This window comes from Atractosteus spatula, chromosome 7, assembly GCF_055471065.1.
Source record: "Atractosteus spatula isolate fAtrSpa1 chromosome 7, fAtrSpa1.hap1, whole genome shotgun sequence".
NCBI lineage: Eukaryota > Metazoa > Chordata > Actinopteri > Semionotiformes > Lepisosteidae > Atractosteus > Atractosteus spatula.
The window spans coordinates 11,593,562-11,665,650 of NC_142712.1; the positions used below are offsets into that span (position 1 = coordinate 11,593,562).

A 72,089-nucleotide genomic window follows, 5' to 3' on the forward strand; every position below is an offset into this window, starting at 1 on the left:
ATGTATTAACACAACTGTACAGTGTCAAGTCAGAGGCACCAATGGCATAATGTACTTGAACATGGGGAGAGCATTTAAAACTGCTCCCAGACGGACCCCTGTTCAGATTCAGACCTATATAAACCACCACCATGTTTTCTCAGGCTCTCCAATTTTAAAATGTGAAGCTAACATTCCAAAGGCAAGATACAAAGTATAAATCTCTGTGCGCCATATTTTTTTTTAATCCCTTGAGTTGTTTCTCTCTTTAGCCTCACACAGTACTACGGGTACAAATTTGACACCTGTAATGCCAATCTGGGAATTCTTCGGCAAACCTGGGTGACACACTGGCACTGTAATTTGCAGTCAGTGTGTTTGTGTTTCTCATATTGCTTGTAGGAGAATTTTGATAGTGCCATTAAAAAAAAGAAAAAAAAAAGCCAGATTAAATTTCTACAGCTCAACCTTTTGGTACAATGACACCCCAGGCTGTGTTCCGATTCTGAGCTGTTGCTGGGTATTGCCGATCAGTCGGAGTTTATCCTTCATCCATGCTTATCACATTCATTATCCTTGTTACACAAAATGTGCCAGAATGACTGGAGGCAAGACAGTGAATGGGCAGGAGAGTGTATCCACAACGGATTTTTTCAATTACTCTATTGGCGCCAAGCATCATATACAGTATACATACTGCTGGAAAATGAAAATAATATTTTTGTGCTACACAGCACATTTAAATGATTTAAAAATCATTTGTTATAGAATTTTTCATGCAAAGATCCTTACTGAGCTGTGCAGAGAGTAAACTTACAGAATACATCCACATAGAGAGTATATGAGTGTATGTCATGTACTGTATATGTGTTTGTTTTCGAAGTAGAAATGAGAAGGTAGGTCCAGAGACTCTAAATAATGCCACAGAATTTCCACTAAGTCTCTAGAATGCTTCAAACTTTCCATAGAGCAGGCCTGCCATAGAGTTCAAAGCTATACAGTATATGAAATACATTTTAACTGGTTTTGCTGGCATATTATTTAAAAAATGTACTGAAATGGATACTTTGTGAGTTAAGGGAAAATCTGCATTATTAAAAAATATATTTAATGGGGAATACAACATAATAAACATAATAAAGGGGTCATGATCATGTTATTACAGAAAAATGCACAGAATCAACATTGGGCTTTGCTTCAACACACCACAAGTTAGAGATCAACAATGACCACTAGAGATCCATTAGGCCTAGATGTAAACACTAAAAAATCTGTGCACTAGGACATAACCCAAATTATGAAATAAAACATATTATAATATATTGATATCATTTTCATAACATTTCAAATATTCTCAAATTAAATAAAAATCCCAAGTACTATACCTACTGAATTTCATTATTCTTTTTATTACAGTCAATCTTCAGAAAATGTAGAATCAAAGTTAACCAAATCATCCATAGCTTCTCTCATAAAATAAATGTTCTTAAATGTAACTGATATTTGTCATCTTCTTCAAAGCTTTGCTTTGGAACATTCACTACAATTCCTACTTTGATGGTTCAAAGAATTCACCACATAATTAAACGGCATTTTAGAATGTTGCTGTTCGTAATATTTAATTGAAATTGTGACACAAAACAGAGCTATAAATTATTTCAGTCTTGCTTTCAAAATGTCATTTGCAACAACCATTTCCACAGTTACAAGATTAATTTATTGTTATAATTTTGTATAAAATCCACTGTTGATTAAGTAGGAAAAGTACATGTAAATGATTATTTGACATTAGGAACTTGGTGTTTGAAGATTCAAAGGAATTATTATCTTTCATTGTTCTCTTTTGAACTATAGGTAATTTTTTTTCATTAAATGTTACCTTTATGTGCATTATATCACTTGCAGTCATATTGATCAGACTTGCTGCTCTAGGTTAAAAATGTTAAATACTTGAATAAAACAAAATGTTCATGAAAGGGGGCACTGCGTGTATTATTAAAAAAATACATCTCTTTAATTATTTCAGACTCCAAAGAAAAATAAATTGTGAGAACTGCAAATAATTTTGGCAACATGTCTATATTCCTACTGTAGGGATAGTGTTCTATTGATTTCACACGCATCCTGTACAGTATATAACCAGCTATGCACATGGTCTACGTGAGTATAATATTGACCAAGCAAGAAGCAGGTTTATTTACTTTCTCAGCAGATGAGAGAGTCACTGTGTGTTAGGATTCATACTCAGCAAATGACAAAGCGTTTAAGAAACACTAAATGTTAAGTAAAAAAAAATAGGCTGACACAAAAAGAGTGTTTGAAGAGTGAACTGGAGGCTGGAGGCACTGGAGGCACTAGAGGCTCAGCTCAACTGTGTAGAAACGATGTGTAAGAAAAAAGAAGTCACAAAATGTACACACTTCATACAAAATAAAACATATATTTATCTATCGGATATAGAACCACAGATGTTCCAGCACAATATTGCCTTCATCAGAATGAAAAATTACATTTCGATTCTAAATTACAGTTTATCACAAAAGGTCAGGAGGGATGACAACATCCAAGTTCAACCATACTCAGCTGTTTGTAATTCATAATTAATCACGACATCATTTCCTCACTCAAACACCATAAACACTGTACTTTAGCTCCTCCTCTCCCTCACATTCATCATTTATTTCCCTTCTCCACCCCACCTACAGCTCTGCAGGTGCCCCTTGGTCAAACCTCACTCTGCATGAGGGTTCTTGCCTCCTTGTTCTGTGACCAGGAGGTTAACCCTCAGCCAACTAATAAAAATAATTGCTTACACTTATATAGCGTTTTTCTGGACACTCCACTCAAGGTGCTTTACAGGTAATGGGGACTCCCCTCCACCACCACCACTGTGCAGCATCCACCTGGATGATGCAACGGCAGCCATAGTCCGCCAGAACGCTCACCCCACATCAGCTATTAGTGGGGAGGAGAACCGAGTGATGAAGCCAATTCATAGATGGGGATTACTTATTTTATTTATTACGCTGTACTTATTTTAATTTTTAGTCTATTCTGATGTCTTTTTTTGCTTGTCTTGGGCTGGGCTGCCGTAACACCTCAATTTCCCTTCGGGATCAATAAAGTCTTATCTATCTATTATTAGGAGGCCATGATTGGTAAGGGGCAATGGGAAATGTGGCCAGGATGCCGGGATTACACCCCTACTCTTTTTAAGAAAAAGAGTAACCTACTTGTTAAACCCCCTGGACATAGCAAGTAGGTTGTTAAGTGAAACTATTGTAACTTTAAAAGGTCAATAAACCTTTATATGCCTAATTCCTGGCTGTTCTCTTTCCTAGTGAATCTTGTAGAAGTAAATATGTCATATACTTATAGCTCACAACCTCTGCCACTCAGGAAATTTCACCCATAGAAAGAGTGTTGGACCAAAATAAATGAACATGGGTTTGAACTAGTCTGAAGAGGAAAAGAGAGATTGTGTTAGAGTCACATTATACTCGGAGAAGATATTACAATTAATTTTATTTTTTCACAGGTACTGCAAACAACTTTTTATTAGGACTCAAAGCACCAAAAAATATTTTGCTTGTGTATTTAGAGTGCAACATCATGTGTGACTTTTCTTTTTTGTCTTGCACAAAGAAAACCATTATCAACAGACTAGTAGCACTAAGTAGGGACCCCATTTTAGTTAACGTGCAGCGTGTATCCCATGACAGAAAGGAATGGGAAGAAGGCAGTGGTATTAAATAAAAGCCAGAGTCATCAAACACTTCTTCAATTTGTCAGATAGTGACAGCCATATACCAAAATATTTGAAATATTATTTCATGCTGTTCGGTATCTGCTTTAATATCATCTCAATGTTTCATGTTCTGAAGCTCAATTATATTTAATAAACTGAAGAACATTTTAGTTCCAAGCTTATACTGTATGCAGGGTACAAATACTGGAAAAATTAGAGAGGAATAGCAGGGTGTACAAGTTGGATAGTTTCTTCAAAACATAATTTGCTTGAATAAACTAAAAGAAATTTAAATTGTGGTTTAACTGTTCAGTAAAGCATTAATAAGCAATTAGAGAAATACATACAGAATGCCAAAGACTTTTGTCAGTGTAATACTTTTATAAAGTATCAATTACATTGAGTTCAATGCAAAATTTACTGTGCTTCTCTGATGCTTTTTAATGCCCTCAACATTACAAATGATTATTTTATGATTATTGAAAAACCTTTAGAAAAAATAATTATCATTTTCAATGTACTAAGGAAATCAGCTCCAAAACCAGTGGAAGTAGTTTTTTAAGACCACACTGGTTTAACATCATCTCATGTGGGTAACTGAAAACCACAGTGCACATCCTACTGCCACCTTCTGGGAGACAGAGACGAGTGCATTAAATAATGATCTGACATAAATAAGTTATTTGAAGAGGTACTTCCATATTAATAATGAAGCTATTACCAAAATCTTAGGTATTTAAAAAAAACAATATTTTAATTGCATTGATGCAAATATATAGAAATATTTGCCACTAAAACACAGCACACTAAATGCAGAAAGTTGCAGTTCTATACTGTACTGTACTTACTCTTCATTTGTACTTTCTTAAGATTTGTAGTCAAAATACTGAGGTACAGTAGGCTATACAGTGTACTACACAGTTTTTGTATTTACCTTCAGGTGTACTGCTTATATAAATGTGCAATTGAAAATAGCTGACTTAGGACACCATATTATCACAAGCTGTTCCAAAAGCCAGACCCATCTGCGAGAGGTACCACAGTAAAAAAAATATCTGATTGGTTCAAAGTATACTTGCATTGTGGGCCACACTGATGATGCTGCCCATCAAGAGCAGATCAATTTACTCTGTCCGTTGAATGCAGACTGTGCATCTCATCTTTTTAAGCATCGCTAACTTATTCTTCCCACGCATATTTTTAAAACAATAAAAACATGTCTTGTCCTCTCTTCCTACACAACTTTAGCAATCTGATATAGAAAAAAAACTGAAATTTGGTAACTGACATGGTATTTCTGATTCTGTCTGGGAGTGTGAATCAAATTATGAGATATATGTCTAAAACTAAGATGTTTCTTTTCAGTGCAGTTAAAGATAATAGGCTACAATCTTTTTTTTTAAAAAAGGAAACCTTTAGATATGAACATATAGAAATGAATCTATAAAGAGCCCATGGCACATTTAATCCTGTGACGCTCATTCCTCTGCTGGTGCTTTTACTGAAGGAGGATTAGCTGTAACTCGTGCCCCAGCGCAGGGCCATGTGATAGGCTTATGATCCAGAGTTAGCACACTGCCTGTAACACTAAAAGCTCATGGCCTTTTGGAAACACGTGATATATGGTGCCATCACATATTAACTTCAAAGAACTCATTCATTTTTGTCTCCGCTTCACTATCAGTTGTAGTCAGCAGTTAAAGTCACACACACAGAGCAGAGAAAGAAATAAAGTCACATACATAGAGAACAGAAAATGCTTTCCCAGAATTTTAAACACAGTTTGAAGGCGAATGCAGATAAAACATTTTATCGGAAAACTGTTATGAGCCCTACTATGGATTGTCAAGAAGACCTTAAGGAAGGTCTGAGATTAGCAGTTGCAGGATAGGTCTAGCTGATGTTTATTTAATTAAAGATCACTTCATTTAAAAAAAGAGGTTTATGGTAAAACATTAATATAATCAGTGATTAAACCATATGAATAGTAATATTTAGTAATAATAATAATTTAACAATGTTCAAATTTACAGTTTAGAAAATCTGTAAATGCAAAAGTACAGCTTACGTCACACACACATGCTTTATATAAAATACTTGAGATTTTTTTCATTTCTTCGTATTTTGATTATTACATATTAAGTTACACACACATGGGAAATTATATTAAGGCAGCACACCTGTTGTTGTTAGCGATGCAGATACGTCACGTTTAGGGGTTTTACACTATTTAGAAGTACCTAAAAAGTCAATCTATGATAATGATAACCTATTCCTATATGTAGTTCAGGTGGGTAGCTGCGTCAGCATGCGTAGGCTGCAAAGGAACAAGTAATAGGTTTATTCCATGCTGAAAAGAGAAGTGTGAAAACGTTTCGGCTGTGAAGCCTTCTTCAGGTGTGTGGGCGAAGTCCACAAACCTAATAGGTTTCTATACACCAGCCGAAATGTTGTGTTTTCTCTCTTCTCTTTTCACCATGGAATAAACCTATTACTTGTTCCTGTATTTAAATATGTAAAACCTTGCACTTAATGTGTACATAATTGTTGTAATTATGTAAGAATTTCTGTTCACATTCTCTTAGCTCTCCTTTATTCACTTTTATTGGTTTATTGATTTTTCTTATTAGGCGTTCTTATTAAATTATGTTCACAAGACAAGACTCTTTTGTTTACAGTAGCAATTAGCTAATTCGAGTTTATTAGCAACAATAACAGTTTTAAAACTAACTGCATGCATATTTTCTCTCTTTGGCAGATCACATAAATTCACAAATTAAAAGCATTTTCAGATAATGCTTTTCACATTAACGTCGCTTATGCCGGGAGTAAAGGGGAGTTATGGATCCGAGACAAATTAGAGAAGAACTGAAAATGTTATCCAAAGCACGTGATGGAAAAAAAAAGTGCGAGGGGGGTATAAATTGGGAATAAGTTTTTTCTTCTTCTTCTTCTTCAACTCGTCGTGATTGTTCAAGGTGCATGAGTACTGTATATGCGAGCACTCTTTTAATGTACTAAACAGCAATGTTGCTTTTAGTCTTTTTAAGTCTTTTTCAGCTGTTGCACCCTACATACCAACAGTTTCCCCGAGCCTGTGCCACTGCAGAAGCCCTCTTGAGCAAATCATGTTGCCCGACTTGGGAAGGAGACGGGTCAATTTGCGGCGCTCTCTCCGGTAGAGGTTCCTGTCAAGATGTGTCCGTCACTGACCTCCCCAACGGGCCACAGTTTCCCCATTCCGGGATCGATGACAGAGAGAGATGGCCTTTGGTGTTCTACAACCGGACATGTCAGTGTGCCGCCAACTACATGGGCTTCAACTGTGGTGACTGTAAGTTTGGCTACTCTGGGGCTAATTGTGGCCAGAGGAGAGAGCTAATCAGGAGGAACATCTTCCAGCTCACGTCCGCGGAAAAAAACAAAGTCATTGCTTACCTGAATTTAGCTAAGAATACCATCAGCAAAGATTATGTGATTTCTACAGGCACTTATGCCGAGATGAACAACGGGTCGAATCCTTTGTTTGCGGAGATCAGTGTTTATGACCTGTTTGTATGGATGCACTACTATGCGTCCCGGGATGCCTTCTTGGGCGGACCGAACAATGTCTGGACAGACATCGACTTCGCCCACGAATCGGCGGCGTTCTTGCCATGGCATCGAGTCTACCTGCTGCACTGGGAAAACGAGATCAGAAAGTTAACTGGAGACCAGGATTTCACAATTCCATACTGGGACTGGAGAGATTCTCAGGAGTGCGATGTGTGCACAGATGATTTAATGGGAGGTCGCAATCCCACCATCCCCAATATGTTAAGCCCAGCTTCAGTTTTCTCATCTTGGAAGGTAGTGCTTTCTTTTATAATGCGTTTCAGCTTTAAATTGATGTTTAATTGCAGTGTTACACCCACCCTCCACAAAAGGTATATTGTTCGGACACTGTATTATTCAAGAAAATTCAAAATCCATGGAAATTTAGTTGAATAGTTTGTACAGGAGAAACAAAATCGTTAAATTAATTTAGATATTGTAAAATGTAATTAGAGTGTGAGTTACAGAAAACGACAATTGTAACATATTGCACAATATACTGTAGCTTCTGATAATGTCGTAATTATTGCTTTAATTTGATCGTTTTACTTTTCGTAAAGTGATGCATGCAAGAAAACCTAAGAAAACACAAGAAAATACCACAAGACACTAAGTTTTGATCAAGTACTGTACATCTACAGCAAGGAATGCCTGAGACAATCTGACCAGGAGGCTGGGGTGAAACGGTTTGGATTGTGAAAGTTTTATTAATCACATTTAACAAGATTTGAAAGGGATGTTTACCGTTTCCGCACCCTAAATACTCCGTTAATAATCTGTTCTTTTATAGTCTTTGCCAGTCTCTCATGCATTCATGCTGTTTGTTAGCTGAGGAGGCCAGTGATGTTACCTAATTATTACTGTAGGCGTTTGTACACTATATACATATGCGTGGGAGAAAAAAAAGTGATTTGTTAGTAATGATTGAATTATGAGTTATGACGGGAATTTTAGAAAAAATAATTACAATAATGTTGATTTGTTCAGCAATCTTTACCTGCTTTAATGTATATTCTGTATGAATGTCCTTAGTTCATTTATGTACATTTTCAAAGATTTAAATATTTTTGTTCGTACCACTTGATTCTTTTCCAGGGAATTGTGGTTGCTGTTTTCTCTACTGTTTTAATGCTTATTATATTACATAACCTGGTAGTTTTTGACCTAGGGTTTTATGAATGGTCCTTTTATTAAGTCCAGAAAACGATTTTTCAGACACTTGTAAACCCTAACCTTGAATTCGGCCTATTAAACTTTTTTCCGGTTTTTCCAAAGAGAAGTGCTATTTGAAATTAAAAATAAACAAAATGTAATGTTCATGCAGGTAGTTTGTACAAGACCAGAGGTGTACAACAGCCTAGAGATATTATGTAACGGCACTGCTGAAGGGCCCATTCTCCGTAACCCTGGTAACCACGACAGGAACAGGATGCCCAGGCTACCTACATCTGCAGAAGTGGAATTCTGCCTGAGTCTAACAGATTATGAAACTGAACCAATGAACAGGTTTGCAAACCTGAGTTTCAGAAATACTTTGGAAGGTAAGTAACCCCTCTTATAATCCATAATTAGCTACGTCCATTACGTTTCTCTCTGTTACGTTTCTGAAGTTCTAAGCTGGATAGAAGTATTTTATGGTTATTATTATACACACTATATTTTTCCATAAAAAAGGTGTATGGTTTATACTTTCAAGGATTAAACCTACATCTTTATGAGGTTTTAGTCATGAATGTGAACCATGGTTTCTATCCTTTTACCTTTGCGGGTAACAATCCTGAGAAAGGCAAATACTACATTTCGGTCTTATTCAGAGTTCAGATATGGTTTGAACTGACCAACATGTTTAGAAAACATGAAATTATCTTGAAAGTATGAAGTTTCTGTCAGCTAATTTCTACATTTTCGGGAAAATATTTGAAAGCAATAACTTTAAACATGGTTATTCTATGTGATAGGTTTGTCTTTTAAATATAATTAAATTATGAACTATACAAAGGGTAAACCTGCTTAATTAGCTTAATTATAATGCATCTGCAATTCTTTAAACTGGTGATATACACAGTACCAGTTTATTCTTTTTTCCACCTATATAGGTTTTGCAAATCCAAGTGACGGCATAGCTACCAGATTACAGAGCAACATGCATAATTCACTTCATGTGTTTATGAATGGTTCCATGTCTTCAGTTCAAGGCTCAGCTAATGATCCCATATTTCTCATCCATCACGCATTTGTTGACAGGTAAATACCCATTCTTTTTCTTTCAATGGCATGTTTAACATAAGGGAGTATAGGGATTGAGGTGTTTGCAATTCTCTGCTTTGTGCAGCGGTTTTAAATATGCATAAACAATTAGATATATACTAAGTGTTTTTTTAAGAAAGGAAATATTTCTGAATGTGTAAATCTTAAAACATCTGGTGTATCCCCCCCTTAGCTGGGCTTTACACATACAATACACTTAGATACACACAATTAGCTGATATCAGCTTGCACATCAAAGTAATTCAAATTATTCTCTGCCCTAATTTTAACTCAACAGACTTCTAGGGGTTTGCATAACTACCACAGCTAGTTCTTTGGAATGTAGTTAAAGACATCAAAGTCTGTCAGGTTTTAATACTATGAAACTTTAATGTCTTTGACCTTGACGTAGTTCCATTATTATATGCCAAGTGGCTTTGTTTCAATATTCAAATAGTGCTGTTTCCTTAGATGTGGGAAGTCATTTGTCATGTCTGGGGAATACAGTGCTTTTCTAACTGCTGCTTCTTTTATATATTTAAGAGGCCAGCTTCATTTCCACCAAATTAGACTCACTGTTTTCTCTGCTGTTAGGATGTAGTTGTATTTTCAAAGGTTAAACAGGACTTCTCCTCAGTGAAATAAGCAGCTTTGGTTAACAATAGTTTTGGAAATAAAAAATAAGACTTATGACTTTGTAGTTACTGTAATGTTACTAATTATAGAACGTAATTATCCACAATAGTGAAATATTATTTTTATTATGTAATATCTCCTGTACACACTAGCAGTTGTTCACAAGATGATGAGTCACTAGAATGTTTTTATTGACCAACGGATAATTTGGGAACACTTCTGGCTAACAGTTTGTTAACTTTAAGGTTCTGTTTCTCATTGCCTCACGTTTAGCATCTTTGAGCAGTGGCTGAGAAGACACAATCCGCCAAAATCTGCTTACCCTACTGCCAATGCTCCAATTGGACACAATGATGGATACTACATGGTACCCTTCATGCCTCTGTACAGAAATGGAGACTATTTTCTTTCTTCAAAAGAACTGGGCTATGATTATGCCTATATGTTAGAACCAGGTGAGTCTTTTTTTACAGTAAAAATCTGAAACAATAGCAAGGCATTTTTGCATACTTATGAAATAAATGATTTCTCTTGAACAGTGTTCTGGAAAATGTGACCCATTAACCATTTCTCTATTTCACTGTGTATCCTGCACAGTACTCCTCTGAAATTATTTTTTTTCTCATTCCTGAGAAAATAAAATAACTGGTTGTTCTGCTTTGTAAGCACTGTCATTCTTCTGAGATAGTGGTGAAAAGTGCATATTGTGTGTGGTACGTAAAATCAGAAATGCACCTCAATGTGCTAGCATCTACCATTGCACAAGAACACTGAGCATGTCTTCCTGTTAATTAAACCCCTCAGCTACTGGCACAGAATGCATTGCATCTACAATTGAAGCTTCCCATTATGCATTACTGATTCATTCACTTTCAAATTTGCTATTAAAATTACCCTTACTGTTTTATAAGCTGATTTCATGTGAGGCTTTCAAGATTCACAAGAAGGGGATATATTGTACTGTACGGTCCAATAGTGATAATTCTGAAAAGACCATTTGTAAAGGTTAGGTAAGGTGACAGTTGTAGATTTAGGGGTTAATACAGGTAAACAATATTATACAGTTTTGCAAATGTACTTTTTATGGTTTCAATGCATTCCAATTAGCTTTCCTTAGCTTGCTTCAAAATGATTTGCTATAACAGCAGGGGGCAGTATTATTCTCACCAGCTTAAATGAATTTCTAATACCATATAGAACTTGGCACTAGCAACCAACCAAGCTGGGTGGGCTGAATTGCCTCTCTATATTAAACTTTCTGGTGTTCTTAGATACAGTATGCTTAAAAACTTTAACCTTTCTTCATCTTTTAAAAGCAGACTATTTTTAACCAAAGTAAATGAGCCCTGATCGTGAATATCTGAAATGCTTTAAATGGAACGTTGTCTTTAATTTTAATTCTCCTCTCCCAATCTCTGTCCCTCAAGGGCAAAGGTACCTGCAGGAGTTACTGAGCCCTTACCTTGACCAAGCCCGACAAATCTGGAGATGGCTTCTGGGAGCTGGGATAATTGGCGCACTGGTGTCAGCCATTGTGGCTGTGTCAGTGGCTCTAGCTTGCCGCAAAAAGAAAAGGAGGAGAAGAAGTTCCTTTGGGGAGTCACAGCCTTTACTTAGCAGCAGTGAAGCGGACAGCACAACCACATACCAGACAAACCTGTGATGAGGAAAACTGCTGAGTACAGTCAGAGCCAACTGTGATAAACCTAAGAACATCCTTAGGACCAGTCATCCACTGTTTACCAGGCAAGACTAAGAGGCATTTTATACTTTGTTCTGACAAAACTGAATGTATACAATGCATTTATACATTAAATCATTTGGAGATCATTGACAAATAACGGTATTTTCTGTTTTCAATAGATGTACAGTATATGAACCCTTTAACTTACCTGATCCTGCTGTAGTTTTTAATTGCATCAGGAGGTTCTTCTGAGTTCAGTCTTGTTCCCACACAAAGGAGTTACAATACTTTCTGCAAAACCTCCAGACATATTCAACATTGTACAGTATTAGTTCACTGATTCCTGGAAAAGTTTGATTTCCCCCTAGTTTTTCAAGCACACATGTTCTTGGTCTTCCACAAAGCATCTCGAATCGAAGAGTTGTATTTTCTAAACATATTCTTGACGTGAAAAATATTTATGTTTCATATTTCTGCTGTTAACAACCAAGAGAAAAAAAACACAAAAAAACCTGAAAACGTTTAATAAAAAGATCAACTAAAGCTTTGTCTTGTCTGGGGTAAATCACGTGTTCACAGCTGGCTACATAACTTGGCATTTCCATATCATATGAATTATGCTTAAAAATTATTTGAGTAACAAAATACATCAACTAGAAAACAGGGAGGAAAGAAATGATTTATTTTGTTGTGTTTTAAGAAAAATAAGAATGTATAATTTCCCTAGATAATGTATGTTGAAAAGAAATGTAAAACATACATCAGCACATTCATTGTAAGAAAAGTCATTTAATATTTTCCAAATTATGTTGCCTGATATTTTGGGTGAATTACAGGAGCACAACTTGCAAACTTATGAATGGCAACTGCCCTGTTTATGCCAACATTAAAGATTTATAATTAGAAAAAATGGATAACTGTGTTACGGCTGATCACTACACAATTGCCGTTACAAAATTAAAGAAAGGTTCAAACAAAAAACATCCGATAGCAAATATTATCAAAGATTAAATATAAGCAAAAATCTGAAAGGCTACAATCATTATACAGAATTCCTCCAGAAAAATGCAAAACCTTTACAGAAGTATCCAGTACCTTTTCCCTGCTTTTATCATTCAGACCAGAAAGGGTAAAAATCATATGATGGAAACATTTGACTATTTATTTTGCCCATTCCTATGGGAAAAATGGTATAAAATTAATAATATTCATTTTTTTAAATAACAGAACATGAAACATGACCTTTCCGATATGAACCAGGTTTAGTAACAGATGTTTCTTCCTTCTGTAACAATGAAATCTATGGCTTTTGAAGTCAAGTCTTTCACAATATTATAACAGTATAAAAAACAGAAACTCAAGTTAACAATGAAGTCAACAGTAGACACCAACACTACAAATGGGATACTTTTCCTAAGTATTTTACTTGAATGAATTATTTTAAAAGAAATATTTTTATTTTTTTAAAGCCTGGAAATGAGTCACAGATTTTATACTAAATAGACCTTTAAGAAATTCAAAGATTTTCATGTTTTGCAAAAACAGCAATAGTCTACTTATTGCACTTTAAAATAAAAGTGTTTGTGAAGTCCACTTTTACTCATCTTAATATTTCCCATATGGGTGCATGCAGATTGTGGTTGATAATTTACATACAGTTGATGAGATTAAAATGATAATTGTTTTGTTCAGAATTAGCCCATTTAAGGTATAAAATTCCAGTCTTCTTCTTAACAGAATGACGTTGCTGTCCTCTTATCCTCCAATGTTTTTTTTCTTAGCAGAGCTGAAGATAAAGAGCTTCTTATTGCCCATCTCCACATTGCACTTCAGTTTAAGAAAGGCATGTTTACAAAAAGTTTTGTTTCAGCTGAATGACTCTTTGTTGTATTCAAATATGGTCCCAAAAGCATTGCTGGCGTTACTGAGTTTGTGCAAAGTTTTAGAAATTTCTTTAGGTCCACAGCAAAACACACCAATGCATTTCCTGTGAATAGAAAACAAACAATCTGAAACAACACTGACAGAAAACAAAAGAACTAACATTAAAAAATTGCAGTGATACAATCAAGTATCAAAAACATCATGATGCTTAACACAAAAAGCCCACTTACTGACGATTATATTTTCCAATCTCTTCAAACAGAAGCTTCCACCTGGGCCTTCCTAAGAGAAGCCTTGAGTTCAGGGCTCTGTACCTCTCCCCCCTGATATTCTATAGACAAAACAATACATTTCAGCAATGTAAAGATAATAGGCCTGATTCAAAATCTATTCAGCAAAATAACTTGTACTGCTGCTTACCAAAAGAAGAAAACCTTGTTACTTAATTAACTGCCTATCACAACAAAATGCAATCAGTTATTTTCATGTGAAAATATTTCAACAAATTAAAGGAAAGGGACATGAACATCCTTTAGTTAAAAACATATTTATAATTCATTTAACACATTAACCATTTACAATCATGAGCACTTCTTAAAAGAAATAATATATTTAGTGCCATTCAGTATTGAATACTTGATCTACTTTAAAGATGCTTCAGATTGTTTAGTTTGGGTGGTATTTAGATACTCCTGCAGCAAGTGCAGTTCTGCAGACCTTGATAGGTCTCTTATAAGTATGACTATGAAAGTGCTATAGAAGCAGAATAACATTGCACTAAACAATGGAGAAATAAACAATTAAATTGAAAAAGGTAGAAATAGAATATAAAGAAAAAGCACATCAAAGAAGGGAGGGATGCATCATTTATGATATTGCCTAAAATGCTTCTACAACCTCTTTTACACCCTTCTTCTATGTACTGCAGAAGATACTGCAATGTGTTTGTGTTCCAGATGGAGATAACAAACCACAAGACAGAAGAGGATCTTCTTCTCAATAGAAGAAATATGTAAAGTCAGCCATCTGGATACAGGAATGAGCTGGCTCATGACCCAGTTACCAGCCACGACATCTGTGGTTTTATTTTTCAAAACAACAGCAAATACAGTGATGTGAAGGATTTCACTCTTGAGATTTACACTGACCCGGATAATAAGAGAAAGCGCTTCATCAGACAGTGTTTACTAACAGAAATAGTACAGACATGACCTTATGAATAATCAAGCTGTACAAACAGTTTAGAATCCCAGAAAAACACACTCAGAATTTGAGTGTGAGAGTGCTTTAAAATCACAGAATCAGGTAGAGGGACACAAAATATTCCTTCCACTGGGAAATTTTGGAACAGAAGTCAAACACATAACTGAATCAAATGGTGACTTACTAAGACCATACCACTTCCTTCCTTTATTTTTGTTTAAAATAACAATGTCTGAAAAATTCCACTCAAAACACCATGGTTATTTAAGATTACATGAAGATTCAAATCATGTGAATCATACATTAAATTACTACATACTTGCATACTTGTATCAGAAAGAATGAAAGCTCAAATATCCTTACAAAGGATGTTAATTATATTAACAAAAAATGAATTCCTTGCCCTTCAATTCACAAAAAATGCTCACTTTCCAAGCATTACACCCATACAGTACCTGCAACCCCTCTGCTTTGCTGAGAAAAAGCTTAATGTTCAAGTAGTCAGGCCGGTTTTCTTGCCACAGCTATATTCAAAACAAGAGAAAAGAGCAATGACCACCATGTACAATGAAACCAGTGGACGGTAGTGAAAAATAACTATCTAGTCAGCGTATGACCTTTCATCTTCATGGAGGAGTAAGTCCTGTGGGGCCTCAGTTTTAATCAGCTCTAGCTCTCTGTTCTCACCTCCTCCATCTCTCTCTGCTAGATTCAGCAACTCAGCATTACAGTTTAATAAACCATGCTAGCAAAACTACCCTGTCAATGAAAAAACAGAATACTTTTATCACCCGTTACTTACCATAAGTTCTGAAACACTGGAGGATAATTTCACTAGCCCACTCCTTTCTGCAAAAATTCACTTTTCTGCTAATAGAGGCATTTAAAGTGGAATTTAAATGGAAAATAAGAGGTGGCAGGCTGAGCTTAAAATGCAGCAGAAGCTATTAAAGAAAACATTCGCCTACACACATACAGTGCTGTTGCAACTGAAAATATCAGCAAACAGATTGGGGGAATATAGGAAATTCAGATTGTCTCACTTGAAAATATCTCAAAGCAACCTCATGTCATTAGGTTTTCATAAAAGAATCTGTCTGCACATCCAGTATAGGGCAGTCTTTACAGAACCCGCGCGAAACAACCTAGTGGCCTTTGATGTTAATTATCTATATAACTGTCTATCGCAAACCTTGTTGACACAATTATCAGAAAAATACAATTAAACAAATACATTTTCTAGAACAAAAATCAAAATTAACACTTTGAACGTAATAATGGAAGACTCTAGCGAGGCAAGATATGGAGTTTTCCCACTAGGTGGTGCCATGTTACCATTTTACCATGTGAAATGTCAGCAGAACATTTTGTACTGTTTGTAACAATATCAAGCCTTTGTCTGCTCTAGCCGTATTTGGGAGGCGTTTAACAGTTATTATTATGCATGAGAAAATACTTAATTTTCTCATGTTTTCTCAGTGATTTGTAAGCTTAAGAAATTCTTAGTATTCTTGCTAATTGAGAATTCTTTCTATGAGCCGCAGTTAAAAAGTTTAAAAGGAAAGTCAGCAATGGAGACTAGAATTAATTGAAGCAATTGCATGTATTGTTTATCAGAAATAACTCTATCAAATTCTCATAGGCAACAGGCTGGTAACTGGCCAGCAAATGTTGTTTTTATCAAATGCAAATGTTTGAAACAGGACTGCTTGACAACAAAACTTCAAATGAAACTTTCAAACCTTCTGATGTAAGGCACACAGCAGATCAGCAAACCAATAGAATGATTGTATCTCCCTGCAGACCCAGACAAAATACAGCCTTTTCAGTTTGTAATGCTGCCATTCATCCCTGAGAAAAACAGAATTATATTCATGTTTTAGAAAATGCCAACATGAGTATTATAATACTTGTTTATGGTATTCTTTCAATGTGGTATTTAAATTTTAAAGCCGTTTAAATGTGGCCTCTATGCAAGTGGAGTTCTTCAGACATGCAGTTTATGCATAATAAAAGTATCCACATGCTTTTACTTGCTTTAACCTGGAGTGCATGAGTCACTGTTTCCAGTCTAACTCATAGGAAGTAATTCAATACAAATACTTTCATGCAGCTATGCGGAAACAGAGTATAAGCAGGCTGACAATTTTTAGTCTAAACACAGATTTCAGAAATACTGTACATATTAGAGTAGTAGGCTATCCAGCTTACAGCAGGGTGTGGAGCACTGAAGCAAATGGAGTGACTCCTATTCCTCCAGCAACACACAAGCTGACCTCATAGTTAAACACTTCTTCAGATGGACTCCCAAATGGCCCATCTATGTACAACCTGAAGAAGAGAAGAAACAGACTACTTAGGGGAGGGCTATCTAAACTTCCTCTCAGTTAAAGGGGCAGCACAGGAACACAGTGTAAAATGTAAAAGGAACAAGCAATGCAAGAGGTAGGTTTATAAGGCTGTTTCTGGAACACAGGAACTGAAAACTGACAGAAAATATAACACCTTCTGCCTCTAACATGATAGGATTGATGAAACAGTGTTTATTCAAAAAACACCAAGAGCATTCCCACTTTAAACCTGGGATGGATGTCTGGATACAGACTTTGTTGAGAATAAATATTTCTTAATTAATTTCTTAAGTGCTTAAGAGCTGCCTTTTGTTTAGGAAGGTGACTTTCTGTAAATTAAACTCGGAAACATTCTTTAATTTTAAAATGGGATAAAGGCTGGGTTTTATTTCAAACATCTTCACATTTACATATAATCAATTTGTAGTTCTCTACATTTATATTTGATGTATGAACATTGCTAATACTTTAGTAAAGTTATTGGAAATAACACTTTATAAAGGCATAATGAAACTAGGCATTGCGTTGCATACGGGAGAACCGTTTATATACTGTAGGAAAATAATCTGCTCTTAATGGATATGATTATCACTGGAAGTTGACAGTAACACTGCATCTGATATGTTTCAGAGCTGTTCCGTTGTCTGTCAAGTCAGCTTTCAAAATGGTGTTCATGTGAACTTGCAGGGCACACAAACTTAAAATAAAAACTGCTCCACGTCTTTTAAAAAATGAAAGCACCCTCCTTTCAAATTCGAATGCCCAAACAATACCAAGAAAATTATAAAAAGAAGTTTTAAAAGTAAAGTCATTAAAAAAATCTTCTGGACCTACAAAATCTAGCAAAAATTACAAAATAACTCTTATAAAAGATGCAAAACATCAAAACAAAAAAACACTTGAGACTAAATGTGTATCAAGATCTAACTGGACATTTTTCACTTTATCATGCAGGTCTGTATGCATCTTGCTGCTTTGACATTTGGTACATTACAGCATAAAGAATTTTATGAGGCAAAGAGCAGGTGAAGAACATCACTCATTGCTCAAGACATAACACAAGCATTGCTAAAAAGCCTAATGAGATTATGCAGGCTGCATTTAACAAACAACAGGCTTAAAAATCCTCCTTAGCAATTGGTCATTTCCATACAAAATGCATGTGCATGCAGTTTAAAAACAGGATAATTACGAGATTAATATAAACTGCAGTTTAATCTGGGAATCAAATAATCTGATTGACTACATCCATTAATACTTCATAATGTTCTCATCGGCAGTCAAAAACACATTTTCAGACCAGCTGTGAGCAGCTGAACAAACTGTCCTACCTGTGCTTTGCTCTTATTTAAAGCAATGAAGTGCTATGGAAAGTTAACAGCTGTTCCTGTTTTCTGCCCCAATTATTCAATGGAAGTTGTTACCATTGTGCAATTTGCCAGTACAAAGCGAAGGAAAAGAAAGCAACTCTATAGTGTCAGCAAAACGCAACGGTGTGTTGAGGGGGGTGTCCAAACACAGGTCAAAGTCTTAACCTCTGACTCTGCTCTTTTTTATTGAGGATGACCATATTCAGAACTCGATTTACAAAAATAACGGTCTTCAGTTACCTTGCTTACAAATGAAAGAATTTTGCACTTTAGTTGACGTGTAAGAGTAGACAGTACTTTGAAGTCAAAATGGTTTTTCAGTCACTCTCAGGAGCTATTGAAATCCCAGGTTTAATACAGCACAATCTTGCATGTTTGTTCACAGGACACTAGCCACACTGGTAAATGAAAAAGTAAGTGAACACCTCAGAGCTGGTTTCTCAATGTCAACATAGTCATCATTTGAACAATATCAGATGGCTAAGTCTATAAAAACACATTTTTATTTTTATATAGATATTACAATTCTGACTTAAACATCTAGCACCTATACTGAGGTAAAAGTAATGGGTCAAAATTTTAAAATTCCAATATTTTACCGATATGTTTGTAGACTAAATTATTGCTTTATCTCTGTATTACAGCCATGACCTTATTAATTGCCAAGATGTTTCAAGATTATACTACAGTATAAGTACACTCATACATGCATTATTGCATGCACATTATATATCATACTACAGTGATCTGTAGACAAAAACTATTAGGTGTGTAATACAAACCTTTCACTTAATGTACTAAAAATGGTACTTCATGCATATGTTTTAATGCAAATACATAGAACACACACAGAAAAATGGATAACTTGCTGTTCAGTGAATGCCAAGCTGATAAGCAAAAACAACAGTAAGACAACTGCTGACATGTGATCTGGGCTGTATTCCAGTTCTGACTTGATTCATCACTGCTCACTACAAAAGCGTTCCTTTTGTGCTACCCAGTACAAGCTAAGCAATACCCTGCAGGCAGCTGTCACTCTCTGTTATACATCAAAAGTTAAACTGAAGAGGAAAGGGTGGCTAATCAATTATGAAAGGAATTAAAATTTACAAATATTTTTGCTGTCTTCCCTGGACTGTTTTTTTTCATTCAGTTTCTTATGAAGAATTGGTAGACTATTTAATTTGTTAATTTGTTCTGTATAGGTTTAAATTAGTTGTACTTAATTCTTTATATTTACAGAAAACTTTTCTTCCCAAAGAGGGAACAGACCACTTCATCCTCCAGTGAAGTGCAGCTCTCACCTGGGTGTCAAGCAGTAGGCATCACAGCCACAACACACTGTAGATAAAGGTGGAGAAGCAAGAAATTGCTTCACCAAATGAAATAAGGAAGAACTTTAGGAATTCTAGACTGTACAAGCCAAGCACAGAATTTAGCCAAGACACTGGAATTAATACACCTACTCTTTTAAAAAGTGCCTGAGGAACATCGGTAAAAAAAGGAACTTAGTTTAAAAATTCTGGTCTGGAAAGAGAGTTCCAGTTTATTGTCCTTATACTCATACACAGGTATATTGTATAATGAAATGCTATTTAGCTAGCTCTCAGACAGTACGTAGTACAGAAAACAACAATACAGTTGTGTAAGAAAAGACAGAGACAACAGACAATGTGCAAAACAACAACAGGTAATGGGTAAAGTGCAAAACAACAGTTGTGCAAAATCATATGTCAACAGAATGAAATAAAGGATACAAAATTATGCAAAAATTAAAATGAACAGCCTTCCATTTCCGAGTCTAGAACTTTCACCAGTACACCATTGCTGCATATAAGCTTGCTAAACCTTCAAATCTTTATCCTCGCTTACTTTGAAGTTCCTTTCCACACTATGTTGACATAAGACAGAAAAACTCCCACTGCGAGTTCAGTCAGTAGTTGGTGCCTGTGCAACACACTGTTATTAAATGGCAAGAATCTACTGTTTGTTAATGAAGCTGTCAGTCTTCTAGTTTCGGGAAGTCAGTTTTACATCTCATCAGGGCACCTCCTATAGCAGGGTGACACAGTGTCTAGCAATGTTAAAATTGGAAGAACGGGCTCTAAATATTTGTATGACAACAAACTTTCAGAAGTAATGTTGCCCTGTACTGAACCTTAATTATAACCCTTGCCACACTTGGGACTCACTTAAGGGACTAGCAAATCCTGTCAAGTAATACATCACTGTACTTACTTAGGGAACCTTCTTTGCTGCACTATGGGCAAAATCTCCAAATCTAGATTAGATTCTGGAAGCAACAGTTCTTGAAATCTTGCTGTGAAAATTAAAACAAACACATATGATAGAAATAATTAAGATAGAGGTATGGAGAACAGGTCTTTGCACAAAAAAAATGTTTGAACAAATGGAATAAATCAGCATAGGCTTGCAGCAGTTCTGTTCAGAATGTTCTCTCTAACAAACATTTACAACATCACTAACATATTTACAGAACACACCATTCCCCACCAGACATTTACTGGATAACAAAACTGCCTAAGAACAAAAACTGACAAAGTTCAAGGGAATACAAAAGAAACATAAAAGAAATGGAAATTAAAAAGTCAGAGGATAAATTCACCTCTAGTTTTAACCTGTGGTAATGCAAAGGCAAAACAAATGTAGTATTACATTATTTATGATTCTCTTAAGTTTCTGTAGATCTTCAAAGTATTAAAGTAACCTGTTCCAAAGAGCAATAATGAAAACATTCCAGTATCTCAGCCATCATTTTCATTAAATAAAATGTAAATAAATTAATTTACATTACATATAGACTTTCTATAAACCACCCTTTCAAAAAAAGTGTTTTCTTCAAACATCTCAAAAGAATCCAGCTATACTGTTCACTGTATATGAATTGTATAATACACTAATGGTGTGTTTGTTCTAAAAGAATTCATGGTCATTTGAATCATGAAAAGACAGTAAAAGTAAAAAGGAATATTTTTGTAGACTCTGATAATATGCTTGTCCTTAGCCTCATTATGCTATGTAGACCTACAGAATTCATTATTATGGAAGTCTATATTGATTCATTTTAATTAAGATTAAGATTAAGCACAGATTAAGTTACATAAATATGTGAGAAAACTGCAATCTATTTAATCCACTTACAAATAGATTTTTTATTCCTTGATTTACTTCTTCCACAGTGCTAAGGAAACAACTAAAAGGTGTTCTGCAGAAGAGTGATTTAGTTACTTCATCTTAAATAAACAGCCATGCAGAGGAACTCCAATACTGCAGATCATGCAATTAAGGACTATAAATACTGTACTTCCCTTTGTGAATCAATTACCATTTAGTATTTTTTAATTTACGAAGTGAAGCAGATGCTTAATACTTTAACCAGATTTTGAAGCAGCAACATACAATATTCTTATTTCATACAGAACTCTCGAATGACTGCATGACATGTTTTTTTTTTACATTGCATGTTACAAACTTTCAGTGTCATGCGTTACCATTTAAATAAAATGTCAAGACAGCATCCGACTCTAATCATGTTTATACCTACAGTACGTTTATTAGGAAATTATTCCTTCAATAATAAAATACAAGTAAGCAGCCTTTCCCATACTCTTGTGAAGCTTGTAATTGGGCATACTAGTCTTAATGTCTCAGGCAGATGTGGGGGACTGCAATAAGTTTATAGACCCCACAGAGATTTGATATATTCCAGTCCTCCCTAATCCAAATTAATTCAAGGTGCTTTCAGAACAGAATCCATTCCTCTCTCCTGTCTGGGGATCTTTGTGGTTTATGACAGTGCTATACTCACCAGTCCAGTCTCCGACAACCCGAAGGTGGATGCCAAATGTTGCTTTCCTTTCTGTTGGACACTGAAATGCAAAACATGCCAAAGGTGAGTCATACAACCAGACATGACGGAGGCCTAATAAAATGAAGGAACTGTAGAAAAGCACAATCCCTTCCAGAGCAAAATGAAAGAGAAAGTTCGGGCTAATAACAATAGAATGTCTAACACCAATAATAGGATGCCAAACCGTGACAAAAACCACAGAACGAGCCTAACTGCTGATGAACAGCTTGCAAAAACAATAGGTGATTATTTGATTTCCAACCATTCATTTCTACAATTCGTCTCTCAAAGTGTGTATATATAAACTTATTAATTTGGGAAATCTTCCTACTGCTTGTGGTGACAGCATGATACATACCACACTTATACTACAGGGACTCATTAGCTTTGCACCAGGTCTGCAATTGGGAATTCTGCAATGTTCTGATGACACTTTGATCTCCATCTGACACATTTCCAATGACAGATGGGAGTTTGAGCTTCTTTGCTGTTCTTTCCCTAATGCTGGAAGGTTTCTAGACAAATCCGCGGGTTCTGGGAACAAGATGGCTAAAAAAACAGTGCTGGGTTTGTACTGTAATTGGAGGCTACCTGTGGACATTGAGACTGAGTAACTGAGGGAAAGCAGACACCCCCCTAGGGGACAATAACACTGTCTGCCAACAGGAAACCGGGAAATACAGGGTTTCCTGAAATAAGGGCCTGTAAAGATAGGCAACGAGACTGTTTTATCACTTGCCTCTTTTGTATGCAGTTTCAACCACTTTTACAATGCAGAAACTCTTGCACTGTGAAGAGGTGACGAAACTGCTTCATGATTATAATTCTGGCTAATACAAACGTATTTCATTTTTAATATAAAGAAATACAGTCATTCAATGTTAAATACAAGGTGTAGAAAAAAATATTACACCCACAGAGTCAAACAAACCCAAAACCAAAAAGATCGGCTTAGACAAGGTGACTTAAGATGTGCCAAGCACACACTAAGCTCTTTAGAATAAGATCAGTCACAACAGAAGTTGGTCAGGCATGCACTTTTACATATAGCTATGGTCCTGAAAGGGTTTGGTTTCTTTCTTTACAGAACTGACAAGACACAATAAGCTGATGGGCACCTGTAACCTAAAAATAATATTAACGGCCATTGATGCAGCACCATGTTTTTTATAGCTTTAAAGGTCATTATAAGGCAGCACATCGGCAACAAGTGTTTGTCAGGCTTTATAATTAGGCTTTTTGTTGTAGTAACTTATGAGACTAGAGTCTTGATGAGAGTTAAACAAGTTCTGATCATTTTCTCTACTGACAAATACTGACAAATTTTAATGTTTGATGTCCAACTAAGGAAATCTATTACCAAAAATCAGAAATTCATTGTATCGAATGATCTTGGTTTATGTCTGCTTCCTGATTTATATGAAACTAGTTTGAAGCCTTGCTTGCCAGTTTTAGACATTGTAGATTCTCTTTGAAGTTTTCTGTGCTCCTACATAAAGAACAGGGATTAGTTCCAAAAATCCATAGTGAGGTATAACACACAGCACTTCAAATGGCTGTACAACACTCTTGTGTTTTGGAAGAAATGAAGGCAAAAGATGTTTGGCTGCTAAAACACACAGTCATTGCCCACCCAAAAGGCATTTTGTTAAAAGATGGGGGAAAGCAGTTAGGATGAAATCTGCTAACAATTTAAATCACTTCCTTTCATACAATACAGCCCACGCAGTTCAGAACAATGCCAAACAAAAAACCTACATAACAGCAATGTTGGACCTAAAAATTAAACAATGACAGTATGTATACACTAGCATTAATTTATTGGCAATGTCTGTTTTGAATTAAAAAATACTGTTAAAAGTGATCAAGATCTCAGACTTTTACCTATCAGTTACAGATATTAATTGCTAGAATGAGGACCAATAGTTTTCTTTTACAACCCTACTTGCTGAGTGACAAAATAATAAGAAAAAAATAAGCATACTTTGAGGAATGAAAATGAATAATAATATTGCCAGTACATGTTGGCTTTCTCTATTATACAGCATTGCTTAAAATGTGGCTATTTATATATAAAATCTGGTATAAAGATTTACTGAAAATTTGCTTATGTGATAGTTTTCCAGTAAATTTAAGACAACAACTGTACAGTAACACATTCATGCCATTTGATGGAAAACAGGTTTTAGATAGGAAAATGTTAAATGTTAAAAGGGTTGCTTAGAATGTCCTGTATATGATGTGACAACCACATGAAGCTTTCTAAAAGCTACATATACATATCTGAACAGGACCCTTTTCCTAGATTCTACAGTATATATAATGAAAGAATTCAGTTTTCCTGAGTTAAATAGATTGTTTTGGAAAGACAACTTACCACTGTCAGAGTGAATGGGTGGCTTTCAAAGGATGACACGTTTGGACAGTGCACAACAATGTACTAAAAGAAAATATTGAAAATAAATTAGTACCAAGTCAAGTAAATGAAAATGTTTTACTTTTACAAAAAGCATGATGGACAAAAAAGGTACAGTACACCATCACAAAACAGAGTAGTATCTATGCTCTCTTTCTCTAAACTTAAATTCAAATTTAGAGTTGGAAATAGTTTTGTAACTAATTCATTAAACACAAAATAGTCAATTTAATGGTAATGACTTTGCACTTTATACAGAAACAAAATTGTACACACTGTGTACCAGACTTTTATAGCCAGCAGCTACAGTATATCACCCTGCAACTCACAACTGGCACCCACTGAAGCTAAGCAGGTATGATCCTGGCCAGTACCTGGATGGGAGACCTCCTGGGAAAGCTAAGGTTGCTGCTGGAAGAGGTATTATAGGGGCCAGTAGGGGGTGCTCACTCTGTGGTCTGTGTGGGTCCTAATGGCCCAGTATAGTGATGTGGATACTATACTGTAAAAAGGCGATGTCTTTTGTAAAGAAACAAGGTCCTGACTCTCTGTGGTCATTAAAAATCCCAGGGTATTTCTCAAAAAGAGAAGGGGTGTTACCCCAGAGTCCTGGCCAAATTTCCCATTGGCATTTACCAGTCATGGCCTCCTAATAATCCCCATCTATGAATTGGCTTCATCACTCTGTTCTCCTCCCCAGTGATAGCTGATGTGTGGTGAGCGTACTGGCACACTATGGCTGCCATTGCATCATCCAGGTGGTGGAGGAGAGTCCCATTATCGGTTTGCTGTTTTTGTTTTATCGCTTTGAGTGGAGTGTCCAGAAAAGCGCTATGTAAGTGTAAAGAATTATTTATTATTATTTCTTAGTCTCTCGTGGAAGTACTTACTGAAAATGGTTCTTTAGTAATTTGTGAAAAAAACACAGATTTTCTCTTATAATTCCTTTGATGTAATTGACATTTTTTCACTCACCTGTCCAGGTCTGGCTCTGAAATTGTTCTTCACCATTCGCACCTCGATTACGTCACAGGGGTGACTTACAACAGAGACTATGGTAACAGGTGCACTGCTTCGTATGTACCGATATAGTCTTTCGGCACAGTACAAGCACAATGGGCCTGACACCCACAGCCATGTCTGAAACCACATGAAAAATGTCAAATAAAAACTGCATTCTTCTGGTAAAACAGATCAGTAGTCACAGCCTTTAATTAAGCTTTTTAAAAACTTGGATAATATTTAGTCCCCTTATAGAAAGAAGGGGAACTAATTTCAGCAGCCACAATATAAATGTTTCACAGCGTAGCTAAGAATTTGAGCAACACCAACGTCCCTAGACTGAGGCTGGGACACAAAAACATGTTTAACATACATAAATACATAATACACATTTTACAAATTATTTTTGTATATATTATTGTTCTCTTTCTGTAAAGCGCTTTGAGAAGCCACCTTTAAAGGCGCTGTATAAAATAAAGTTTATAATTATTATTAAAAATGGTAAAGAGCACTTTAAATCACATATTTTACGTGAAATCTTAAATATCAACTAGCCCCAAAACAACTATGAAACCTTCATCAAGGCATCATTCATTTCCTTCGCAAAGTTCAGTCTCATCAGCACAGGCACTGCCAGTCAATTTTCCTTCTTTGTGAGACACTTAGTGTTGACACACCTCAGGGAAGTGATGTTGGAAATGGGGTTCTTCTTTACAGATTTTGTTCAAGTTATCCGTGACGGAAGATGCTGGTGAGTGATCAAAAAAGGGGTCGGGAGCAGGTTTCATCTTGGATCTTGGGTCCTGAATGGTTTTGTTAGGCCTGAAGCAACCAGGAGGATGAGCATCAACATTGGTCTGATATTTCAGTACACCCCTGAAAACAAAGGATTGCAAGAAAACATTCTGTTAAAATAGGCTACTCTTTTTTTGTGCCGTTTAACTTTTTGTTTGTTCTGTGGTAGTAGTAATGCAAATGAAATATCTGCTGCAATTGATGTGAGAAAGTAACAGCATTCTTAGATGTTGCTGGAAGGGATTTAATGATTTACACTGCTGTTCACAGCTGCTTTCCAGTGCCACAGCCCCTCCAGTCCATGACCGACTGCAAGCACTCTCATCAAAGGGCAGGTTTTAACACAGTGCCTCTGACAGCTGGTCTTTCCAAAAGCTATCACTGCAGGAACTAAAATACTTCTGACAAGTGTCATGTCTATGGAAAATGTGCTATACCACCAGAGTCATATTCGCAACTTCCTCTTGCACAATCAGTAAGTAGCTCCCATGCAGAGTGCTTCAGAAAGTAATGTCTGTTTTTATTAATTAGTGATACCTTTACCCAATATGACTTAGTTGGATAACAATAAAAAAAAAACATCACAAAAATCATTTGCAAAAGCAAGAGTATGAAATTCCAATACATTTTAACAATCCAATTAATACATGACATTTTATAGTGTAGGAAGCTACAAAAAATGGAAAGTGTCACAAACAGCTGGCTAATGCAAGTTGTTTAAACCTAAATGATAACTCGGGTAAACTAGGTTTCATATTTTTTCTAAGATACAGTAGATAATGTGGCTTTAAAGCTTTTTGTTTTTGGCACATTATATTTCACACACTACACACTCCTTTTGCAGCACAGTTCTGTTTTGAAGGTTTCGTAGAGTTGTAGATAACATAGTATATTTGCAAAGCTAAGAAACCCTAATGTAACTGTGACACCAATTTTCATTACCCTCAAGGTTCTGCAACAAGCATTGTATCAAGAGAGAAACAGGGAGGCAGTAGTAACAATAATAAAGATAATAATGAATCGTACCCAGCCACATGCACAAGTAGCAGAATGTAGAAGACAATGAAAAGGTTGTGGGTGTACCAGAATATTTCATAGCTGGAAACCCTGAAAAGACAACAGCTCTGTATTACGTTACAAACAAAATTATATGTATATATGCATCAGTCTATATATGGAATTTAAGTATTGATCTCACTTTTGAAATCAGGCCTCCTAAATATTGGTTTTCCTTAAACTTATTCTGGTGTAACTACAATTCACTATAATAATCATAAAAGAAGCAACTGATATCACAATTATTCAGCCTGGTGTGTTACTGTCAAAGGTTGGAAGATATTGCATTACACTTCTGATAAATGCATCACAAATATCACCACAAAATAAGAAAAAATGTTCAAAGAAACTACTTCATGTAAACAAAACAAAAAATCTGATTTTCAAATGACATATTTTGTTGTTTAAAGCATCCTATTCATGTTCACTCCAAAATTAAAAAAAAAACGGAAAAAAAACACAGAATTCCAAAAAACATTCACTCAGGTGTTCTGTTGTTGAAAATGTAACAGTTGTGCAGTTTCAGGTGCCCTGCTTTGGATTTGAGTTTAGTGTCTTTAAATGAAATGCCAGGAAATAATATTCAAAACCCTCCTGCACCTGGCCTGTGTTTGTCAGATATGATGTAAATGAGCTTCAGGCCAAACAGCTAGGTAGTAGGATGAGAGACAAATGACACTTATCATCACAAGGGTAAGTCTTTTTCTACTGTTTTTTGTGTATAGCCACTGTGAATTTAGACATGGCTATTTTTTCTGAACTCTTCAAACCACAAAATTTAAGATCTTTAAATATTTTTTATGAAATGTCATTAATGTCAAATGTGAAATGACATTTATGAAATGTCAAATCTCAGTGATTGAAAATAACACTAATCTCATGAACTCATTTTTCGAGGATACGTTTGAAAGTTTAAGAATTCAAAATTAAATCAGGTTTAATATTACCTTATACAGTATGAGGAGGCAGTAAACATCAAAAAAAGGACCACTACCAAAAGGACACCAGTTATTCCTGGAACTACAGAACAAATATAGTTAGCATATAGAAGAGATTTAAATACTGGCTTACTCTGAAATGAAAATTACAATGAGGTGAAATAAGATAAATGTAGTATTTTGTAGGAGAAATAATGTATCAACTCCCTGGTTACAAATAATGAATCACCTTTATCCCTAGCTATATTCAAACATTTATTAATTAATTGAGGATATAAATAAGTGTTGGTGCATAAACTATAGTGCATTTAAAGAATTTCAGTGACACATTGAGCCATCTCAATTTTTTCTGTTTTGTCAAAAACATCCCCACAAGATTTAAACATACTTTATAGTAAAATTATGGAAAGGAGTAAGCTGATTACAGATGTAATTTTCAAATTCAAATTAAACTAGTTGAAATTCAGTGGATTGTAGTGGAATGGAACATACTGTAATGTGAGAAGTATTAAAAGCCTGATAACTGTTTTTTTGTAAAACTTCAGTTTATAGGGCACTGTATAAAATAAAGATTGTTATTATATTATAATGGGATTAAGTAGATAACCAGTATTCATCCCTATTTTATTCCTAGTTTAGTGTATATAATCTCAGGACGTTGTCTTCTCTATCCTCCTAAACATTCCAGGATTTTTATTATTTTATATCCTGTCTGCCCTTGGTGAACTATAAGTAACCTGGAAAAAAAAAAACTTAATGAAAACACTCACCGGTCGTAAATATAATAACTCGAGGATCCTGGGAAAAGAGTGTAGATGAATAATTTTAGTAAATGTTTATTAACTTTTAATATTTTTAAGTAAACAGGAGTCCTGCATTACAGTGAAAAATAGGAGAAATAAGTCAAGTTTAAATTCTTACTTCCCCTCTGTAGCGCGCCATGTTCAGAGCAGGCAATTCCTCACTGTAGCGCACAGAGAAACTGAGTGTGTTACCCACATGAGCAACTACATGTACCACTAAGAAATTCAAAGACAAAAGACAAGCATTAATGAGATATAGCTCGATTAATAAATGTTAGTCTACTTGTTTGATTCTGAATTATTTCTAACCATTTTCCAGATCAGTTACATCTACTAAAGTGTCATTTTAAACTTACAGCATTTTTTCTTTGTGTTGTACAATACTGAAAACTAAAAATACTGAAACACCTGTTGTAAATTGTCGCTGTTATTCCCCATTGTACTACTTTGTGCCAGCTCATTCAAGGTAAAAATGTTATTTGCCAAAAGGGCAGATATGTCTGTGAAATGTTCTATGAATGTTTTTTTGTTTGAACCTTGTTTAATTTAACTAAATGACTCAGTGTTTTCAACCTGTGCAATTAGAACATTCGTACAGTTCTCACAGGCAGGAAATGGACCACTTCCATTGGCCTCTGATTGGGGTTACTTGGTGCTTGTGTGAAACTAGTTGCTCCCATGATCTCAGTGTGTGATGTCAGTAAAAACAGCTGTGCGTATCACATTACCCCTTTCCGCAGAGAAAACACTGAACACTTCAGTCTAAAAGCATTTTCTCTGCCTTGAAATGATCACATCTGATTAGAAACAATGCAAACAAAATATGTAGCATTGGCACAAACTGAAACTTACATTACTATCTTCTCTAAACTAGTGTAGCTGAAATTGTGGTAAAAACATGCTTTCTGGCACCACGTTATACTGGCAGCAACCTCATATCTTGGTTTAAAATGGTACTTTATGCTTTACATACACGTAAATATGATAAGAGAAATGAAACTAAAAACAAACTTAGCATTCCCACATACTGTACCTCTATTTTCTCATTTTAAGCCACAATCCAAACAGACTACAAACCAGGTCCTTCCCAGCAGTGTACAGGATTACTCAGTGTCAGACCACTGATATCACCCTTCTGCCCTCTGAACTTTCTGTTTTTTCTTTAGATTTGTTCCTGGTCCATGAGAAAATAACTTTCCTGCAATACTTTCTCTCCCTTCCCTCTATACCAGAATTGTCAGAGTAATTTTTCCCCAAACATGTTTATCTAAACAGCACTGGATGTAAAGTAACTTAGGTTCTCTTACCTGAGAAAATACATATGACAAAACCACATGCCACATGGAATGTCTTACTTTTATCCATCAGTCGTCTGACTTTCCTACCAGTTACCTGTAAAGGTGGTATGGAATGTTGTAAGAACACAGAAGATTCATTAATGTGTTAGGTAAGCTTAGCAGTTCACAAACATGGTCACATTTCTTACTAGCTCTAATGTACTAAATATAATGTACTTTTGTAGTGAACAGCAACAAAATTTATTAAAAGCTATTATAGAATACTGTGGGTTTTTCCAGTCACTTTATTTGTTAACTTTTAAATTTAAATTTTACACAAGAGGAAGAACTCTGTGATACAGACCTGAAAGCTTTACAGAAATGTCAAAAAAATGTCCTTTAGAAACTATAGCTGATACCTTTTTTTGCTTCTGTCTCATGGAGACTGGATGGATTTGACGGAGGACAAGCCAAACAGAAATTGGTATGTACAGTACGCACTCCTACAGTTGTGTTTGAGCTTTTAGGCACCCCTCGTGTCAATTGTATGTTTCAGTGAATCCCTTAAGTAAAAAGAAGTTGACACAACCTCTGCGTGGTACAATCTTAAACATGGCTGAATTTAACAGATTGACGAAAATAAAAAAGTGAATGTGGCATTTGTAAAAGTTTCGGCACCCTTTCAGTTGACTTATTGCTACTTTTTTAATGCTGTAAACTTTTTGGAACAAACTGCTGTGGACTGATGAAGCATTTTTTAAAATCATAACTGTAGACAATAAATTTGGAGAAAAATGGGTGAAGCATTTGAAGTAAAGAATACCTTGCAAGCCGCAAGGTATTGGGTGGATCTACAGTACTATACTTTGGGGTTGTGTGGCAGCCAGCGGCACAGGAAATTTTGTACAGGTGGAAGAAAGAATGGATTCAACTAAATATCAACAAATCCTATAAACTTATGTGCCAGAATCAATGAAGAAATTGAAGCTTAAAAGAGGCTGGATAATTCAGCACGACAACGATCCAAAACATACCTCAAAATCAACCATGCATTACTCACAGGAATGAAAGATTAAGGTTTTGAAATGGCCTTTACACTCCCCAGACTTGAACACTATGGAAAATCTGTGGGGAGATCTCAAACATGCAGTGCATGCAAGAAGACCTAAAATATTATTAAGCTAGAAGAGTTCTGCAAGGAAGAGTGGGGGGGGGAATCCAAAGGCAAGAATGCAAAGACTATCAGTTAGCTACAGGAAATGTTTGGAGGCTGTGATTTCTGCCAATAGTGGTGTTACTAAGTACTGACTGACAGGGGGGCAACAGTAATTCTGAATATCTACAAAAATGGACATAAATACTAATTGTGCATTGCATTTTGCAGAAACATTTCATATTTAAGTTTGTACCATCCAAAGGTTGTATCAAGCTCTTTTCACTTACAGATCAATGAAATGTACAATTTGAACAGGTATGCTTAAATGTTTGCACACAACTGTAACCCAATAGTCTATACAGGTTGTATTAGGAAGCTCAAAAAGCACACATAGGACAATAGGATCTCGTTTGTTACCTGTTGGGATCCTCGTATTAAGGCCAGAAGACAGCGGCACATGGGAAGGAGCACGAGGCTGCAGTTAAGATTGAGGACTGATGCAGAGGCCCTGCTAACACACAATCCTAGCTGAACAAACACAACAAGGGTCAGAAATCAAACCACAAAGTTCATGGTACCCTGTCCACCCCTGGGTGTCACATTTCTGGTGTGTACTTACTCCTGGAAAATGGCACTCTTTAGTTTTCTGTGCCTAAGGCAAGGGTTTTTCAAAAAAGGCAGACATTCCAGTCTTCAAGGAGTCCTCACTACTCTAATTCAGAGAACAGTTTATCTAAATAACTACATAAATGACTTTCTCACGGCCCTGTAAGGATTTGGATATTCCTTTTAGTCAAACACCAGTAAGACCTGCACATACTGCAATCTATTATATTCTACTAACGATTATATAATTCGAGAATTATTACATACCTCTAATATATTTGATCCAACGAGGAGTAATTAGTGGAAAGGTTCCGCATAGATTATATATCTATAAAGTCATATTCGAATGAATTATTTCCTTTTAAAGTAAGATCCAGCAATTAAGTATGAGACCTACATATCATAAGTAACTTTCTTTAAGGTACTTGGCGGAAAAGACATGTATTCACACGTTCTTTCATCTCTTTTTGAAAATGTTTTCCAAAACATCAGCTAAAATCAAATACAATTCATTGTACTATACATTAGGATTTGCTTGATAATGTTCTTTAAAGATGAAAGCAATAAGTTCATATAATCTTGGGCAACCACTAAAAATTATCTGAATTAAGCAAACTTGTTTATATAGCTATAATCAAAGCGTTATTTTTTTCTACAGAGTCGTCTGGAATTTACACACATTAAAATACCCAAATATGATACCTGTCTTGTTTTATAAGCTTGTCGCGTTAACATGGTTCAAGCAGAAGTAGAAGAAAACACACGTGAAATTAAATTAATAAAAACGCAACTGCATCATAAGCTTTGGGGGTTAGAGACCCCAACACCGGATCTAGGTAAAAATAAAACAGATGCTAGTCACAAAGAGTACTTTGTTTGTGAATGTAGCATTCCACAAATGGCTGATAGTTTAAGTAATATCCTACTGTACTCTTAATGAACAGCCTTTTCTCATTTGCCTACATACTGTACAGTACAAATGCTCATTCCATTCTTCACCACCTTCTACAAGACTATCACTAGAAACAGTACACTACGAACTGTTAATCTAAACTTACCCCAAGCATCTTATGAAGGTAAAAATATTGCGGACCGCTGTAGTATAACACAAATGTTTTCCAAAATAGCCATACATTTGTTGCCAACCAGACGAGCTGAAAAATAAAACAATCAACCACAGAGGAATGAATGCCAGTGAACGTTTTCTATCGAGCAAGCAGTGCAATGTTTAGCATCATTTAAAAATACTAACATATCGCTCTTGTATATAATATGTTGGCAACACATTAGAAGGGCCAACTAAACAATACAAGTAAATGTGTATGGACTATGTTAGCGACAGACAAAATATGTTTACAAGCTCAATAAATGGTTATAGGTCTGGTACATTGTCCAGGGGGTAATTTCACCAAGTGTTCAATAGTAAGTTATCAAGTTTCAATATAAAGTAATGTCTTACCAGAAGGAGATGTTTTCCACATTCGTTTGCAAGCCAGCTTTTGCAGGACAAAGCCATCTTCTTAACACTTTTTGCCAAAAAGTTTTCCAGTTCGGGAATTTGCCGAGATCCCCTTTCCTTCACCCCCTAACTTAAAAATACTTTGCTATGTACGCCAATAGCGCTATACAAGGTTTGTTAGCTTCCCTTTAATCTTCATTATTATTCTCTGGAATTTTGCTCGTTTACTACAGACGTACATGCTTTCTGTTATTTGTCTGAGCTGGTCATTCCTTCTTGATTCGATTTCGCCGTGAATTCTCGCCAGACCACAAACCTCGGAAGAGAAGTACTTTCCCACAACCTCGGTTTAGTGTGGTCCGAATAGATGTAAGCCGAAAGATGTAGCTCTGCACCCGGAAATTAGTGTCCCCCTGGCTGCTGAAGTAAAAACAAATTAGTCATCCTCCAGACAATGGGAACTTGCACTTCTGCCTTTTCAAACATTTATTTGAAGACTGCAGGGGTTAAGGGGATAACTTAAGTTACTTCGTTTGCAGAAGCAGGATTGTGTTTTAACTTTAGGGCAAAATGCAAAGAATGTCTGTTAAGTTTCAAATCATTTATTTCCAATAAAAAGAATTTGTGCTTACGCATAAACAGAGGATCATGTCCTCGTAGTCTATATTTAACAATAATGTTACTGTGATATTAACAATGTTATTAAGATATGTTGATTGTTATAATATTTGACACCACCCCCTTCTATTCTGTGAATAAATTTATGTTTTAAAACTGCAAAGAACTAAAAAGAATTGTTTGCTACCAAGTACTAATCTCAAACATAGCAAAATCATGAAAAAACATCTCATTTCCAAGGAAGATAAATGAACAGACATTTGGGTGGATTAATTTAAATATCGTGATGATACTGTTTCTAGATTAATAAGTATTTAAATAGACTAAATATATTATTTGATTATTTTATGGAAAAAAACTAATTTCTTGTCAAAGAAATACATTCAGCAACTAATTCATTCATTGTGTGCTATTTAAAATAGACAGGTCTCATCTTTGTTGATGGTCCCAATAAGTTTAGAGTAAGCAGATTGTTATATCATGGTGTTCTACCAAACAGTCAGATAAGAGCAAAAAAAACAAGAAAGATTGCATTGCAAACGTATCAGTAATACAAGAACCCCAATGGATGCTGAGGATTAAATTTGTACCATTTTTGTTATAAACATGTAAGAGAGAAATGACCAAAACTGCCATACAAAAAACATCTCTTGGCACAGATTTTGCATTTCTGTCAATCAAGCAACTGGTAATGTTTAAAGAGTAGGGGGACATATTTAACTATATACTGTATATAGGAGAGGGCTCACTTCATCCATCCCTGTCATTCAGTTCCCAACTGGGTGATACACGGCAGCCATTCTGCACCAGCTGCCCAATAATGTACCAGATCAGTTAGAGAAGTAAGAAATTGATTCTCCAATTGAATTAAAGTGGAGAGCTAGGCCGGCAGGAGTTTGCAAGCCAAGAATAACATTGAACACTTGTATCTGGTCTTAAGCCCCTAACTGTGCCATAGAATGTTTGCAATTTTAACAACCAAGCAGTCAGGAACTCAATTCATCACCTCAGTAATGACATCTCCTACAGGACAGGGCATTCCAGACCGCAGCATACTGGTCTGGAAATTTTGTTCTAGAGGGAAGCATACCATCTATTGTTCCACAAACACTACTAATAGCAGCAGCCTGGCTTTCCTTGTCATTAGAGGTCTCCCCACCTTGTTATGACTAGGCAAATCCTTGCTTATCTTCTCAGATCAGGGTAGGAGATAGTAAGGCTCCTGTCTTTTAAGTATTTTTACTACAGAAATACCTAAAGGTCTGCCAGTGAAGCCACCGGCTTTTTTTCTTTTTTCTATTGGGCAATAATAGAAAATCTTTTAGTGTTTAGATTGAACTGCAGAACTGTACTGAGAGGGAAATTTCTGAACAAAAAAAAAATGATACACCATAGCTTTTTAAATATCAGCTACCATCTAACAGCTGTTAGAAATTTATGCTTCAGAATATAATTGATTGCACTATTTTTAATTTGTAAAAACAGTAGTTTAAAATCCATAAAGTTACACTTTTATAATCTGCTTTTCTGACTTGCACGTAATTGAAAAACCAGCCAATGTGTATGTAAACACTGTCCTCTAGTGGATTTGCCGTGAATTCCCGTGAAACCTGGAAAAAAATAACTCGAAAGCTATTATTTTCCATTTCCCGTTTAAAAAAATGCTAATTCACTAGAATCAGTAATACACTTTATATATAGGTATGTATTCAAGGATAGGAAGGAGAGTTGGTGCCATAGTTCAGGCGTATAGTGAGATCGCTGTTTTAAGAAAGCGAAGGATGGCATTCTTTGCCCTTATTCACTAGTGCGATAATAGTAATTCCTTATGATTTATGAAGCTCTTTATAGGAAATGGGGATTCCCCTCCACCACCACCAATGTGCAGCACTCACCTGGATGATGGGACAGCAGCCACAGTGCGCCAGTACGCTCACCACACACCAGCTATCACTGACAGATATCATATAATAATGATAGTATCAGTGGAGAGGAAAACAGGGTGATGAAACCGACTCATAGATGGGGATTATTAGGAGAACATGATTGGCAAGGACAGGACGCCGAGGTTACACCCCTACTCTTTTCGAGACATACTCTGGGATTTTAAATGAGGACAGAGTCAGGACCTCGGTTTTACGTCTCAGCCAAATGACGGGGCCTTTTGACACTATAGTGTTCCCGTCGCTATACTGGGGCATTAGAGCCCACACAGACCGCAGCGTGAGCGCCTACTGTCCCCTCTAATACATCTTCCAATAGTAACCTTGGGTACTGGCCAAGCTCATACCCGCTTAGTTTCAATGGGCTGGCAGTTCTAAGTTGTAGGGTAATGTTTCTGCTAGCGATAAAGCAGATTTCTAGCAAGCAAATTTAGTTGTCTGAAAAACACATGAGAAACTGAAAAATACCCTCTCAAAATTCTACTTTTAGAGACGATTATATGAAAAAAAAAACAGCGAGGGTATTGCCACCTTCTCTAGATTCCACAGTAGCAATCTCTTTTTGTCACCACTACTGTAAATTCAGTCATACTACAGTATGATTTTCACACAAGGGTTATTATATTAAAACGCTACAAATTGTAACTGTACATTTCAAACATTGTTCCTTTTTGTTTCTTCCTCACATCGTTCATTTTATTTTATGCTATTTAATCATCCATTTGTGTAGGTTACCGCCGAGTGTAGGAATGGGTGTAGAACACACAATTTGGAAATGTCGGTGCCTGTTCGGTATGTCGCCATTCCTGTTTGTTTCAAGACACTGACCTACTGTATATTACCACGCAATTGTGTGGGTAATTGAATTAATTTAACATCCTTTATTCTTTAGTTTCAGTTTTGCGAATAACTTAAGTCACACCAACAGTAAAAAAACGTTTCCAAACTTTCGTGGGAACTGTCTCTTGTGGGACCGCCCTCTCCCCTTACCTCTCGCGTAATAACAGCAATCGACACTGGCACAAGCTGGGATATCTGAAGACGAAGCTAATGGGGATCCAGAAGGAGAAGCGTTTAAAATGGTTTGGTTTACTAGTAATTATTACTGTTTTTCTAATTGGATTTTTAATAGGTAAGATATTCTTTTCTTATTATTGTGAAGTAATGTGCATTTACATCTCGCAGTAACTTTTAAAATATTTCGTGCCGATTTACCTTGGAATACATTTACTATTCATACCAAGCAACGGTGTTTTTTTATGATGAAACTAAAAATGCAACTTCGCAGAAGTTTGGGGGATAGCGTTTGTCAGTAAATGTATTTAGTAACTGGTGATCACTAGAAAGTTTGGACTTGCATCTAACTGTTTGTAAATCATAGTAATAAAAATAACTGAAGAACTTCTTTAAAATGATTTGTTTAAATCGTTAGAAGCTCACAGGAGCTGCGACTTTCCATTATAATATATGCATTACTACTGCATATTTGTCTTTTCCGAAACTTTGAAGGCAAGGATTTATTGAGATTTTGGATTAACAGGTATTTATACTTAATACTCAAAAGTATTTAAAGTATGTCGAAATATTTATATACCATAAAAAGTAAACACCGTTTTGTAAACATAACAATTAAGAAGCAAGCAATTAAAGTGTTTAATAGTTCCGCTAGAAATATAAATCTAAAACAGATTGCTTGTTCAACATCAACGAAATAATTATGAAACTGAATAGGAGCAGCATGGTGGGGTGTGGTTAATACTACTGCCTCAGTGCCTCGAGTTCAGTTCTGTACTTGGGGTGCTATATGCATGGCGTCTATAGTGGGATTTCTCCAAGTGCTCCAGTTTATCCCTACAGTCCAAATACAGTACGTAATGGTAGGTTAATTGGTTACTATCCCTGGTGAGAGTGTTAGTGTATCTGTGTTTGTGTCTGTGTCTGCCCTCTAATGGACTAGCGTCATGTCCAGGGTATACCCTGCCTTGCGCCCTTAGCTCCGGCTGCCCTCCGAGCCTGAATTCGAAGAAGCAGTTAGAAAATAGATGGATGAATGAAACATAATTGAAATATTTATAGAAGAAGATACAAAATGAAAGTTGTAATTCGTAATCTCTAATTGAAAGACAGCTTTCAGGTACAAAATGCATGTGAAATTCCCAATAAAACAAGCTCTGGTGAGACGTGTCCATTCTTGAATTATGGGTCTAATTGTATAAATAGTTTTTTTTGGGTTACTTTTTTATATAAAGGATGGTTTGCTAGGCCCAAGGCATCCAATTATGAAGGACCTTCTCAGAGTTTCCTGAAGGAGTTTCTCAGTGAAATGAAAGCTGAAAACATCAAGCAGTTCCTCAGGTACCATCAATTTTCATTTCCTTTTTAGACTAAATATAGTGTTTATAGGCTAAGATTTTAAATGTAGTAACTTTATCTAAAATATGTATATTAATGTAGAACATGAATGTAACTTTCTCTTGGAGCTTCAAACCAGAGATAGAAGCTGCCTCTTCCGATGTGTACCAAATGTGGTGGGGTATTCAGACAAACAAACCATAAAGCAATAATAAGCAGTGTTACAACCACTGATATGGATTTCTTTCTCCCGGATGAGTTGAATGCCTATTACGCTTGGTTTGAGAAGGGAATCACGGAACTGCTGGCACCAATGTTCCCAGCTGCTGATGATAAGGCCATGTCTGTCACGGAGGCTGACATCAGGGCAACTTTCAGACGGGAGAACATACGGAAGGCAACTAGCCTGGATGGCATTCCTGGATGGGTCTTTAAGTCCTGTGCAGACCAATTAGCCAGTTTTGGGGATATTTTTAATCTTTCACTTTTACAATCTTCTGTTCCCATGTGTTTTAAGTAAACTACAGCAGTGAAGAAAAGTACTGTGACTTGTTTTAATGATTACAGATCGGTAGCACTCGAATCTACTGTAATGAAATGCTTTGAAAGGCTGGTAATGAGGCACATTAACACAGTGGTACCTGAGTGCTTAAATCCCCTGCAGTTTGCATACCGGCGTAAAAGGTCCACTAATGACGCTATTTCCTGGCTCTTCACACTGCCCTGGTTCATTTGGATGATAAAGACATATACTTCAGAATTCTATTAATTGATTACAGCTCTGCATTTAACACTATAGTCCCATCAAGACTAGTCATGAAACTTAATGACCCGGGCATCAGCACCTCTCTCTGCAGTTGGATTATGGATTTCCTGACTGGCAGATTACAGACTGTGTCAATGTGAGTGTGTCAATGTGACTGTGAGGGTCAATGGAAAGGTTTCTTCCATGCTGTCCATCAATATTAGGTGCCCCTCAGGGCCGTGTGCTTAGCCCCCTGCTATTTTCCACATTTACCTACGATTGTGTGGCCAGACACAGCTCCAACGTCATCTACAAATATGCTGATGACACTACCATCATTGGTTGAATCTCCGGTAGTGATGAGACAGCCTACAGGGATGAGGTCAGAAAGGTGGTGTAGTGGTGCCCCGACAATAATCTTTCTCTCAACGTCAGCAAAACCAAATAGTTGGTCATTGATTTTAGAGAGTAGGGTGGGGACCACATCCTTATTCACTTCAGTGGGGTGGCTGTAGAGATGGTTAACAGCTTCATGTTCCTGGGTACCTTCATTACCAACGATTTAACATGGTCCCAGCATATAAATTGAGCTACAAAAAAGGAGTATAAGGACTACAAAGAAGGCACAACAGGGCCTTTACTTCCTCAGACAGTTGAAAAAAATTGGTCCATCTTAAACTATCCTTACTACGTTGTGCAGGTGTGCTATTGAGAGTGTGCTCACATGCGGTATTACAGTGTGGTTTGGCAGCAGTTTGTTGTCTGACCGGAAGGAGTTATAGGGGGTGATTAGATCAGCCAACTTCATCATTGGAGTACAGCTCCCCTCTATTGTGGACATTTTTAGGCTGGAAGTATCGCTAAGGATACCATCATTCTGGTTTCTCACTTTTCTCCCCCCTTCCCTGTGGTAAGCCATATAGGAGCATAAAGGCATGAACGTCCAGAATTAGAGACAGTTTCTTCCCACAGCTGTCAGATTACTGAACTACCATTGCCTCACATTGATGTTTTTTTCTCACACTGCTTGTCTGACTTTTTTTTTTAAGTTGTATGTTATTTAACTTGTTGCGACTGCTGTGGTTCTGTTTATGTTTTTGGTGATTCCCTTTAATGTCTTTGTATTGAAGCATACATGCCAATAAGCATTTCATTGCACTTGTGTGTATGACTGATTTCAGTTTTTTTTTTTGCTGTCTCTCAGGAAATTCACACAGCTTCCTCACCTGGCAGGTACAGTTCAAAACCTCCGCCTGGCAGAAGAGATTCGGGATGATTGGTTGCAGTTTGGCCTGGATTCAGTGGAGATTGTCCCCTTTGATGTCCTCCTGTCCTATCCCAATGAAACCAGTCCAAACTACATTGCAATCATTAACAACCTAGGAAACGAGGTACTTTACATAAATGTATTAGTAATCATGTCTTCCTTTACAGATCCCCAACTTGTAACTGCAAATTGTTATGTAAAAGGACATCTTGGGTCACTTGCCATAGTTCTCAGAAAGCTGATTTTGGCTGTCAATGGATATTGGCAATACAGTCGGCAAGGATAAAGACACACCTGCAGTCTAACTGCTTTGTATAGTTACTTCTACAAATCAAAACTTTTACTAGATAGACCCCTTCTTAGAACTGCAACTTAATTTGAAGTAAAGAAAATATCATTTTTAATTTACGTAAGAGGTGATGTGTGTATGTTTTATTTCTCTGATTTTTTGCTTTGTAGCACTATATTATGTGAGGCGTATTTAGGAAACAGACATATCTAATATCTTATTCATTAAAAGATGTGAAGTTTAGGGTGCCTCATAGCTCGAAGATTGCTTGTCTGAACCCAGGCTGTATTACTTGCCATCTAGAGTTGCTGTATAAGCAAAGTGTTGGAGTTCAAAGGTGTAAAGTCCATGTATTAACCCATAGTAATGCTGGTACTCAGTAACTGCTCAGTGTACTGGACGAATCATCTTAAGCAGCTTGCAGAAGGATACAGCAACAAGGGCTGCATTAAGGGGTTGGTCCCATGACCCTCTGATAACCTCTGGTTAGCCCAGAATACTAACCATTACTCCATGCCTGTAAATGTCATTTGTGATGTTGTTAGGCACAGCAGGAAGAAACTAAAATGTATAAGCCAAATCACTTGTGAGACTGGGATTATCACAGATGACTTCCATTACTGTTAAGCACCATCCTTATTACCTCTGCTTACTGTGTGTTAAAGCTAATGTAGGGGCCAGTTTAAACACATTAGTCATTACAGTTAAAAATGTTGATACAGCAGAACCTAAGCCTTCAACAAACCATTAAACTGTGTAAGACTGAAGTTTGCCTGTAAAGATTAGCCAGTCAAATCAAGATTGTTTACCATAATCTTAGTCAGATGACAGTCACTATGCACAGTAAAAACATCTTTCATTAACATGAATAACTGTCACTTAAAAATAAAAAAACCTTTAAGAATAATCAACACTTGATAACACAACTGTTTAAATTGAACACGACATTGGAATTGGACAGTAATTTATGACTGCAGTCACACATAATAAATATATTTGCTTATGAAATGGAAAAACATACTCATAGTCTGGGAGTTCAAGAAAGACAATAATGTTATCTCTAATAGAGGTGCCATGTTGCAGGGTGGTTGGCACAGTGGCCCAGTGGTTACCATTGCTGCCTCACATTACTGTGGCTCCTGGTGCAATTTTGGTGCTACTGTATCTGTGTGGTGTTCTCCCTGTGTTCACATGAATTTCCACCAGGTGCTCCAGTTTCCTCCCATAGTTCAAAGACATACTGGCAAGTTAATTGGCCTCTGGAAAAAAATATCCCTGGTGTGAGAGTGTGTCTGCCCTGCTATGGACAGGTGTCCTGTCCAGGGTGTATCCCGCCTTGTACCTGTTGCCTGCTGGGATAGGATCTGGCTCCTCCCTGATCCTGCATTGGATTAAGTGCTTAGAAAATTAATTGATGGATGGATCAGCCGTTACATAATATACAGAAGGCATTTTTGAAACATCATATTCTATTAAAGCCATTACCTTTGTACTGTAGGTTTATGGTTCCTTTAAGTATTATTTTTTGTGTGCTTGCTCATGTATTTGTGTGTGGTTCACCCGAATTACAGGTAATGCTCAGTACAGGTTAAAGTGTAAGGAGAAAGTCAAACATCACCAAATGTTAGCAATATGTTGTTCAGAGTTGGATACTATAACAAACTGCAAGAACGTCTCCATGAAATGAAACATCTGGCTGCATGGAAAAAGTAAAAGGATCATAAGTTTATTAATCAATATTTTATTAGGGACAGAAATAGCCTTGAGTTGCTTCAGTCATTTTTTTCATCCGTTCCTAGATTTCAGTGATTACTAGTAACCTTTACGTCAATTTCTGCATTTTATTCTGAGATCTGCAAACTGCACATTATTGGACAAAATGTAATTGAGCCGCAAATACATCTAAAAAATTGACCTGGACTGTATATGTTAAAATGTTGTACAGAATAATATTAAGAAGAATCAGAGGTTTAATTAATACTTATATTACCATAACTTTTATTGTGACTCAACAAGGGGTCCATAATTTAATATAGAAAATATTTTTCTAAAGATTAATTATTGTGTTTTAAGTGGCTTTATTTATAATAATATTGTTTGAAAGCTTAAGGTGAAAGAAAATGGTATTTTTTGTAATAGCATTGATTTCTAAATATCTGAAACTGTAGACATGAATTATTTTTCATGTGCATGGAAGTACAATTAAGTTTCCTAATGTTAAGTCAAATGTTTCCTGACGTTTATCTGAAACTGAGTGGAGCTCAGTATAAATTTACTAAGTTATCTTTCAGGTTTTCAATACCTCTTTATCAGAGCCTGTTCCTGAAGGGTATGAAAATATTTCCAATATTGTGCCCCCCTACAGTGCATACTCTGCACAAGGTCAACCTGAGGTAATTGTTTTCTTATCACCTGTATTCTGAGCATACAGATTTAATCAGTCAGCTTTTTAATTGTGCATAACTTGTACTTGATGCATTAAATAATATTTTTTTCTTATTATATAGATTAACATTAGATAAATAGATTGTATTTGTCTAATTTGCCACAGAGTCCTGTTGTATGTCTTCTTTTGTCAACAGGGAGAACTAGTTTACGTGAACTATGGCCGGACGGAGGACTTTTTTAAATTGGAACACGAAATGGGGATTAATTGTTCTGAGAAAATTGTTATTGCAAGATACGGAAAGATCTTCAGAGGCAATAAGGTGAGAGTCTCTTTTTTAAAGTTGTCACACCTGGCCGAGCCAAGCTCACAGTCCCTGGTCTCCACGGCAACTGGGCGCATTCGCACGCAGACTCAAACACCTCTCGGTGCCATGAGAACATGATCAGGTAGGCTGTCTGTGCCACTTTCCCACACTTAACGGGTAATTACCTCATCAGCGCCAGATCCTTAAGCCCTGCCCTGTCCTCTGTCATTGGATTATCACCCTGAGGGTCTCGGAGTGCTTGTCTGTGTTTACTCCAGCCATCCTCCTGGAACTACCTGAACCTTTAAACCCGGGAACCCCTTCTGTATTCAGTGTGCTGCACGGCCGCTGATGATGTGCACAGCACACAGTCTCTATTTTGCCTGTCTGCGCAGCACATCCCCCATTCTTCCTGTCGGAACTGTGTTTCCTCCACCCTGCCTGTCTGCTTGCTTTCACCCTGACCTAGCAATTGGATTCCTCAGCCTGCCTTGTATCCACGGCATAACACAAGTAATTCACACTCGCCTCCAAACCCCAGCCCTAGTGAAGTCTACACTATAATGTCTCTCTACTGTGTTCTAGGTGAAGAATGCTATTCTTGCCGGTGCAAAGGGTATCATCCTGTTCTCAGACCCAGCAGATTACTGTGCTCCAGGGGTAGATGTTTACCCCAATGGGTGGAATCTCCCAGGGGATGGAGCTCAGCGAGGGAATGTGTTAAACCTCAATGGAGCAGGAGACCCCTTAACCCCAGGGTACCCAGCCAAAGGTAGGTCCTGAGAAACAAGTAAAGAAGTTATAGATCTTCCTTTAATTCTGCTCTTCACAATTTTAGTGAAGAGCGGGGCCTTCAAAAGACAGCACGCGTCCAAGTGCAGAGGACAGGCAAGAGGCTTTACCATATAATCTTAAATTTTACTTCACTTTATTTCACTTTTAGCAAAGGAGGAAGTAAACATAATTGTCATTATCACAGTGTATTGACGAACTACCATTTGATCCTCAGTCTTCTCTGGAGCAAAAATAAAATTTTGGAAAAGTCTCAAAGATACGGGGACTTTAATTAGATTTCAAAAGATACAGTAGGGACATCATGGACATGTTTATTTTAGCATTTAAATTTTATAAATTAAAAAAAATATATATGACCACACAAAACATTTTGTATAGGCTTGTGATGTTTTCCTTTTATTCAGCACCCAGTGAAATGTGTTATTCTTATGGGAGCCTTCCCAAGTGAACATCCACTTTTCTTCACAGAATATACTTACAGATACAGTATAGATAAAGCAGTGGGTCTTCCTAAAATCCCTGTTCACCCCATTGGATACCACGATGCTGTGCATTTACTCAGGTGGGTAAAGAGAAATAACATATTATTATTGTTTACACTGAATATGCTAATTTTTCCATACTTTTTATTTGAATAATTTGACTCCAAAGTGGTGTTTCTCTGACAAGCCCAAAGTGTCATGAAATAACGACATATTTTCCTCTGGTACTATGTGTTATTCTGTATTGGCTTTTGACAGGAATATGGGTGGAGAAGTTCCCCCTAACAGCTGGAAGGGAGCCCTCAATGTTTCCTACAGAATTGGACCTGGTTTTGCTGGAGAGTTTGCCACACAGTAAGGACAGCTTTTTCTTCAAGCTTAGTAAATAAATTCTGCACTGTAGCTTTGCCAGTCAATAAAGAATATATTTCTGTCATGTGACTTCTTACAGTACATTACCTTTTAAGTTATCTAGTCTTATGAGTAACTGTAACTGAATGATCCTAGAACTTATAGCCTCAATCACAAGATGTTTATTTATTTTAAAATTCTGTAACTTTCTTGTTATAAAGAGGCAAAATATTGGCTTGAGGTATGAAACTTGTCTGTGATACCTGTTCATTACTTTGAGAACAGGACTTTTATCAAGGTAAAAAGTGTAACAGATACAGTATGAGAAGTCAACTGAAACTGTGACTAGAGTACTAAGACCTGTACTAATTTATCTGTTGTACATGTACAGTTCAATGATACTCAAGATACAAAGCATATTGAAGTTCACTTAAGCTGAGTTATCCATTTGCAGACTTTTATTAAACTGCAAAGATAATTACAGTAAAGAGAAACTGTAAAAACATGTAACTGAAAGAGTATGATAACGACTGATGGTGCTTATCTTGCATTGTATAATGTTAATGATTTTGTATTTGAGGAGGTGGAAAAAGGCCTGCGGAAAGTTTTATGCCTGTTTACAAAAAGGTTAGATAAAACTGCATATTGTTTTAAATCTCAGAAGGTGTATTTTTTATTTTGTTGTTAGGCTTCCCTATCTAAAATGATTCCTTTCTTACGCAGAAAAGTGAAAATGAACGTCTTCACAAACAAGAGGGTCACAAGAATATACAATGTCATTGGGAAAATCCGTGGAGCAATGGAGCCAGGTAGTATTTTCAATAATCTTCTTAATTCTTAATTCATCATGTCCACTTTTGTCTATTCATACATCCTATGACTTTGTTATCCATACAGAACCTTGGGTCACTTGACAGTCTGATCTCTGACCTTTAAATAATGAGCTGAAGTTGTACTGCCCTCCGACTTAATTTCATGGTGCAAATTAGTGTAACACAAAAATATGCAATTCTGTTGCATATTATTACATGCTTGGGCTAAGCTGGCTAGCTAAGCTATTACATAACGTGACAGGTTATTCTTGTCCACCCAGGTCTAGAAGGAGACTGGGACATGTCTGGACTGTGCCATCAGAGGCAAATGGAATCACTGAAAAATACTGTTTGTACAGTACCAAGGAGGTTAATTGTTCACTTAAATGTTCAATAACCTTCAAAGTACTTTACCTGTGTCACAAGGACATTTGACAGTTATTTGAGTACAAAGTAGTGTAGTCTTGTATTCACAGACAGGTATGTCATCCTGGGAGGTCACCGTGACGCTTGGGTCTTTGGAGGAATTGATCCAACTACTGGAGCAGCAGCTGTCCATGAAACTGTAAGAAGTGCAGGAATGCTTGTCAAAAAAGGTGAGTTCAGTTTAATAAAACAAAGAGAATTAAAAAAAAAACGTTATTGGATTTTGAAACCTTTTCGCCGCAGGGTCAAATGGTGGGGTGGTTCTCCAAGCTATTACAAACTTCAGGTTTTTTAACTCGAAGGGAGGGATAGGGTCCGGGGACAAAGCTCTTTCCTCTTTATGAAGCAAAACCAATGTGCCGTTGGGCGCCCAGCAAAACCTTAGGAATATTAGTCCCCCACATTTCAAGAAATATATCTATTTTCATTGTTCATTTCAGCTTTTCGTTTAACAGTGTTCTATGAAAAAAAGTATTTTAGTATTATTACAGTGTAGTAACATTTTATGTGTTTAGGGTGGAGACCCAGAAGATCAATAATTTTTGCAAGCTGGGATGCTGAAGAATTTGGATTGCTAGGCTCCACAGAGTGGGCTGAGGTATTTTATATCAGTTCAAATCATTTTTGAGCCAAAAACAAATACTGTAAGAGACAGGCCTGTTTGCCCCTAACATTTATGAATTGCAGCTTGGCGGACATGATTCATTTAAATGAAGACATTAGTTACCCTGAATTGTGATTATTTAAATGAAATTCTGGAATGCCTGTAAACAAATATAGTATCTTAATGACATTGAAAAGGGCATAAAATTACTATATTTTGCTTCTACTGTATACTGTATAAGCATTGATCATGTACATTAGAATGATTATTTGCTTCTATATAATAACGTTCATGCTAGCTGCTGTTATATCAATGTTTTCTATTTGGACAAGTCATGAAATGGGCAACATAAAACAGTTTAATTATAAGGCTACTGTATGACATTACACTTGGTTTTATCAATTTCTTTCTATGACAGGAAAATGCAAAACTTTTGCAGGAAAGAGGAGTGGCTTACATTAATGCTGATTCTGCCATAGAAGGTTAGAAGGTTATGTATTGCTTTTTGATTATTTTGTTCTGTTTCTTAGCCTGAAGTTACAGGAAAGTAGTATTTGAATGTATTTAAGTATCAGCTGAAGCTTCAAAGAGATGTGTGTGTTTCAGCTAAGCTCAGTCCTCTTAAGTATTGTGGGATGATTGATGTATCTCAAGCTGTGTGTTTGTTGCTGACATGGTTGATATTTTTCAGGTAATTACACACTGAGGGTTGATTGCACACCATCATTGCACACTCTCGTGTATGACCTGACCAAACAGGTAACTCTGCACTTTTGGAGTAATTACACGTCTACCATACCTGGTATTTATTCCACTGAAAAATAAAGTCTGTGATTAACTTTTCCACTTTTACTTGAACTAGTTCTCAAAAACCAATGACAAGTGAATGGCCCCAAAACTTGAGGACTAAATTACAGGTTTTGGAGTAGATGTGTGGATTCCAGTTGGGAGTGGTTGAAATAATTATATATAGGTTGATGTTATGTAATGTAAGATTTATTTTTAATGTAACATTAACTTGTTTGTATGTTTTTCTAAGTTTTTCTCTGTGTGTAAAACAGCTACTTTGATGCAAAACAATTCTGAGAAGTCAGACAATAAATGTATTATCATATTTTATTGTCTTTAAGAGATCACTTCTTTTAACATACTACAGTATTTCTAAATGCTAAGTGAAGGGTTTGCATGTGGTAACCACAGAGCACATCTAATTATCTGGCAGTACAACTTTTTGGATCATGAATTTGGTTAGATCCTAATGAATGCGATAGAGGGACACATGTATTAAGAGGATTTTGAGGGATAATCGTCTTGCTAAGAGAATGGCAGTCTGAACTCCCCCCTCACTTTGCAAGGAATGAGCCAAGGAGCTGCTGCAAGAGTGTAGATTGGAGGGTTTGAGAGAAGTGCACAGAGTGAATTGCAGAAGGTGATAAATGTACTGTATATAGGAGAGCAGAAATAGGCAAGATTAGGATCTGTCCTTCCTCCCGTGTTTCGAACGCGTTAGAAACTCAATATTGGGCAAATGTTGCTGAGATGAGAATACTCAACAATTGAGTTAACCATATATTTACTAAATAAGCAATAACCTGCAGTTATTTCTATTTTAATTGTTAGAGAAAATTCTCAAGTGACATTCAGGTTTCATAGTCATGATATCAAGGATGTATGAAGCTGTCTCTGAGACTAATCAGTCCATTATTGGCACAACTTTGAAAACTTTTAAATTTAATTGCTCTGTTTCTGGTTGCAATAATGCTATATTTTAGTGATGTATGAATTTCTGGGTCTATACAAATATAATGTCTGAAAGTAATAGATATGTAATTCTTTTAATACTTTCAAAAGAATGTCTCCATTGTTGACTATATTATAGAGCAAAATATTTACATACATAGAACATAGAACAAAAATCTCTGGAAGTCTGCCCTTTTATTATTTATTGGGGCAATTTCTTCAGTATATTACTTGATCATAAAATTATTTATGATTAATATTTACATTAATTGAAGCAGATACTTACAAAATGAATTAAAATGCATCCAGTTAGGATGTATTGTGTATCTTTTTTATATAATCATGTATGATTCCTATAGATTGCTAGTCCCGATGAGAAATATCAGGGCAAATCTCTCTATGAGAGCTGGCATAAAAAAGATAACTGGACAGAGGACCGAGATGCACCAAGGTAAAATAAGCTTTATTACTTTTACTGAGGTAATAAATCCAAAATAATTTGATTTTACTAATACTGGTTGTTAGTGAAAAAAGGTTAATGAATTATATATTAGTGACAGGATGAAACATGTCATGTTTTATTCTCTTTGTTCAGGATTAGCAAGCTTGGTTCTGGCAGTGACTTTGAAGCGTATTTTATAAGACTTGGAATTGCTTCAGGGCGGGCAAGATACACGAAAAACAGAGTAAGAGTACTGAACTCTATCTTTTTTTAAGGATAAGATATGCATGTAACGTATATAATGCTTCATTATAAACACAGTATTGTGTGCCACCTTTTTACATTTTTTTAAAATATATAATCCCCTTCTTCATATTTGCCTTGAACTATGTGTAAATATGTTCCCTTTTCAATATTTTCTGTATTTCAGAAAACCGAGAAGTACAGCAGTTACCCTGTGTACCACAGTGTCTATGAAACATTTGAACTGGTGAAGAGGTTTTATGATCCTTCCTTTAAGAAGCTGCTTGCTGTGGCACAGGTCCGAGGAGGTCTTGTCTTTAAGCTGGCTGATTCCCCAGTTCTTCCGATGGACTGCAAAGAGTATGCAGAGGCCTTGTGGAAATATACCAACAGCATATTTCAGCTGGCTTTGAAACACCAGGCTGAACTGCTCAAATACAAGGTTTCATTCGGTCAGTTACCAGACTCCCATAGAGAATTTTATTTGTATATGCTTGTGATTTATATGTATAATATATTTATTATTATATATATTCTTGTGATATGCTTTTTCTATGTTCTAGTGGCTAAATGCAAAATGACCAATTCTAATATTATACCAAAAGCCCTGATCTAATCTCTCTATTATTTCAAATAATTAAAACCACCTTTCTGTCTTTTTGGGGGGCATCATGGGGGGGGGCAGATCCTCTTTTTTCTGCAGTTGAAAACTTCACAAGAGCCGCAACAGATTTCCATGAGCGTCTCAAGGTCCTGGACATGACCAAGTAAGATTTATCTTTTTTTGGCAGCCAGTTCTCGGTCCCATCTTCACAGGCATATAATTCATAATGGGGTATTATAGTGTTGTTTGAAAAGGTAAACTGAGTATTTTTTTACTGATAAAGTAGTTTATATGGCTGATGTTTTAACCAAAGCAACTTAAATGTGCACCCATTTATACAATAGGATATTATACTTTCCTATGCAATACTGACAATTTGTTACCTAGATTCAGTAAACGGTCAGAGAACTTGGGACTGCATTTTCCCTTTAATTGATTTAAACTCCACTGATATCAGTGATGTAACTAGGACTAGTGTATATAGGTAAAGTGATGTTCTTTAAAGCTTTTTTATATTGTATTGCATTTTCTTTTTTAGTCCTCTTGAAATCCGGATAGTAAACGATCAATTTATGTATCTGGAAAGAGCATTTGTGGATCCTCTTGGATTGCCAGGAAGGCCATTTTACAGGTAGGAACCCTTCCTGAAAACTTTGTGTCGACAGAGGCTCCCTGCTGTTTTTCTCAGTACATTTCTTGTAATTACACTTTTGCTGGAAGCTTCAATTATCATGTGTGGTTGCAGGAAGATGATAGAATGTTCTGTATTAATATTTTAAAAAAATCAAGAGGACGTTGCCTCATTTTTACTCTTTTCATCTCCTTTGTGTTATTCATTTCATTTTGATCATTAGTGGCTCTCTCCTTTTTATAAAATGTTTCATAAACAAAAGATTTGCAAGCCAACTTTATGTGAAGGAACAAGTAATAGGTTTATTCCATGCTGAAAAAAAGAAGAAAGAGAACACAACGTTTCGGCCGTGGAGCCTTCTTCAGGTGGGAAGACTGAAGAAGGCTCCACGGCCGAAACGTTGTGTTCTCTTTCTTCTTTTTTTCAGCATGGAATAAACCTATTACTTGTTCCTTTGCATCCTACGCATGCTGACGCAGCTACCCTCCTGAACTTTATGTGAATGCATTAATGATACATTAATAGCTATTTTTTATCCTATAGGCACATTATATTTGCTCCAAGTGCCCATAATAAATATGCAGGGGAGTCGTTCCCAGGAATCTACGATGCTATGTTTGATATCGAAAATGCTAAAGATCCACCCAGTGCCTGGGAAGAGGTCAAACGGCAAATCAGCATTGCAGCCTTCACAGTACATGCTGCAGCTATGACTCTTACTCCTGCAGCCTGAGAGGACCATAATGCAAACGGAAGTACAGCATTCTGCCAGCTGAGTCAAGAGTACTCTTGTTTTCAGTTTTCAATATTCTCCCTGTGACATCACTGATGCAGAAACCTTTTCACCAGCAAGTGATAGAAAAAATAAAATTTTATTTTATTGCTGTAACTGGGTCATTACATGATTATGATTTAAATAGTATTTTTTAATGGAAATACATAACTTTAACCTGCATTATGACCTGCGTTCCTTAAGTATTTTTAGGATTGTTTATATACTGTATGTAATTCTTACAGTAAGACAATCATTGTAAGACAATCACTGGGTCAGCACCCCACTGTGAATATTAAGGTTGATTTCATACTATGACTTTTTCATTCCATCCAGCTGTACAAAAATGCACCAGCAAGTACTTAACTGGCCTACTGTCCCACTGAGAGGACGATTAAGGTTGCAATGGTCCGTCACCATAGAAGACATTGGGCTTGTTGAAGGGTTTAAGGATTTTCCTTGCTTTACCTAGATCCTTTTTTTAGCCATATTTACAATCATATGCTTTAAATGACTTTAGACATACAAGTATGAAACATTTTTGCATATACATTTACAATTTCCTATAATTAATTTTTCAAACAGTAAATTTATTTTATACAGAGTATTTCAATATTTTAAATTATAATCTAATATTTACACCTACATCTTCTCTTTCCAAAACCTTTCTTGGGAGATAATTTAATATTTAAAAACAAATATCCTTTCTACCCAAAACAGTATACATGCAGGCACTCGTGTTTAATACTTAAAGTGATGATGCAGACAGAAAACTGCATATCACAGCCACGATCTCAAAGCCATTACATTACATTACAAAGCCAAAAAAACATGTGAAACAGACTAAATGAGAAATTCATAAACAGATTTGGCAAGATCTCTGAGCCCCTTACTGTTAATAAGACCACTCTGAGGTTTTTATTCTCCACTATTGACAGATCACTATCACCTCATTTTCTCCACCTCTGCTCCACTTTTCTCTTCTGTATTTTTGTTTCACAAGGTCTCCAAACACTTTTGGTGTACATCAACATTGAAATAAATTCTTGTAAATCCTTGTAGTGCTGTCTCAATATAAATATGATGATACTTGGCAGCAGTGGCGATTTGAATTTAAGCATAATACAATTTTTCGTCTTCATGCTAATTTGTACTGTAAAGCGGAAACACAAAGTACAGATTACTGGTTAAACGTGTTGGTGCCATCTACACTATCTTTGATTTAGCCTGGCAAATGCTTTTTTAAAAATTGAATTCCACTATGAGGAACTTTTCTATAGTCATCTGTGCTACTGTTTCTTTTGAGGATTAATGTTCAGTTCTACTGATTAAGAGGGAAAAAAACACTGAAAAAACACCACAGATTTAGTAACTTAGTAAGCAATCAAATATTCCAATATAATGATTTTTTATTTGTATAAGCTGTAGGAAAAATAAACTAATCTGAAGTAGAAAGAAACAGCTTTTAAAAACCAATTGCAAGAAAATCAGGTTCTTAGGTCCATAAAATACACACAGTACATGTTTACATGCTAGAAAGGAATGAGAAACACATGAGGACATCTTCAGAGAATAACTTAGTACTTTTTGCAATATACAAATTTACCCTGATAATACATTGTGCTGAAAGCTACTGTATTCTAGGCCTTCCTGGTAATATTCTAGGTAAACCTTAAATGGGGTTTAAGTAAGACATTTAGCAATTTTCAACATATTTTGCACACAAAGAAAATACTGGCATTTGTTGTTAACCATTCCTCATGCTTTTCAATACAGGAAAAATATAAAACTACAAGCAAAGGTACAGCATAGAATTTTAGAATTACATTTTCCAGCATGACTGTATTACTCGCTATTAGGGCATGCAGACCTAGCAGATGCATTCTCACTGACTTAACATTCAATAACTGTAATCAAACTAAGTTTGTTAAATCCAAGTTATTCAAACTCGAGAAGAAATTCTGAAATGTAAATACGACTGAAAACAAATATGCTGAAAACAAAATATATAAGACAATAGCAGATGCTTTTTGACTTTGTCTTTGCAGGTTTATTTTTTAAATATGCAGCTAAATCTTGATTTTAATTTGAATTTTAACAATTGACAGAAGCACACCAGCAGAGAAAACCCACTTAGGTTTAAAATCTAGCTAAAGGCAGAAAAAGATGCATTAATATAAACCAGACAAATTGATGCATTTTGAGTACAAGTCTGAGAGGTCTACATTTTAAGTTAAGAGATCTGAATTCCCCAAAAGAATTGTTGGGTACAGCCTACATATCACTAATATTGTTTTAGACCCATTCATTGAAAATACAAAAAGAAAACATCTCAAAAATATCTGATTGCAATCATTTAAGAACTTCAGTCAGTGAAAATCCACCTTAAGAAGGCATTAAACAAAATCTTAACTTGTAAGTCATGTTATTAGAAACTAAACCGTGCTGTTACACTGATAACTAAAGTAAAAAAAGGCATCAAAGTGCACAGTAAAGAAATATAAAATGCAAGTATTATGTAACAATGATGGTCATGTAAAGACCTTTGCTCCCATGATACAACCTGGACTTATGGACCTGAACTACAGAGGTGCTGTGGTAACCTGTAGATAATGTCTCTAGTTTTCAGTTCGATGCTCTAAATGATTAAGTCTGATTTTTGAATTGCAATGTTTTCAGACTTATGAGCATCATCTGGGTTTGAACTAAGTCACTATAGCACTGCACACCATTGCTATATCTTTGTACTGCTGATGTAAGGTATCTCTCCACCATATAGATTTAACTGGACTAATCGTCAACATCACCGTTTTCACTGTCTTTCTCCTTTTGCAAGATCTTTGCAGGAGGCAGATCCAGTCGGGCCCATGACATTGGCTCTGCTTTCTTCATGGCGATTTCAATCTTTGTAGCCGTCATGTTCATAATGCATTTTTTCACGTCAATAACCTTAAAACATAACACAAAACAGCATTTGCAAAACAGAAATTAAAGGTACTTACTCTCATTCCATAGATTTCATTATCAAAGAGGTATCCATCTTCAAGTGATTTACATTGTTTTTTAAATAAACAGTATGGAAACAAATGACCAGACATTAGGTACTAATAAAACTTAAAAATACTTACACCCCATAAGTTAATTTCTTGATCAAACTCCTTTTCGCCTTCAAATATGATGTGAATTTTTAGCTGTAATACAAAAAATATTTTAATTAGGAAATAAAATTAAAACACTTTAGGTTTCCGACCTCTTGAAATGCACCGTGATAACTCACAAAATGTCACTAGCCTAATAACTGTTTAAAAAAAATATAATTAGGTATAAGCAGCCCTTACCACAGTACTATTTCCTTCCACGTAGCTCAGCTCTGGGACAGCATTTTTGGCATAGATTGAAATTACCACTTGACTTCCAGTCTGATGCCAGTCAAATCTACAGGGCACAATTTTTTTCCCCTGAAACAAAATAATTTCTAAAGTTATGACAGAACGTCTTCTGCAAACATTCGCTTTGCAAACAAGATATAAGTATTTCTTAAGATGAAAGAAAAAGCTAAAATGATCTCTATTAATCTATTTGAAATCAGTCTTTAAATTCGCCCAGAAGACCTACAGTAATTAAAATGAATGTCAGTCATTTCTCTCTTATAAAAACGATTGACACCCTGTTAACAATTGGTAAGTATAAATGTAGTAATTGTTTAGCAAACAGTAAGTGATAATAGTGTGATACAACTTAAGTGTATTTCCTACCATTATCTTGTCATACAAATAGGACACAAATGTCTAATAAAATACTATGTAAAAATGCAGTGAAGATCCCTGAGAAGAATACAAGCACAGAAACACTTACAGAGTCCTTTTTTCTCCAGAAGTGGTTTCCTCTTGTACAGCCTTCTTGAGACAAAAAGGTGTTAAAATCTGAGGTTTTCCTCTTGCAGCAGCTCCAGTACTTCATCCTTTCAGAGAACACCATGCATTGACTTACTTTATGTAATACATTCACAGGTATGCCCCCTGTTTTACCAAAATAAGCTATTTCAGAATTTTAATAACTGTTTTGATTTTCACCAGTAATCTGAACAGACATAAAGTACAAGCTGTAACTTCTTCTGCTTTAGACAATATTAAAGTACTGACATCAAAAAGAAATGTTATGAAAGCAGAGGAAACATAAACACAGTATAACTACTGAACGTTTCATGTTCATCTCTGCTTTACTACTATACTACGTTAAGAGACTGCACTTTTTTTGCGAGTACTTTCAAATAATTCAGAATTGCATAATCACCCATTTACTTTAATGTACTTACAAAATAAGCATTTCGAACAATCGTAACCAGTTAATGAAAATTTTCTGTATTTTCACAAAGAAAAACTTATGTTTAAATTTCACTGCCCAAAGGGGGTGTCTTACCCTTCATGAAAAATAGGTACTCCGGCATGATATAGACAGGTCTCCTCATTGCTTTCCGGCCCAGCAAAAGTCTATTAAGTTGAAACCCAACACAGGAAACTTACTGTAGATATTACTAAACTACGCCTAGTGACAAAATCCTAAAGGATTTCCCACTACCCAGAGAGAAAACAAATATGTAAAGAGATGACACATGAATCAGAAATAATTGGTTAAGTTTCTGCTTTGAATTATTTATGTTTTAATAAATGACCAGTGAACCAAAAATTCAACAGAAAAACAGAACTATATCCAATGCACAAACCAGTAACCAGTTTCCTAGGACAATTCCAGTTTTCTCTTCAAACCAATTCCTATTGCCAATTTTTCCAATAGTGAATGTATAAAATGAATTCAAAATAGACTGAAAAATAAAAATTGTAACTGAAAAAATTGATTGTTTTATATCTTTAGTTCCTCCATAGACATTATTTTTTAAATTTCTCTATTTTACAACACTTGCAAATATCAAGAAAAGTACCTTGTTACAAAGTTTTCAAAGTTATATTTTCTTCTATGTGCGCATTTACCTTTGAACAGCCTCCATTTGTACACGATGTACCAATTTTCACTTCTTCTCCCTCGTTTTCTGAAAACAAAAATGTTTTTTATTTAGTTAAACAGTAAATGACAAAGTAACAAGCGTTAATACACAAATATTTTCACAATGTTAAGAATGATTACGTTAACAAAATGTGCTACCATTTACCTGACTTTTCTTGATCGTTGACTTCTGAGAGTTTTAATTTTTCTAAAGCCTGTTTCAGTGAAGGTGAAACTTTATATTGCAGCCTTACAAATGGCTCATCGGCACTGTAAAGGAAAAAATAAGAAATATTTTGTACATGACTATGTGACAACTTATAAGCAGAAAACAAAAAAGTATCAAAAAGTACTTAGATTTTAGGATGTAGAAACCTTTACCTTGGTCTTTGGAAACTTTCTACAGGTTTTGGGCCCTGAATCACATATTCATTGAATTTTGATTTTAGATCCTCTGTTGAATTTTTTTTATCTTCTGTCTTAACAGGCTCAGGAGGCTTCTCCTTGTTATGAGGACCCTTTGTACAACCCTTGAAAAAAATTATAAAGGGACACATTCACCTTCACAATTAATTTTTCTTGAAAGGAAAACACTTGAAATAATTTTATTTATGAGCAAATTGTATTTTCAAGAAATTCATGGAGCTATACAACACCACAGATAATACACAACAGAAGAAAAAGGTATAGCAAATTGACTTACTGAAAATGAAAGCAATAAATATTTCACTCAAAATCTGTCTTTAAGACAGTTTTGAATGCGTTACAAAACTGTAACACATCTCTTACTGATGTGGGTTACATCACTCTTAAATCTTCCATTTCACTTTATACTAACTGCACAGATTTTGGATTGAACGTTTCAGACTACTTGGTTTAATTTTTATAATCAGAATCAAAATTATAAAAGAACTGTATTTTAATACTTGATATGGCACTGTCCAACACTTTTCAATTAAGTTCTGTCACAAAGTACCGAATCAAAGACAATATACAAACAGTACTTACTGGGATGCTCAAAAAGTCTGAAAAGTCAGTTGTCCGTCTTTTACAGCAAGACCACCCCTAGACAAAAAGAAGATGCTACAGTAAAAAATCATGCTTCAAGCTTTAAAAAGCTTAGTGCAGTCTGAAAACTTTTTTACACAAACCTTCAAGGCATCGTGAAACACTGGTACTCCGGGATGATACGTACAACCATCTAGAACAGAAATAATAAACAGTAGATAATCAGAAAACACTAGAGTACATTGATTAACATCACACGGACTGCAGTACTGCAGATGCAACATATTACCCGCATATTTTTACACTGCTTCAGACAGGATATTAACGCGCCTTTTAGGTATATTTCAACCTCATTCATTCGTTATTTTGACAATGCTACAATCAGACTTAGGTTGGTCTTGAAACATCAGTAATTACTAACCGGTCCTGAATCTGGTCGACTGACATATTAACCCTAGAAGTCCCCAGCTATATAATATAATCAGCTGGGTAATGAAAATTAAAAATATTTTCAATGCATTCGATCCCTCCCACACACACACAGACATTGCAAGAGTACAAAAATCAGATCACATTACCCAATTTTAGATTCAACCTTGACCACACGTGGGATCAGGGCATATGATCATAATGCATTGTTAAACGTTTATATTACACGAGTTTCTTATAACTTTCCTTCACAAATAACCGAGGCACACCGAGAACCGGCTTATTTTGTGCCAGTAGATGAAACTAGCTGCTGAAAATGGGGATGACCTTTCCAGAAAATTCTTCCGGTTTATAAACCGATTTACCATTTTCTAGCATTATGTTTGATATACTGAACTTAATTTAATAGACCAATAGATGTTTAATTCAAAATAATTAAATATCTCGTTAAATAACGCTACATAAGCATAAAACACATTTTTAAAATAGCACATGCTTGATGTAGATGGAAACTGATGTCACCAGTAACTGTTACTAAGTAACCTAAAAGGCGAAGTCAAAATATAAAACTAATATAATAATAATAGTAATTAAAACATTTGCATCCCTATCGTATTCTTGTATATTTTAACACACGTGAACTTACCATCAGGATTATCCTCAGGGTTAAAGCGCTGTCCGCAACCTTTATTATAACACAGCACAGACATCATAAAAAAATTGCGGAATTTAACAAATCCCTATTAAAAGCAGCAACGTTGTTATAAAAAGATCAAAAATACGACACCACAACAACCCGTACTTTACGTATCAGATCACAAAAACAATCACACAACGGCCCAGGCAGAGGGGTCTGTGCTTAGAAGACACAAACAGTAGCCGCACCACACTCCATTCGTTTGCACAGATACTTCCGGAAATTACCGGGGCCTTTCGGGAAACTTCGCGAAGTTTCTGGTATCGGAAATCTTCGAGTATCTTCGAGTACCTTCGGACCGACGTAAAGCCTCCACAGCAGCCTCTCTTCTCGTCACAAACGCGGAAACAGTGGCGTCTAGTGGAATTTATGAATATTGCATGTATCTCGTTAACACCAGAAAATGAATTCCACAGAATACAAGCTAATACAACAGTTCGTTATGAATGTCATGCCTTTATGCCTGCCTGCATTTTTTTGCAATTGAATTAATTGAACTAGGGCAGTGTGTGAGCTGCAAAGAAATAAGTACAGGGCAATTCCACATTAAAAGTTTAACATATAGAAGAAAAAACAAAAATACATTGGCTGAGGACTGTACAGTACTGCGGGTGTTTGAGAGAATGAGAGAGAGAGCAGGAATATGAAGGAAAGGAGATCAAATTGAAGATAATATGAGCATGGGTAGTGTAAAAGTTAAAAGAGATAGAATTATTGGGGAATAATTCCAATCAAGATTTTTATTTCTTCAGTCATGGTTCTCTTCATCATTGTGGCTTTTTTGGTCATTCTTGCAAGGTCAACATAACCATATCAGCCTGCTTAATAAGTATCATGTTATTTTCTAAATTGGCATTTTATAATATTGTAAATTTTGTTAAAATTCAATTCATAATTTAAAAGTTACAGTGTTACATAACCATAACTCCATACCCTAATCCAGACCTAACCTGATCCCTCACATGAAGCACTCACAGAATTCACAGTTGTGAGTTGTACCTTCCGATAGAAGGTTAACATATTAAAACGCTTATTCCTAGAAGGGATATCAGGAGAAAATGCATAGAAACAACACTGCTTCACTCCGTCAACACACATGTACAAACATAAGGGTACAGTCACATGGATGAGGATATTTTTCACTTAGTTTTCTCTGAAATTCTATAAATGTAAATAGCCTATTTCGACTCCAGTACTTTAATTATGAGAGTTAGTGCATGAGTAACACTAAGGAATATTGCTAGGATTTTTTTTTAAAAAGGGGCGTTTGAAAGTTGTCCAGTACTGAAAAAGAAACAAGGCAAAACCATAGATTTATTTTCACCAAAATACAACTATCTTTTTTCATAAATATCTGATACATATCTGTTACTCCTTTTTATTTCCCTGACCCTTCACTGGATTCTGCTCCGGCTTTTAACTTTCATCTCGTCTGTCATGGATGGATTACCCGGCTCTGGACTTTAATTCACCCTGGATCTCCCTACGGACTCCCTTTGGACTTGTTCGCTTGGACCACGCAACCCCACCCCCGAGCACCAGCTCACCGTCGACATGCCCTCCTGTTCGTCTACTGGCCCCGTTCCTAGTCTTCTGTCCCCATGTTTGTTCCACTCCCTTTCTGGATTCTATCGTCAGCATAGGGTCCTGAAAAAACGCTTCGTGACAAAAACAGGGTCCATCACTCTCTAATGTGTTTTTATAATTATGATCAAACATACAGTATGTCTTGTTAGATTGCAGCCCATGCTATCTGTACCATAGCTGTGCTTCAGTGCAACATGATTCCCAGTTCTTTAATTGATAATAAATAGGATCAACATATTAAATGAACTGCTGTCTGCAGTAAATACTGCAAAGGAATGAAAAGGAAGTGTCATAGAGTAGATTGGGAAGCCTTGATCTAGGTTTTCCACAGAATGAACAATAAAACATACCTCTTCATAAACTCTTCAGGGCAAAACATTTTTGGTTTCTTGAAACAAACAACAACAACAACCTTCAGTTATCCTGCAAATCAGCCATAGTTTGAACTCTATTTAGTAATTCCCAATTGGTTTAATTAAAATCCTCTATGCAGTCTTCATAACCGAAAGCTAATAAGATAAAACTAGACAACACCTGTTAGCAGCTGTTGTTTTTCTTTTTCTTTTTTACTGCAGTCATCTGAAGATACTTATGAAAATGCCTACAATTCTGATATGGTGAAAGGAGAAAATTGAAACAAACATACAACAACACAAGCAAATATACATAGGTAGGTACAGTAGTTCCAAGTTCAAAACAAGAGTTTATTCAGGTTTTCAAGGCATTCAGTGAATAGAGACCATAAGACTCCCTTAGCCAGATGAAAGACCAGTGTATTTCAGACCCTACCCCCAGCAAGCACTAATTTTACTGTACAGCTGGGTGGACTGTGGCAGTCAGGGAAAAGTACCTAATTCAAAGTATGACAGCTGTGCCTGTACCTGAGATTTGAATCCGCAACTAGTTCAGAGACCTATTTCTCTACTCTGTCCCCTAGGTGGGTTGTACTGCTGCTAAATTCTTCCTAATGCATAGTGGTTCAAATTGTAATCAAATGGATGAGAAGATTACTTCAAAAGTCATAAATACACTATAATTAACATATAGTAATGAGAAATGGAAATGCAAAACCATGTTTTATTTAATTCTTATCAGGTATAATCCTCGTTCTTGTTACTATAATCAGATCTGAAACAAAAAAATACATTCTTTGATGCTGTCAGTTTAATATTTTGTTTTAAATAATAAAGACTATCAGAATGAAAAGAACAAGATGCCAGTTTCTGGTATCACTCCTGTTAGGCTACTTGCAAGGACTATCAAGGTCATTTTTGTGTTGAAAGACACACCACCCATCATTTGGCTTGCACAATGCAATAGCAGTGCTGCCACAACACCTTCAAATATGTTGTCTTCTAGCAGTACAATCAAGGGTGCATTCCTGAGTGGATAAAACACAGCATCTGTCTCTTTTCTGTCACCTCAGATTCTGCCTGACTCACAAAAGCTGACTATTTCCATGTTTTAACATCAAAACATTTCCTTACCCAGGTATGTACAGAGTTTTTAAGCAGAGAGTTTGCTATGGTCAAAGCATTCTTTCTGCACTCTCTCATTCTATTACCACTGCACTTTAAAGACATGACATTTCTCAACCCTAGCGTTTGTTTGTTTTTTTGGATAAGCTTGTTAATTGTCAAAGCAGTGCATCTCAGTCAATGTGTCACACAGACAGTCCACCTTTAATAGTGTTGATCAAGAATTAACCACTTTTGCAAATCATGCAATTTTCACTGAGTAAATGTCTATCACAAGAAAAAAATACAACACAGCATTACTTTCAATCACATCACACCTTATTTATCATGCACAGCAGTTTTCAAATGCCACCAGTGGTTCTTTGATGTTAAATTACACTTTTTTTGCATTTTGGTTGTGCATCAGAATGTGCAATATATGGTGAGCACAGTAAATTTTTAACTCATCTGTAAATTTAATTCAACCTGACAAAGATAAAATATGCAGATTTCAAATTAAATTCAGTGGCTCCATGGCCTTGAAGAAAAGTTCAGATAGATATGCACTAGATACGGGAATCCTACTGTTTATATTCAGTGTTAAAACAGACATAAGAACAGACTCTGTTCAAGTTAGCCGTTACTACATTTATTCAGCCGTAAATGCAGGAGCTAATCCTTTTACTAGAATGAAAGCCATCACCCACTGCAGCAGCATGATAAACATGAACAAGAACTGCAAATATAGACGCGGGCCAAAATGGAAATAATGACAAGAAAAGATACATGAAAGCAAAGCACAATCTGATTGAAGGCTGGTCCAGTAGCAAGGTTGGCTGATTTTCTTTTCTGATCTGCTTTGAAGAGCTTTTTTTCTTTACCAGGGGCTGTGTTCAGGGTTTCCTTTTTAAAAGTGCTTTTTCCAAAGACATAATTATGTCTTTACTGTCTTTGTGTGATCCATTTAAAGCATAGAGTTGGATATTTACTCTGATGAGTTTTTAATTTAACTATTGCGATTCATAAACAGACATCTGCAGATACCTAACATTTTGGAATCTTTATATTCTACTCACCATGCTAACCTTCAAATCTCAAAGTAGGTATAAAACCCTCAGGGAATGCTGTGTTCATACCCCAGCTTGTTAAGTCAGTCTAAAATCCCTCTGATGGCCTAGATTCCAAGGGTTCTGCAATATGAAGGAAGCCGTCAGTGGGAAAGTGTGACTAATGTTTCTCTACTAAATCGTGTACAATCATATTTCCTTGTGGTCTGTTTGCCCTTCTAAACAGCAACGCTAGTTCCTAAAGCTATACTGTAAATATTATTTTTCTCATACCTGGTTTGATATGCTGCAGTTGGTAAAAGCTGGTCAAAAACTGCATTTTTTTAAATATTGAAAAATTTTTCATTTTTAAAAAGATTGAAAGCTGTTTTTAACCAATTTTATGCTGAACACCATTGTATAACACATGAGTATATTAAAATTAGAAGGGCAAAACAATTTGCAGGTATTGCAGGAATACAGGCCTTCTATAGAAGAATAGAAGTATTCCAATTTACAAGATTCAGAGAGTTCCATGCTCTTAAACATGGGTGGCTTTCTTATTTGAAGAGGGAAGGTTCTTTTGTAGAGACAACAAGACGTTTTATAGGCTCTTGGTGATCTAAGAGCCTAGGTCAGGAGTTCCCAGTTCTGGTGTGAGGGACTCTATGCTGGCTGGTTTCTGTTCCAGTTGAGCTCTCTGCTCCTAACAAGAGCCTATTTATTTTTTCTACTCCAAAGTTGGAGATCTCACTTATTACCTATTGAAGTATAGAAGGTAACTTATATATTACTTACAGTATGTATTAAATAATATTACTTAATGATTATATGATGTTAATTATTAAAAGCAGCAGTTTAAAAGGCAATGAACTTTCCGGATGATAAGGAACTGTAACGTTCAATTTAATCCTATTGTCAGGTAAATTGCAGCTTCAATTATGTAACAAAATGCTCAGTCAGAGCAAAAAACAAACAGGCATGTGAGTGCACAAGAGCACAGTTGGGAACCCCTAGCCTGTGCATACCATACATTCCAAGGCATAATTTGTAGTCAGCTACAAAACATAGCAGGAATATTATACAGTTACTAATGGTAGTCTATCATACTTCCGGGAAATTAACTATGGACAAATGTATTATGAGATGAGAAGATACAGTAAATGGGTTAATAAATGGGAGTATCAAAACACATGAGAATTATAAATTAGTTCTGCGTGTTAAAACATATTAAGCATTGAGTAACAATCAGAGCTTGTAAATTATGTTGAGTTTTTTAGGGCAGTGCTAGCTGAACAGTTTGCTCACTACATGATCAAAATATTTCTCTGTATTTTTACTGTACATAGCTTAATGTGAATTTATCAGTCAAGTACGTTTATAAAGACTGTTTCTGAAATTATTACAATTAAAGCAAGAGCTCTTTATGTTCTGAAATCATTTTCCAAAATATTTTTTTTTTCTTGAAGGTTGGCTAGAATATAACCATTACTTTGCAGTAATCATTATTACCACTTTCACAAAAAAAGGCACCCTTCTCTCTTCTTAATGTGAACATTTTATTTTATGGGAATGAGTACTGGCTAATAATCAGACTTGAAACGAAGACTTTTGAATTCATCACACTGATCAGACACAGTTCTCAAATGAATAGCAGTCAAACACAGTACAGTACACTTTATACCCAACATGACATTCAATATTTCTTATCTTTTAAGTAGAAAAATGATGGATATCATCATTTATAGCAAATAGTTTATGGAAAACTTAAGTTTGTAAATTGTTTCATTCACATTTTTTGAAAATGACATGCATGCTTCCCTTCCCACCACCACACACACAAACACTCCAAACAAGGTAAAGGGGTCAAAGGTTATAGCTACCCAGGAAATGCTGTGCTGCCAGTGATGGGGTATATGTCAAATGTTTTAAAATTCAGTTAAATGCACTTTCTTCCCCATTTCCTATTTATGCTTCAGTGGTGCACTACAGGTTTTGGTAGTGTCACTGCATTGCCACAGCTCACAAGATTGATACAGAGGGAAAAATGGGCCAGTACTCTGCCTATGAACCAAAACACTGAGGGATTTGAAATGAGAGCAACATATAAAAATCTGTCTTCTGAATTGACATGTTTTTTTTTCTTTTACAATTCTGTAGCATCTCAGCTCTGATAAATATGCATTATAATATGTTGGCTCTGATATGAATGACTCTTACAGCTGCACCACAAACTGTTAAAAGATCATGTAAAAATGAAATATGGGGCAACCCACATCCTTCTTTGTGAAGATTTCATGATGAATGGGTTGATTCTGGACTGGGATTTAAACCCCTTCTTCTTTTTCCTACAAAGGCTTCTTTCATGATAAAAGAACAATGCTCTCTTCCCCTTGGCATCTGTTTTTGTTTCTTAAGTTCTGCTGCTACAGTGCATTTGTCTGTTGCAGTGCTTTAAAACAGACATTTTGTATTTGGAACACTCTCACCCTGTCATTTCTTGTGCCAGTCGCGCTGAAACAATGGCCCAGTTTTGAAAAGATAACAATCTCACAGCTAATTTTCCTTGATAGTTTAAATCTACGAATCACGAAAACACTCTGGGTTTGTTACAAGAGCCACTGGCTGTAACACAAATCAAGCAAATCTGCAGCTTGACATTATGAAGAAAGAGGAAGCCTTTTCTGTCAATGTTAAGTCAGTGGATTAATGAGGCTTCTGAACATAGAGAAATAGATGGACATGAGAAAAAATATTGTTAGGACCAGAATTTACTATAAGTAAATACAGCATATTTACAGAATAGATTCTGCTTACGAAACCTGTGGTTTCCCATTTACTTCCAAAATCGATTAAAGAGCAGATGGGAATGAGATAGAGATTAAAGTGAGTGCTGCATAGTGCACATACTGTACACAAACCTGCCTTGACATTTTGCTTAAGAAAATCACAAGGTACTGCAGCACAAACCAGGATATGTTTTGGCATGTTAAAAGTACTATTTTATCAAGAAAATATTAAATCAAGACCATATACTCTAAATAAAGCCTTGAAGTGCTGTTATGTTGGAAAATTTTGTGTTTATCAGCCTGTAAGGCATTTAGTGTGCATAATGTTTTAATAATTTTGTCTGGATTTGTGGGACAGCTAGTCATTAACATTATGAGACAACATACTGTAGGTCCAGAATCCTCCAGTTTGATAAAGTGCTTGATTCCAGAGGCTAATTTCTTTTTAGCTTCAACAAGAAGGTGTTAAGAGGTTAAATTCTAAAAAAATAAAATGAGTGTGGTACAATAAAATATATACCATTTTGTATTTTTAAAAATTGATTTCAGTAATTGTATGCAAAGCTACTGAATTTCCTGACTTACCCTTACTCTTCAAAGTGGACATGACCATAAAGCAATCAGATTTTGTTATTACAGGAAAGGAACTACAAAGATGTCAAGATGTCAAGCTTTACTGTACTCTGGGAAAAGCTATTTTTCATATGGTCAGGAAGCCAGTGAGATAATGTCTTTATACTGGACACATAACTGTCTAGCAACAATTATTTAAAGAAGCACTAACAAACTTTGGACATTTTTTTTTCTTCCTCTGAACTGTTGCTTGACTTATTCTCTAAGCATCAAACAGATGTTCTATTAATGAGAAATCCATAAAATTAACTTCCAAGATGGCAATCAGATTAAACTCATCCTGACTAAATATATTTTCCCACAACTGGAGGTTATTGGGCAGGCAGCCTGAGCTGGGCAGGGGTGTTTTGCTGAACTCACAAGCAGTACTCTGGCAATGAGAGATCAGGATCTCCTCTTTGATGTCACCAAGATAACAAAGAGGATGACAAATTTACTTCTTTAAAATAAACTTACAATAATAAACATGCATAATCTAAAATGTCTTTGACAAGGATTTCTCACTTCTTATGAACCAAGGACTTGTTCTAAATAGATATTGAGGAATGTGTTGAACCACGTTCAATTAAACAAATATTACAGCATAGGAAGTTCCTGAAAAACTTACATTACAAAATAAGTAAGCACTGTAGCTATAATAAATGCCATTTGCAAACCTAAAAGCGTATCCTCTACATTTATTTTTAATTTTTACTGTGAAGGGACAACAGGTATGAAGCAAACATCATTTTGTTCAAACCACCAAAAGACTGAATCCTTGAGGAGATTATACTGATTATACTGATAATTGATACCTCTCAAAAATATATATACTCTCAAAAATACAATTAACTTTTGTTACATCATATTTTGAACGTACGTATACAGTATATAGTATATATAGATCATAATGTGTTACAAAGAGAATTCTTTAATGTTTTCTCAATGTCAATGTTTTTGTTAAGTGGTACCACTGATAGATACCTTTACAATATTCTCCGGATGCATGCTAGAGAAATGTGCTGAGGTTAGCTGGAATGAAAAGTAGCTCAGTCTTTATCCTGTGTTCCATTGAGAAAGCATCCTCTTAAACTGCTGAAACATCCATTTCATCATCGCAGTTTGTAGCAGCGATAAGGAGGATTTTAGTCACTGTTGTGGACATTGCCCTTGAGCAGAATTCTTTTACCCCAATTACTCCCTCCTCACTGTAAATGGGTACCAGCTTTTCTGTCCAAAGAATGTGGGAAGTCACACATTCCTTTATCTACTTTTAAGTTTTTAAGCTTGACAATCTCTCTTTGTTTTTATTTAATAAGCAACATAAATTGACTTTTTGATCAATACTAATTTATTTGATTAACAGTGCAACAGGTCTGGATTTTTGTCCTTCACAATAGCAAAATAACTAAAAAGACATCTATTGCTAAACAAACTTAGCAGATATTCAGTTCTGACCCAGGAGAAGTGATCAGGATGATCAGGACAGACACATTCCTTATAACTTAAGCCTTATTTAACTAGTTGTATTTAGCACAGCACTGGTCACAAATAATTCCATAAATATAACTCCAGGAGACTGGAGAGTCACATCAAAGGACAGATGTCTATTTCAAAAGAATGAAGACTCTTGGGTTTTGTTTTGCTTCAAATTTAACTGCTCTTGCCTTCACCTGCACATTCACTTTTTGAAAAAAGCTGTGACCACAGAGAACAGGGTCCACAGGTATCAGCCAGCGTGGGTGTCCAGCTGTACTGTACAGTATATCCATGAGCACATCTGATGAGGTTAGAGATGAGTTCAGATCACCAAAAACTAAAGCTACAAAGAGTTAATTTTCAGAAATTTAGGTTCTTTATTTTGAGATCTTATATTATGCCCAATACTTTCCTGCAGTGTTTAACAATATTGTGCTAAAAAATGATCTATCAATTAAAATGTAGTCCAGCTTCTGAGTGAAGAATGAACTCTCTCCCTCTCTCCATATAAGAGATAAATAACAAAATAAAACCAGGACTTCATGAGCAATATGTTTTCCAGGGTCTTGCCTATCTAAGTTGCATTACTAAGTTACATTAGTTGTTATACTGGTATCTCAGGGAGAATAATGCATTCTAATAGCAAGGGATTCTGTAAAAAATGCACGTAAAATGATACATAGTGCACCCATATAAACTGGCCAAATTAGTGTGTATTTTTTTTATTTTATGCAAATGTGGTGCCTTCAGAAAATTGTTTTGAATATCTTCTGTGCCACCATTTGCATAATCTGCAGTTTAGTTTTGAAAAACCCATATGTGATTATAAGATTTGTACACATTTCAGATTATCTGCAGGGTTGTCCAGTACATGACTTAGTAGGATAATTATAGATCTGTTGTTTTATTTAGTAAACTTTCAATAACATTAAAAGAATACAGTTATTAGGACATTCCTTAGGCCTAATAAGACGTTTCTTGACATTGTTAGTAATGTAAGCTTGTTTTAGAATACAATAAAGTAGTTTATGAGGGACATTCAATACATTATTGGTAATATCCTGGACACATTACAATATTCCAATCTATCAATACTAAATTCTGAAGTAAAAGGTAAGTCTGTATTTGGTTCCATTCATTTATGTTCTTTATAAAAATCTCTTATTTGTAACTAGTATGCATCTGTTAAATGGTACAAAAAACATTCATAGGTACAGACCAATAATCCTTTAACTGTGAATGTAATACTCTTTTTACCTGAATTAGTCCATAATGTAAGTTTCTCTAATGGCTTAACATTTCTTTTGAACACACTTCAATTGGAAAGGATATTTTTCATGAAGTGTACTTAATTATTAGGAGCTAGCAGCATGATTGTACAGGATTAAGCCTTGAAAGAAGAAATTTATTTCTTGAAGTACAGCACAGATGAACTTCATCATTGTTCTGCACTAAATGTTCTGTATTGACATCATGTTTTCTACATTTTGCACAGTTTTCATTTGTAACATGCTTGTGAAAATCAGATTTGACTAATCCAGGCAATGTATTTATTAAAAAAGGAAAGGCAAAAGGCATTTTTAATAATTGAATTCTCTCTAGTTCTTTATGATTAGAGTTGTTTGCTCCACTTTGAGAGAACAATATAAAGTCATGTAATAACATGATAACAAACTGATAATTACAAGCTATTTATCTATTTGTAATGAAGAGTTTTGAATGGGAAGCTGCATCAGAATGAGACCTATAAAGGAATAAGCAGAGGTTAATTGTAAAAAATAAAAACATAAATGGATTAAATATGGAAGAATGGGTTATAGGAATTTAATTGCACAGGTGTTATCTTACTAGGTACAGTATATTTTATTCAATTGCAAAAGTAGTCTCCTAATCTGAAAATAGGATATAAGGTTATCTGAAAACAGAGGAATTCCTGTCTTCTTTGTAAAACAAAATGTTTCCATAATGTAACTTGCCCATGAGTTAATTGTGTTTTTAAAATAGAACAAATCAAAGCAACAATATATAACAAATATAAACAATGGCATCTTAAAAACATTCAAGGCTAATTATAAAAATACTAGATTTTCCGATTTCTTTCTTTATTTTAATTTCAGTGTGAAGCCAGGATTTGCTTTCCTAACCAGACACCATTCCTATTTAAAAGCTTATCTTATTTATGGAAATGAAAATACTAATCTCCAAATTTTAAGGACAACATAAGCTGAAAATATAATATCTTTTTGCTGTCACTCTCATTTATTTTCTGCATACCTGCATCTGAAATCATTAGCTACTTCATATTGATATAGCAAAGATTTCAGACACCATGATACCTTAATCCCTGATTATAAACTGGGATCAGATTGGTGGTAAAGCTAAAGGCTGCCTTGCAGTGGTGTTCATGCATAGACTGCTTTGCATTCAATGCTGAGGCTAGCATCTGTAGCAGGCATATAGTGTAAATCCCTTAAAAGGGTTTAAAATGGTTCCTATTTCGCCTTCTGCAGGGGACCAAATCATATTCACACAGCTGCAGAACTCAGATCCTTTGTGTTATGTTTAATTCTGTCTTCACACCTCTCTCATATGCTTTCTACGAGCAGCAGCCCTTCATTTTGCATATTCTGTATAGTGTGCTGCTTCTGAAAAAGTTTGTGCACCTTCACCAAAAATTTTTTTTGACGTTTTCCTCAGATCACAACATCAATCACGGATACACAGAATTAATTAGAAAAACAGACAAGGGGGAATGGGAATTTTTTAGGAGCAACAAGACGGTGAAAATAATTATCACAATAACAGGCTTAATGTAATCTATGTTCCTACAAACAGTTTTCTCAGAGCTTGTAGTACACCTTGATTGATTCTTAGCACCATCTGTTGCCATCTGGATGGATGTTTGCTCTAAACACAATTATTAACACCCATTCTGGTCAAGGTAAGCAGCATAATTTAAGCTGTGCTGACTGCAATGTACTTTGGTTGATCATCTGTGATACACTACGTTGTACAGAATTTTACTGGAATCAAGCCCAGACATAAATAGGACAAATGAAGCATTTCAGTGATACTCTACACAAGGCAGATGTTAATCAGGCCAAGTGAATTACAGTAAATACTGTATGAGGAGTGGGAAAAAAACAGTTCACAAACAGAGTTAATAATCGTCATCCTATAAGCAAAGTGCTTGATGATGGACCATACTTGTTTATTGATCATGAAATCAAGCTGTCATGTATTATACTTATATAAATGAACAGCCTTCTGAACATATTTGTTTAAGGTAACTGATGGACAGTTTAATTACTGTACATATCAGATTATGGGTAGCCCTTTTGTACCCATCTGACTTTCTCCCAGGTGGATATTGAAAGAAACGAATCCACCTGTAGCAGGATGGTGTCTTAAAATGGGTTACATTTAATCCCTCCTAATGGCAGGATGTTTTTAAAAAAACTAATTCAGTGAGACATAACAAATGACAGCCCTGAACTATTATTCCAGAACAATTCAGGACTACAGCTAAACCAAGAACGTCAGAATTTAATTTACTTAACAGTCTTGTTTCTTTCATGTACTTGATTTCTTACAATATGTATATAATGAAATTCTCACTTTTCTTGTAAGCTTTGAACACTCTCATACAAGCCCCCTAGGGAAGAGCTCAGGCTTATTGAATATATATTAGTCTGCCAAGAATGAACACAGGCTACACAATCCTCTCTCAGTCACAGATCTGCATTAATATTTCTGAACCTTACCTATGTGAAATGCAATTAACACCTTGGGGAATACAATGCAAGATCAAAGTTCTGTTCTCTAATATTTATGAGGATGCTGAAAAGAAAAGCTTTTAAGGGTGCAAGGAATTTCATTGCCTCATTTAATACAGCAAAATAAAGAAATCCCAAAGAGACCAAGCCACAACATTATAATGCAAAGCAATCTGGCTCATTATCTACATGCGAGCATTTAAAAGAACTGTACCACAAGTCTTGACAAGGGCTTTACAATTGTAGTACTCAAGTGTTGCACTTGTTGGCCTTTGAATTGTTACATTTTAAAGCACTTAAATTCCCTTCTTGACCTCTATGCAG

At 35.7% G+C, this 72,089-nt stretch overlaps 4 protein-coding genes across 4 annotated transcripts; 2 read left to right on the top strand and 2 right to left on the bottom strand.

The window, feature by feature from the left end:
- The first annotated feature begins 6,754 nt into the window (after positions 1-6,754).
- On the top strand, positions 6,755-12,148 carry tyr (tyrosinase). Its single transcript, XM_088921312.1, has 5 exons — positions 6,755-7,576; positions 8,646-8,862; positions 9,418-9,565; positions 10,478-10,659; positions 11,632-12,148. The coding sequence occupies exons 1-5, from the start codon at positions 6,755-6,757 to the stop codon at positions 11,865-11,867; spliced, it is 1,605 nt and encodes a 534-aa protein (XP_088777438.1). The 3' UTR covers positions 11,868-12,148.
- A 403-nt stretch (positions 12,149-12,551) lies between these two features.
- nox4 (NADPH oxidase 4) lies at positions 12,552-34,403 on the bottom strand. Its single transcript, XM_088921018.1, has 18 exons — positions 34,076-34,403; positions 33,675-33,770; positions 32,428-32,538; positions 30,885-30,969; positions 29,696-29,793; positions 29,545-29,572; positions 28,784-28,856; positions 27,807-27,887; positions 26,663-26,861; positions 25,959-26,123; positions 24,945-25,007; positions 22,526-22,586; positions 20,935-21,016; positions 17,187-17,306; positions 16,718-16,826; positions 15,431-15,499; positions 14,003-14,103; positions 12,552-13,875 (listed from the first exon to the last, which is right to left on the bottom strand). Exons 1-18 carry the CDS (start codon positions 34,130-34,132, stop codon positions 13,755-13,757), a joined length of 1,719 nt encoding a protein of 572 aa, XP_088777144.1. The 5' UTR covers positions 34,133-34,403; the 3' UTR covers positions 12,552-13,754.
- Positions 34,404-37,657: 3,254 nt separating this feature from the next.
- Positions 37,658-52,945, top strand: naalad2 (N-acetylated alpha-linked acidic dipeptidase 2). Its single transcript, XM_088920641.1, has 19 exons — positions 37,658-37,768; positions 38,886-38,991; positions 40,938-41,124; positions 43,581-43,682; positions 43,872-43,997; positions 44,568-44,754; positions 45,246-45,339; positions 45,518-45,613; positions 46,334-46,419; positions 46,899-47,018; positions 47,364-47,446; positions 47,871-47,934; positions 48,144-48,211; positions 49,552-49,643; positions 49,788-49,878; positions 50,065-50,329; positions 50,563-50,644; positions 51,020-51,112; positions 51,656-52,945. The coding sequence occupies exons 1-19, from the start codon at positions 37,687-37,689 to the stop codon at positions 51,843-51,845; spliced, it is 2,214 nt and encodes a 737-aa protein (XP_088776767.1). The 5' UTR covers positions 37,658-37,686; the 3' UTR covers positions 51,846-52,945.
- Positions 52,946-53,275: 330 nt separating this feature from the next.
- Positions 53,276-59,090, bottom strand: LOC148830468 (cysteine and histidine-rich domain-containing protein 1-like). The gene is made up of 11 exons (XM_088920642.1): positions 58,969-59,090; positions 58,037-58,086; positions 57,894-57,950; positions 57,267-57,415; positions 57,052-57,155; positions 56,873-56,931; positions 56,304-56,374; positions 55,740-55,845; positions 55,223-55,342; positions 55,013-55,075; positions 53,276-54,833 (listed from the first exon to the last, which is right to left on the bottom strand). The coding sequence occupies exons 1-11, from the start codon at positions 59,033-59,035 to the stop codon at positions 54,675-54,677; spliced, it is 1,005 nt and encodes a 334-aa protein (XP_088776768.1). The 5' UTR covers positions 59,036-59,090; the 3' UTR covers positions 53,276-54,674.
- Positions 59,091-72,089: the final 12,999 nt, after the last annotated feature.

Coding starts and splice junctions, on each gene's coding strand:
- tyr (XM_088921312.1), top strand. CDS start 6,755: ATGTTGCTTTTAGTCTTTTTAAGTCTTTTTCAGCTGTTGCACCCTACA. Junction 9,566..10,477: donor CATCACGCATTTGTTGACAG/GTAAATACCCAT, acceptor CCTCACGTTTAG/CATCTTTGAGCAGTGGCTGA. Junction 10,660..11,631: donor TGCCTATATGTTAGAACCAG/GTGAGTCTTTTT, acceptor CTGTCCCTCAAG/GGCAAAGGTACCTGCAGGAG.
- nox4 (XM_088921018.1), bottom strand. CDS start 34,132: ATGGCTTTGTCCTGCAAAAGCTGGCTTGCAAACGAATGTGGAAAACAT. Junction 25,008..25,958: donor TCAGAGCCAGACCTGGACAG/GTGAGTGAAAAA, acceptor ATTTTCTTTTAG/TACATTGTTGTGCACTGTCC. Junction 21,017..22,525: donor GGTTGTCGGAGACTGGACTG/GTGAGTATAGCA, acceptor TAATTTTCACAG/CAAGATTTCAAGAACTGTTG.
- naalad2 (XM_088920641.1), top strand. CDS start 37,687: ATGGGGATCCAGAAGGAGAAGCGTTTAAAATGGTTTGGTTTACTAGTA. Junction 41,125..43,580: donor TTAACAACCTAGGAAACGAG/GTACTTTACATA, acceptor GTTATCTTTCAG/GTTTTCAATACCTCTTTATC. Junction 49,644..49,787: donor GAGGACCGAGATGCACCAAG/GTAAAATAAGCT, acceptor CTCTTTGTTCAG/GATTAGCAAGCTTGGTTCTG.
- LOC148830468 (XM_088920642.1), bottom strand. CDS start 59,035: ATGATGTCTGTGCTGTGTTATAATAAAGGTTGCGGACAGCGCTTTAAC. Junction 58,087..58,968: donor CCCTGAGGATAATCCTGATG/GTAAGTTCACGT, acceptor TTTCTGTTCTAG/ATGGTTGTACGTATCATCCC. Junction 57,951..58,036: donor TGTTTCACGATGCCTTGAAG/GTTTGTGTAAAA, acceptor CTTTTTGTCTAG/GGGTGGTCTTGCTGTAAAAG.